Here is a 72,089-nt window from a genome sequence, read left to right as displayed (position 1 = left end):
CCTAGACGACTCCGTTGTGGGTCTCCGACGTCGGTTCTTCTCCAGCGAATGGGATTTTGCTGCTACTCTTCTGTTACCTCCTTCGACAAACTGTGATTTGAGCCTTTCCACTAGCCACCGATACAGACTGCTTCGACGGACTTTGGTGACCATCTTGTGGGCCTTCGACGTAGGTCATCCTCCGGCGACTGGTAGTTTTCTCCGATAACTCAAGGATTTTTGGCAAAAAATTCGTTAACTAAGGGCCTCCTTTAGATCTTTTTTTTTTTTTTTTTTTTTTTTTTTTTTTTTTTTTTTTTTTTAAACCTTTAGAGGATGAAGCAGGAACAATAGGAAGTAGTGGGTTTGACAATAACGACGAAGCACGATGCGGTTTCGTCCCCATTGGAAGGAGAGGGGTGGTTGAAAGTTGAATAAAAAACTTTCGTTTTTACGAAAGAGGGAGGTAATATTTTTCGTATTTCTAAACGTAGCAAAAAGATAGCTAAGTTCATGTATCTAGGGGGGACGACAGCTTCATGGGTGGCTAAGGGGATTGAGGATTGTTTAGAACTTAACTGCCATGAAGGTTTCTTTAGAGAGTTAAGGATGGGTAATGGAGTTTTTAGCATTCAACATCATGTTAATGCAAGGGGCAGTTTTCTGCAGCTCTCTGAATTCCGAAATGGAAGGAGGAAAGGTTTGTTGGTGATTCCGGAAGGCGCAAATGGCGTTGGATGGAAAGGCTTTCTGCAATCCATTCTAAGTGTCACTGAATCTAAAGCCATTACTAGAAGTGGCGAGTTTGTTGATGGAAAAACAGTGGGAAGGCCTTCCTCAATCAAAGGTGCTTCATACGTAGCGATGTTGAGGTCACTGGCGGGTAGTCAGGCCGAGATCAGCTCAGCGGTAGAAAGAAAGGGCAATGCACTTGTAGGAGACAAAAGATCTCAGGTGAAATTGGGTGAGTTGGAGGGAGTCTTGTGGGATGTCAAATCCCAATTGAAGGGAGTTATGGATTATGTAAGAGATCTAATGATTAAAGTGGATAAGGGGCTGGACCTAGTTGTGGGTACAAGTGTGCTACCAAGTGTGCCGGAAAGTGTGCAAGCAAAGGGTGTGTCGACGATATGGTCGTTGGACGCTGGCATCTTTGTTCATGCCAATGTCGCTATGCCTTCTGAGGGAGCTGTAGGGTCTCAGGCACCAGCTGCAGATGAAGTTGGTCCTTTTGTCTAGGGTTCATTTGTAGTTGAAGATGGGGGTCCCTCCAAGGTCTTGAGTATTTTGGAAGATACAGTCGAGCCTCTTTTTTAAGATGCAAACGGGGCAACAGAAGGTAGTGCTTCCCCTCTTGAGGAAGCAATACGGCAAGGATCGTCGAGGGGTGGAGCTAATACACACAATGTTGATGGAGGGAAGAAATTTGCAATGGTAACAGATGGAGGGGACAACAACCATATAGATGTTGAGCAACCATTGGGCAGGAAGGATTTGTCATTGGTGCCTCGTGTGGGGGAAGGTTCAGAATTGGCGTTGGTGCCCTGTGTGGGGGACGGTTTAGAGTCGGGAGCACAGTCGAGTACTGTGGCTGGGGATAATGTCGTTCCCCTGGTTTCTCTTCCTCCAATCAACGATATAGCGGGTTCAACATCCGATTGGATTCTGAATAAAGATAACGGGTTTCTACAAACCCTGGGACTTTCATATGGAGAACAGGGAGAATATGAAGACCAATTTAAAACACTACTCACTGCAATCGAGGCGAGCCACGCGCTTGAAACAAGCGAGCCACGCGCTTGAAACAAAATCTAAGTTTAAGAAAAGCAGGGAATTGAAGAATCTTTCATGGGCAATCAACTACGATACTAAGGGAGGTAGCTCAAGTCGAGGGAAGGGTAAAGGGCTTTGTGATGTTCGGGTTGATGATCAGTTTTAAGGAATCTAGGGGATGGGGTCGGGGAGGTGTAATGATAGTTTTCCAATTCGGGTTTGGTGTATTTTGGGTAGGTTTTCATGGGCTTTTGGGTCATTATGGGCTTTCTTGTATGGGCTAGGTGTTTTTCTTATATACGTCTAGTGTACTCGGTTACTCCTATTGATTTATATACATAATATTATAACTTATAAAAAAAAAACTTACACACCTACTTTTTGTCCTTGTTCCCGCTCTCCACAAAGGTAGCTAACTGCATTGAAAAGTTACAAAGGGATTTCTTGTGGAGTGGATTGGGGGGAAGAGTTCAAATTTCATATGGTTAATTGGTCAACTATTTGTACTCCAATTTCTGGGGGAGGATTGGGGATTCGCTACTTGATCAAATTCAATCAAGCCTTATTGGGTAAATGGTTGTGGAGGTACCAACACGAAAGGGGGGGGGGGTTCCTAGGGAAGTCTGTTATAGATTCACAATTTGGAGAGACTTGGGGAGGATGGTGCTCGAATGAGGTACGAGGCACACATGGGGGGTGGGGTTGTGGAAATATATTAGGAGACATTGGGAGACCTTTCAAGGACATGAACATATTGTGGTGGGCGATGGTTCTCATGTCAGATTTTGGTATGACAAATGGTGTGGTAACCATAGCCTCCAAGACACATTTCCTACCATTTTTGAGCTCGCACGAGAAAAGGATATAGCGATTGCCAATCTTTTTTTTTTATTGGCATCGGGTGGAACAACGTCCCGACTAATCCCAGGGGTACATAGGCCCTCAACAAGAAGTTTCCCGCAAGTGTAGCTTGGGTAATTCAAGGGGAAAATCCCCTAGTCCGATGTCCCCTAGAGATTGTTTGCACCCATGGAGATTTGAACCTTAGACGTGGGGGGAGCATACCCCCAAGCCCAAGGCCTATACCACTTGAGCGCCAACCCCTAGGGGTTGCGATTGCTGATCTTTTGGTCTTTTCCAATGGCTCCTCTCAATGGAATATTGATTTCATTAGGACAGCCTAAGATTGGGAGTTGGAGACTATTACAAAGTTCTTTGCGGCATTGTATTCAGTAAGTATGATAGGGGGCACTGACGATAAGATGCACTAGAGCCATTCCAAGAAAGGTGAGTTCACTGTTAGATCATTTTAACAAGTTCTAACAAGTCCTAGAATGACCATGTTCCCTTGGAAGGGTATATGGCAGACGAAAGTTCATTCAAAAGCGGCTTTTTTCGATTGGACAGCATCATTGGACAAGATCCTTACCACAAATAACTTCAGGAAACACCAAGTAATAATGTTGGATTGGTGTTGTATGTGTAAGACGCATGGGAAATCAGTACATCATTTGCTTTTACACTGCGAGGTGGCCCTGACCATGTGGGATGATTTTTTCACAAGAATCGGATTGTCATGGGTCATGCCTCTTAGATTGGTGGATTTTCTCGCAAGTTAAAGAGGCCTTCACGGTAACTCACTAGTGGCGGTCATCTGGCGAATGGTTCCTATATGTATGTGTTGGTGTATTTGGAGGAAGAGAAATGCTAGAAGCTTCGAAGATTGCGAGAGAACAACGGATGAGCTAAAAGTTTTCTTTTTTAAGTCATTGTTCTTATGTTCAGGGGCCATAATTTGTAACAGACTAAGTGTCCATAACTTTGTATTTTCGATTGTAACCTCTAACTAGGTGCTTATCATGTATACTACCTGTGTACCTGGGCTTTGCCTATTTCTATGAATAAAATTTCTTGATTACCTATTAAAAAAAAAAAAAGGATATAGGACTAGTGAAGAAGCCATTTCAGAATATGAAATTTTTTTTTTTTTATAAGTAGAATATGAAAACTTTTATGAGACTAATTATACTTTTTTTTATGTAAAAATGTTTATACAAAAACATATCAATTTTTTTTCGACTTATTTATATTAAATAGATTTTGCACTGCTGCATTAAAATTTTGGCCCCGACACTGGCCCTAGTGTTACGGGTTATCAAGTTAGTAAATTACTTCATTCTCTTCATCTTTTTTGCTTTGTAATCACAGCCGGGAAACTCCCAAAGCATAATAATGTCTCATGGAGAGGGAGCTCATGTCTGGATGATGGCAAATCCGATTCTGCCACTTTTTACAAAGATCTGGTGGGTGGCTATTATGATGCTGGAGATGCCATCAAGTTCAACTTCCCGGCCTCGTTCGCCATGACCATGTTGAGCTGGAGTGTAATAGAATACAGTGCCAAATATGAAGCTGCTGGGGAGCTCAACCATGTTAAAGAGATAATAAAATGGGGGACTGATTACCTTCTCAAGACTTTCAACAATTCCGCTGATACCATAGGCAGGATCGCCGCGCAGGTACATCTACATACTTGGTCATTCATTTAACCATATAGCTACTATGTTTTGCTTGTACCCACGTTTTGATACATGTTTGTCCATGCTCATGCTGTAATCATGTTGAAATTTCGAGTTTTAGGAAATCTGGCTACTGAGTCATGAAACTGTGCTTAATACATGCTACATGCTGTATGTGGGTGATGTACATGTAGTGTTGTTAAAAGCACCCTTAAGCGAAAAGTGCCAAGGTCAAAGCGCTTCGCTTATCAAAAGTGAAGTGCAAAAAAACTTGTTTTTATATATTTTTCAGAAAAATTATAAAATATCATTTTAAGACCGAGAAAATGATGTAAACAAATTTTCTAAGAATTTAGATGATATTGAAGATCATTTACAGACCATAGCCCCACATAATGTCATATGTGATGTATATGCTTTGAACTCGATATAATAGTCCAAGTTGGCTCTCTAGATGGAAGGATATCCGATTGCTTATTTTTGCATAGAAGTACCTACAATTCTTGAGCTTTTTTGGTCATGAAACTTTTCGTATAGTTTGACTGAAGCATGTACTTTAATTTGATTATGACTATTGAATAATTTTTTTAATAAGTGGCTATCAATATCATATATGTGTATGTATTACTTATCAAAAAAAAAAAAAAATCATATATGTGTATCTCAAGTAAAGCGCAAGAGAATTATATAAAATTTATGTTTAAGTAAAGCTTGCCCACCACGTGGGTGGGGCCACCTCATGCTGGTTGTTCTAGTTTTTTGTCTTTTGCTTCTCTAAGTCTGATATATCTAAATAAAACATATGTTTTTTTTTATAAAATATTTATTTACTTTTATTTTAAAAAATAATAGTAATTATTTTAAAAGAGTAAAGTTGGCACATGGTAATCTGTGGAGCTGCCGCGTGTTTTTGATTGACGTTGATGGACAAAAAAATTAACAAAGGGCCATCTTTCTAATTAACTCATAAGCCACACCACATGTGGTTAATTCTCAAAAACTTATATAGGATCTTAAACTTAATTACCCCATGAAACTAGGGTTTTTGACCAAAATTTCCTAAATCTATGTAATTTGTTGATTACTTGATTTTCATATTGCATTACTCTGATAAATTGAGTTATTATTACCATCTTGTTTTTTTAAACCTTTTTTATTGTATTTTGTGGGTGTTTTGTTATTATACATTAGGCTCTAGACTGCGTTTGCGCTCAAGTGTGCCTAGCGCTTTTGACAACACTTGACACTATGTACATGTGATTCATGCGTGTTCCTCCAGATTTAAGGTTCAAAACCTTGGGTACAAAAAATTTCTAGAGGCCATCGGATTGAGGGAATTTCTCTTTGAATTACTCGAGGTGCACTTGTAGGAAGCTTCTTGCTGAGGGCCTGTGCACCCAAGGATTAGTTGGGACTTTGTTCCCTTACACCTGGTGCCAATAAATGAATAAATAAAACTTTCCTAATTTAGACCTATGACTCCTATTGGCTGGCAGCTGCTATAATGTGATATCCTTGGGTTTTGGTCAATACAAGCTGGCTGTGACAGATTAGAAAGTTTTCTTATCTTCCTTGAGCCTATTTAGCAAGTTTGTCTCTTGAAAACTTGCCCCTTTATGGCAGGTTTAAGTCAAAGGTAAACCTGCTAGCCTTAAAATCTTACCTAAATGGTACCTAAACACAATCAGCAGTAAATTTATTAAATTATAATTCTTAAAACAATCAAACAGAAGTTAAATTAGGGCATGTTTCGAAATGATGAAAAATAAAACTCTAATTTCGTAAATGGGGTATGAAAATTCATCAAAATAAAGTTGGGAGTTTTTCTTTTGGATCCCTCGTGGATTACGTGGCTAATGTAGGCTTCCTTCTCATTTTTGACAGGTTGGGGTTGGAGATACTTCTGGAGGGAGTACAACTCCTAATGATCATTATTGTTGGATGCGTCCTGAGGACATTGATTATAAACGACCTGTGTCTGAATGTAGCAGCTGCTCAGATCTTGCTGCAGAAATGGCTGCTGCTCTAGCTGCTGCATCTATCGTTTTCAAGGACAACAAGGCCTATTCACAGAAGCTCGTCCATGGTGCCCGAACACTCTTCAAGTTTTCAAGGGATCAGAGGGGCAGATACAGTGCAAGTGGATCTGAAGCTGCGATGTTTTACAATTCCACTAGCTACTGGGATGAGTTTGTATGGGGTGGTGCCTGGTTGTACTATGCAACTGGTAACTCCTCCTATCTTCAGCTTGCCACCACACCTGGTCTGGCCAAACATGCGGGTGCTTTCTGGGGAGGCCCTGATTATGGTGTGCTGAGCTGGGACAACAAACTTGCTGGTGCTCAGGTAACTTTATATGGTTTCTTGTCACCATGTTATGACTTGTGGTTTGAACCGGTGTTATGCTTTTATAAAACTAGGAAGTTAAGGGCTAAACTTGTTTTTGGCTTTTTTAATGTGCGTTGAACGTGATGGTACATTACCGCATGTTTGATGTTCATTATTGTACCATCTCATTTGCAAAAGGCCCATTCACAGAAACCTCCTCAAACTACTATCCCATTTGCAATCGATCCCAAATTTATTTTAGTTCACTCTTAGGCCTCGTTTGTTTTTACAGATGAGATGTGATGAGTTGAGATAAAAGTTAAAAATTGAATAAAATTTTTGAGAATATATTTTTTTAATATTAATATTGTTTTGGGATTTGAAAAGTTGAATTGTTTATTTTATTTTATGTAGGAATTTGAGAAAATTGTAATGATTAGATGAGATTAGATAAATGCAATTCAACTTTGATATAAATAATTTGATATAAATGCCCTAGATAAAAATTAAGAAATTCAACAAATCTTAAAATGAAGAAATAAAAAATAGCAAAAACATAAAATTATAAAATATTTTAAAAAATGAGTAATAATTTTTTCAAAGCAAAATTAAAAAATTTAAAACAACATTAAAAACATGAAAAAGATTTAAAAAATAAAAATCTTGATAAATGTGAATTTTTTTTAATTTATTTTGTTATTTTCATTTTAAAAAATCTAGTAGGAATATGTTGTCATTTCTTAGAATTTATAGTGGACGTTTTGTCTTTTTAGGGGAAAAAGGGGGTGCTTTAAAATGTTTTGGTAGTTTGGAAGGGTTGATTGGAAGGGTTGATTGAAAATTGGATGGTAGTTAGGGGCTGTGTATATTTACTGAATAATTTTTTTTTTATTATTTAATGTATATTTTTCATATATGTAGAATTAGGAACACTATAAAACATAACTGAAGGTAAAAAAAATATTAGTATGATCATCAACATGAAGATCTTTAACGCACATCATGGTTGTGACAACATAAATTGCAAATGATGATTCTCTTGTCAACAAAAAACTCTACATATCCATTTGACGTTATGGTTGTAAAGAAGAACATGAAAGGGGTGAATAAGAGATAATAGAGAAATATTCCTAGTTGATTGGTGATCTTAGAAAAATACATCTTTTGACATTTTGAAAATTTTTAGGGTCTTACTTTTGAGTGCCTCCGCACCTATTAGAACTCTCTGGCCATATGTGGTTCATTTCTAACAGATTCTTATTTTCTTGTGTTAGGTTCTTCTAAGCCGTTTGCGGTTGTTCTTGAGCCCTGGGTATCCATATGAGGAAATTTTAAGGACATTCCACAATCAGACCAGCATCATCATGTGCTCATACCTTCCCATTTTTACTAGCTTTAATAGAACCAAAGGTACGCTACTTCGTACTTCATTGATCTTATATCTGGACAGGTGACTCCATTGACATTATATCATTCCATATCTAGTTTAAATATCCTTCTAGGGAGCATATCATTCGCCAACTATATTTGACTGAATCAATAAAAAGTAATTTTCTTCATTTCTTTTTCAAAATTTCACTTCTTTTTTTTTGTGAAGAAAAATAATTTTTCATTTATGAAGGTACCAATATTTGAAAAAAAAAAAATTGTAGTCTATTGGTTGTCAAATGGAATGCAAGTTTCATTTTCCCTAATTTAATGTGTGTTTGCGATTTGTTCTGATTCCTTGGAGACTCTTTGCAGGGGGTTTGATTCAGTTAAACCATGGAAGGCCTCAACCTCTTCAATATGTGGTCAATGCAGCCTTTTTAGCTACGCTCTATAGTGATTATCTTGAAGCTGCAGATACACCTGGTTGGTATTGTGGGCCCAATTTTTATTCAACCAAAGTCTTGCGTGATTTTGCCAAAACACAGGTACATGATGTTTTAATCTCCTTCGTTAGGTTGTGTAGGGAACTCGACTCTTCTCACGTGATAATAAGTTGGTGCTGATAAATGATAGACAATTCTGTGGTGTTATTGGCAGATTGATTACATCCTTGGAAAAAATCCTCGGAAGATGAGCTATGTTGTGGGTTTTGGTAATCATTACCCAAGACACGTCCACCATAGAGGTGCATCTATCCCCAAGAACAAGATCAAGTATAACTGTAAAGGAGGCTGGAAATGGAGGGACAGTACGAAGCCAAACCCAAATACACTGGTTGGAGCTATGGTTGCTGGCCCTGACAAGCATGACGGTTTCCATGATGTTCGTACAAACTACAATTACACGGAGCCGACTCTTGCTGGCAACGCAGGTTTAGTTGCTGCACTTGTGGCTTTGTCAGGTGAGACTTCTGGGATTGACAAGAACACCATTTTCTCCGCGGTTCCCCCTATGTTTCCAACCCCACCACCACCTCCGGCACCTTGGAAACCATGAGTTGTTGTCATCTCGGCGTTTTGCTGCCAAGTAATAGTTTATGGAGTTCGTATCTCCTTCCATGTCAACGGAAATGCACATAAGAAAGCAATGAACAAACTTCCTAAAGACAATAGGTTGGGTTGGGGATTCAAGGGTCAGGGCATTAAGAATCGATCACTGATATTTGGGAATGTCGTTGTTTGAGTTTGGTATGTGTAATATATTTGTACGAAACCACTATCATTCTTTAGACCAAAGAATTTAACAGTTTGAAATCGGCTGACAAATAAATTTCCATCTTATTGCATTAATTTTGTTTTCTTTGTATTTTTTGTCTATTTCTCATGACTTTGTAGTTTTCCATAAAATTTCCATCCGATGGGTATCTTCTTGACCTTAGCGCAGCAGATTTTGCGATTTTGGTATATTCATGTCTATATTTTCAGATTGTGCCAGCTTATTTGAGCCATTACATGAGTTTTCAATTCTTGCACGTTGTCGGCTACAAACTTGCTAGATTGTCGATTCATAATCTGTCCGTTGAATGTTTTGCGGGGAGAATATGACATTTACAGCTCCCAGATTGTCTCTTGCGTTGTCACTGGCTAGGGTCAAGTAATTCTTTTCGAGAAAGTTTAGCTTCGTTGTAAATTAGACTTGTAATGTTGTGGGTGGGCTAAAGGTTAAGAACTACACCAGGAGTTAGAGCTACACCAGGAGTCAGCTCTGTCAAATTCGAGTTCAACTTGATTTCTTTATTAAGTGAGCTTAGGGTGTAACTGATTCGGTTTGGTTCAGTTTGGTTTTGGAGAAATTTTAGAACCAAATTGGTATATATTAGTTTTGAAAATTTAAGAACTGATATGGACCGATTCATTACAAAAACTGAAATTTTTGGTTTTTCCGGTTTAGGTCTAGTCCGGTCCGATTTTTCGGTTTGCCATTTATACGTGTGACAATATATATGTTTAATATAATAATTTCTTTAATACTAAACTTAATTTTGAGAATTTAATATTTATTATTAAGAATCACTAATTCTTTGTTCGATTATAGTAATATAATATAAATAGTGTCTAACTTATTAGTGAGATTAATAAACTTGAATGATAAGACTAAATTAATATAATTAGTGTCTAATTATGTTAGTATATTAATTTTATGTTATAAGATTAATAGACTTGAATAATAAGATTAGAATTTCATATTATATTAATTAGAAATGTAGCATATAATATATATAATAATAATATAAAAAATTAAAAATATATATGTAATGGTTCAGTTCGGTTTAAACTGGTTTTCAAAATATGAAAACCGGTACCGCACCGATTTAGGACCCGTTTTCGTTTTTAAAAATTGGTACCACACCGAATTGGTTACAAACCGGATCGAACCCACCGATCCTGTCCGGTCCGGTTCAACCGATTTTTTGGTTTTTTCATAAACCCCTAAGTGAGCTGTTCATTAACATAATTCTAATTAATTATTAAACAATACAACTCATATAAACTCAAGCTCAACTTATCTCGAATTACTGATCAAAAAAATTTTGTAATTATTATTTTTATAATATTATTCCTATATTTATAACAAGAATATTTTTAATATTTAAAAAATCAGAGGAAATCATTTTCCTAATACTAAAAACATTACTCAAATCATTTTAAATATAATCATCAATATATGTATATATATTTTTTTATATTACCAAGAAGTCAAAATTCTTTTGTTAAGATCTATACATAAGGTTATAAAATATAATATAAATAATCTATTAAATGAAGCAGCTTGTAGACAAATGCAAAGTCGCTTGAATATTAAATGAGCTGTTTATGAACATAAAATCCAACTCGATGTTAAGTTCAAACTTAATTGAAATAAAAGTTAAAAGAATTGACAACACATTACTTGCTTGAACTCGGATCCTAGTAAGAGCATTTTTCTTACATTTTATGCATTATTTTAGAATAGTCACCACGAATCAATGAGAGTTGCTTGTTTCCTCCCATTGCGGCCACATTATATACTTCTCCTTTCCCGTTTTACATATTCTTTTCCTCTTCTTTAGATTGTGTTTTTGCCCTATTAGAAATATAAATCAGAATATGTAGCGGAAGCGATATTACCTCATTAGAAAATCTTAGATCTAATGCAGTTGTTCCACGAATTTTTGTCATTGTCGTTGTTTATTTGAAATCCTCTTTGTCGATGATGGAGTGTGCTACATAGTAGAAAGCAAGAGCAACACCCACACGTTCCACAACCTACATGCCAAAACTAGAGAGAATTCTTTGAGAGAGATTTGTACTTTCATATCATATTCAACATGGAGAGGAGGTGTTTATTTTAAAGCAACCTCTTTGTAATCGACGACCGGACATTTAAGCCCAACCAGGTGGCCATTGTTCCACTTTATTGGCCAAGGCATAACTCCTAACATTATGTCAGGCGTTACATGCCTTGGCATGTGAAGAGGGGAAAGGGTTGCCCACTTTGGGCGCCCCCTATTTATTACTTACCCCATCTCTTCTTTCTTATCCTCTATCTTTTTTTGCTTCTTCCTTTTGTTTCTAGCCGACTGGTCTAAGGCTCTCATGTTTTAACCCTTAAAACAAAAATAAAATATTTAGTCGTCTCCCTCTAGGTCAGATCGTGGTCTGGGCAGCTACTGATGCATTTATTTTTTGGGTTTGTCATGCTAGCCTAGTGTGAGTGGGTAGACCGGAACTTTTGATGAGAACGTTCAGAGTACGTAAGAAGAAATTATATCGTCTCCTTCCAAAAAATAATTGGAAGGATCCTTAATGTTGTCTTGTGGGTAGTTCATATTGTTGCAACTTGTTAGGTGATTGCAACGGATATTTTTTCTACTTATTGATTGCCACAATATGTTTTCCTTTTTTCTTGTTAATCTTTCAACGATCTCAATCTTTCGATCCTCCCTAATCAATGTTGGTAGCACTCAATTTTGTTGGAACTATAAGAGATTTTTCAAACTTTCAAAACAAGTTAGTTTTCCACCCATTTTTTGTGTGGAAACCACAATTTCTCCCAAAATAATTAAGTAAACAGGCTCACACACCTACTTTGTTTTAGGCCTATCCCAAGGCTGATCTTAAGTTTGTACTTTATAGGTCTTTTCTTTCTCGTGGATTGATCCATGTCAGCCACAACCCTTCCAACTACTTTAAATGTCTCTTTATCACGGGCCATCGAGTAATATTTGATTTTCCTTTCTTATTTCATTATTATACGTTTTTTTTTTTTTTTTTGCTAGTCTTCTTATACTTTGTTTATTGTCTGTTGGTTTTAAGACTTAGAAAAAATTAAAATATTTACTATTAAATTAAAAAATAATACGAACCATTGTTATTGTTTAATGTGTTGGTTCAGTTATCAAGATTTAAATGAAAATGTGTCATGGTGACTTGAATCAATACATGTCTCTTGGGGATAAGAGCATTAACTACTTGGCCACCAAACAAGGAGTTGTGCCATTCAGTGAATTAGAAACATTTTCAATGCATTCTCTAATATTTGAGAAGTTGTGACTTCTCATAAGTATTCTTTCATTTTAGTTGTGACTTTTCACAAATATCATTTCATCTATATAAGTTGTGACTTTTCACAAGTACCATTTTCTTTTAGTTGTCACTTCTCACAAGTATCCTATCATTCTCTATAAATAGGAAACTCCATGTACAAATTTGTTCACTCAAAATTATCTACAAAAATTAGAGAAACACTTTCTCATTCTTTTTGTCTTTCTTTGTTTGGGTTTTGACTATTTTATATCGGGTCTGAGAATCTTCTTTTGTGTGTACCGACAAGTAGATTAATGGAAATCGACGTTGTTGTATCTTGAGAATAAACTGTCAAGAAGCCTAGTGCATATTTAGATTTGGAGGTGGTAGAATATACTCTAAGAAAAGCGTCCATTACAACGTACCTCAATACCAAGTTCTCTCTTTCTAATTTGTTCTTATTATTTTTATATATTCTTTATTTTACAAAACATTTGCATGTATATATTTTATTATCCAAGTATTCCCAAAAATCTTAAAGAGTAGATATTCTATTTATTAAACTAGAGGTGAATTGTTAATTATTTGATAGCCATCAGGACTTCTAACGAACCTATTGCACCCGAAAAATTTGAAAGAGTTAATTTTAAGTGTTGGCAAGAAAAGATGAAAATCTTTCTTACAATACTTGGATTATATTTTGTTGTTATAAATGATCATCTTTTTGATGATTTACATGAACCCGCACATACTGTTAAATTGCAAACCTACAAAGTAAGGGATAATTTGTGTAGATGTAGGATTCTAAATCATTTAAGTGATACATTTTTTAATGTTTACCTAGACATTAAATCTGTCAAAGAGATTTGGAATGGTTTTAATAAGAAATATGATGTACAAGATGCCGAAATAGATAAGTACACCGTAAACCAATTTCTTGGCTTTAAGATGGATGATTCCAAATCCGTGGTGAGTAAGCCTATGAGTTACTATCATTTACCATGAATTGGGCCAATGAGGAATGGGCATTACCGAGCGTCTCCAAGTTGCTTGTACAATAGATAAGTTACCTCCTTCATGGAAGAATTTTGGCCTATCTCTTAAACATAAGATTGAAGATATGACCATGGAAACCTTGATCTTTGCCATTAGGATCCAAGAACAACAAAACTTGAAAAATGATCCTATCCCACTATTTATTTTTGATTTTTAGTTTAAAGCAAATATTGTAGAATGCCATAGAACACATAGAAGTCCATTACACTAGAAGTCCAAATTCAATAAAAGTAAAACTAGAAATGGACACAATTTGAAACCAAAGTACTATATCAACAAGAATGATAAGAGATCCATTTGTTTTAAACTGTAACAAACCGGATCACTTGGCCCAAAATTGTCACTATAAGAAGATGAAAAAACCAAGGCAATGAACAACCAAGATGGCTTAACCCACATGTTCATATGGTGCTTTTCAGGACTGACTCTATTGGAACCGATGAATGGTATGTAACCATAAGTCTCAAGTTTATCGGGCTTGTAGTGCTACTAATTGGATAATGGACATAAGAGCTAACGTACATGTCACTTCTAACTGCAATATGTTTTCAACGTATTCGGACACAAGTGGCATGAAAGTGACGATGGATAACTCCACCTCTACACAAGTATTTGGAGTAGGAAAAGTTGAACTCAAACTACTGTCTGGAAATACTCTTCCATTAGAATAAATGTTTTACGTGTCAGAGGCAAGATGGAACTTAATTAGTGGATCTTTACTTAGTGGGGCAGGCTACATATTGTTATTTCAATCCAATAAAATTATTGTAACTAAATATGAGTCATTTGTGGGGAAAGGTTTTGTGTGTGATGGTTTGTTTGTAATGAATGTTCAAAACAATATAGTAGACAAATTTGATTCTAATAATACATTTGCATTTTCTACATGTTTCTCTTCAATATAGCATGCTAGATTAGGTCATGTTGATTACCATAATGTTAAAAGAATGATGGATTTATAGATTATTCATAAAGTTCCTGTTGATTTTGATAAAAATAAATAAATAAATAAATAATGTGTTCAATCTAAATAGCCTAGAAAACCATTTAAATCTGTTGTAAGAATTTCGTTACTGCTTAAATTAATTTATAGTGATGGTTGCTATTTAAATGGTGTCTCTTCAAAATGTAATAAATACTTCATTACTTTTATAAATCTCTTGTCCAAATTTTGTTTTGTTTGTTTGATGAAAACAAAAGATAAATTTTTTGATAAATTTTTCATCTATAAAACTGAATTTGAAAACTAATTTGAGAGAAAGATTAAAATTATTAGGTCTGATAGAGGATGTGAATACTCTTCTAATTAACTGGTTCAATATTGTGAGGAGAATGATATTATACATGAGGAAACTGCTTCATATTCTCTATAATCCAATGGTGTTGTTAAAAGAAAAAATAAAACTTTGGTAGATATGGTCAAATACACACTCTCTAGTTCCTGCTTGTCTAAGCAATGGTGGGGGAAGCAATACTTGCATCTTTTTTTTTTTTTTTTTTTTTTTTTTTTTTTTTTTTAAATCTTGAATAGAGTACCATTTAAAATATTTGACAAGACATAGTATGAACTCTGAAATGATAGAATACCCAATATTAATTTCTTTAGAATTTGGGGTTGTTTTGCAAAGGTTAATGTTCCAAAAATTAAGAAAATAAAGGTACCAACAGAGTAAATGCATTGTTCATTGGGTATGCTAGACATAGTTCTGCATATAGGTTTTTAATTATCAAATCAGAAGTCCAATGTATTGATCGATCTCAACACCATCATGGAGTATGGATGCAACATTCTTTGAAGATATATTTCCTTTGAAAAGATAAAATAAAAAGGTTTTTACCTACATTAATTTATCCTTCCACCAGTAATCAATCTATCATTTTATCTAAACTTGAGATTTCATCTGGATTAGAAAATAAGTTTGGAAGAGGAAAACGAGTGAGAAAGAAAAAGAATTTTGGACATGATTTTTATATTATTCTGTGGAAGAAGATTCTTTGACTTTCAAGGATATCATGTTTTCCATTCAATTTGTTTTCTGGAAAGAAATATTAAATAATGAGATGAAATCTCTTAAAACTAATGGTACCTGCAACATATGTGATCTTCCTCCTGAATGTAAAGCATTGGATGTAAATGGGTTTTTAAAAAGAAATTGAGATATAATGGTACTATCGATAAATTTAAAGTTAGACTAGTTGCAAAAGGCTTTATACAAAGAGAGAATATCGATTATTTTGATACGAATTCTCCTGTTACTAGAATAACCACAATTTTTGTTTTAATTGCTCTAGTTGCGATCCATAAACTTGAGGTCCACCAAATGGACGTAAAGACCGTCTTTCTTAACGGCGGTCTAGAAGAAGAAATATACATGGATCAACCAAAGAGATTTGTGGTTCCAAGACAAGAAATAAAAGTTTGTAGATTTATTAAATCTCTCTATGGTTTAAAACAAGTCCCTAAACAATGGTATAAAAAAATTGATAAAATAATTTTATCTTATGATTTCAAGAAAAATAAATGTGATAAGTGTTTATACACTAAAATAGTTGATGGTGCATGTGTAATACTATGTCTTTACGTTGATGATATTCTCATCTTTGGTATCAATATAGATATTGTTCTTGATGTTAAAAACTTTCTATCTAAGAACTTTAACATGAAAGACATGGAAGATGCGCAAGTAATTCTTGGTATTAAGTTAATGAGATCTCGTGATGGTATTAGCATAAATCAATCTTATTATATTGAAAGGTTCTTAAAAATCTCGAGATATTTGAATCTAAACCTATTAGTACTCTTCTTGATCCTTGTTTACATTTAAGTAAGAATCTTAGAGATCCTATGTTACAACTAAGATATTTCTAGATTATTGGTATGCTGTTATATATTGTTAATTCTACTAAACCTGATATTTTATATAATGTGAGTAGACTTAGTAGATATACTAGTAGGCCTGCTGATTCTCATTGAAAAGCATTGGAGATAATTCTTAAATGTTTGAGAGGAACCATGACCTATGGTATCCATTATTCTGGGTATCCCACTATATCAGAAGTATACATTGATGCTAGTTGGATAACTGATATAGTATATTGTAAGGGAACGAGTGGATATATTTTCACTCTTAGTGGAGCAGTTGTGATTTGGAGATTTTCCAAATAAACTGTGATTTCACAATCTACTATAGAGGTTGAATTAATAGCCTTAGATAGTACTAAACATAAGGTAGAGTGGATAAAGAATTTATTGTCAGGAATTCCACTAGTTAAAAAGTCAATGGCAATTATTTTTGTTCTTTGTGACAATCAAGTTGTAATAAGTGTTTGTAATAATAAACACGTTAATCATAAGATGAGACATTTGAGCATCGAACATTTTACGATAAAATATATGATAAAGAATAGATACCTGATTTTGGAGTATGTAAAGTTAGAAGATAACCTAGCAGATTCTTTGACGAAAAGATTGGCAAAGTCGAACGTTATACGTACATAAAGGATGATGGGACTGAAGCCCATTAATTAAGTCACTTGTAGCGGCAACCCAACCTTCCTGACTGGAGATCCCAATAAAAAGATTCAGTGGGAAGAAAAAACTACTTGAGTGAATGGATAATACTATTAAAATTATATTATTAGTTCGTCCCTAGGGTGTGAGTACTACAAAATGCAATAGTAAAGGAAAAGCAAAATGCTTTGAATGAGTCTAAAACTAAGTCGAGGTATTGAATTGCATGTACTCTTGGAGAACTCACCTATGTGAGTGTGATTGTGGGACCACAGTCTATCGTAATTGGATTATTCCCTAGAGCGCTCACGAATCCAAGATACGGTGCACACCCTTTATGCACTACCTTAAAAAAGTCTATATATGTTGTACTTGGTTCACCATGGATTTTTCAGAAGGAAACATGCATGCTAACACTAGGTAAACGTTCAAAGTTGCAAGCTACTTCTATTGATGCATAGTACTTAACCCAAAGAAATTTCTTCTATTCTATTTTTAAATATTTTAATTAGATGGAGGTTGTTGGTTTTTAAATTTAGAAATGATTAAAATATTTACTAACTAAAAAATAATGTGAACCATTGTTATTGTTCAATGTGTTGGTTCGGTTGTCAAGATTTAAATGAAAATGTGTCATGGTAACTTGAACCAATGCATGCCTCTAGGGAATAGGAGCCTTAACTGCTTGGCCGCCAAATAAGGAATTTTGCCATTTGGTGAATTAGAAACATTTTCAATGTATTCTCTAATATTTGAAAAGTCATGACTTTTCACAAGTGTTTTTTTTTTTTATTTTAGTTGTGACTTTTCACGAATACTCTTTCATTTATATAAGATGTGACTTTTTACAGGTAGCCTTTCATTTTAGTGCCTTTCATTTTAGTTGTGCCTTGTCACAAGTGTCCTTTCATTCTCTATAAATAGGAAATCCCACCTAGAAATTTACTCACTCAAAATTCTCAAAAAAAATTAGAGAAATACTTCCTCCTTTTTTTTCTTTCTTTCTTTGGGTTTTGGTCATTTTATATCGGATTTGAGGATGTTCTTTTGTGTTTAATGATAAGGAGATTAACAGGAACCAACATTATTGTCTCTTGAGAGTAGACTATCAAGAAACCTAGTGCATGTTTAGATTTGGAGGCAGCAAAATCTATTCCAAATAAAGTGTCCATAACAACGTGCCTCAATACTGAGTTCTCTTTTTCTAATTTGTTATTGTTCTTTTTATATTCTATAGTTTATAAAGCGTTTGCACTTATATTTTTTATTATCTAAATATTCCCAACATTGTCTATAGAAAGTTACCACCCAAGGTCTAGAAGATTTTCAATTTCATATCGCCAACGAGAAGGAATTCTCATATTTTCTACCGTATAGAATAAAATCTCAAGAATACAACGACGGCAAGAAGTCCACGACGCAATGTAAAATTTTAATGTATATTACATCTAGAGGTGCTAAGTAAAGTCATATGCCCGTTTGGCAGAGTCAAGAGTGTTGGATAGGAGCATGGCAATTGTCATCGGCCCAACTCCTCCAGGCACAGGGGTAACGGCCGACGCTACCCTCACTGCTTCTTCATAGCAAACATCTCCTGTGAGACGATAACCATATTCGCAGCTAGGGTCCTGCACAATTGGTGAGTCTGCCCTCAATTATTTAAGTGGTTGGAATTTAACACCCCCAACCAAAAAAAGGTTGGATCATAAAAAACAAGGTTAGTTGAAAATTAGTACTTAGGTTTCCACGTGTTTGCAATTTGATGCCTCGATTTTCAACTTTTGCAAAATTGATACCTAAACTTCAAGAAACTCGCAATTCAATACCTCCGTTAATTTTACAGTTAGAAATTTGCCGGCATGATTGACAAGTTACTCTCTGATTGGATGGCGTGGATATTGATGTCACGTGTCATCCAATAAGAGTCTTAACACATGGCTTGCCGTACTCATTTGAGAATTTTTTGAAGTTCAGGTATCAATTTCACAAAAATTCAAAACTAAGGTCTTAAATTGCAAGAACGTGAAAACTCAGATGATTTTGCAATTAACCCTAAAAAAAATGGGATCCAATTCCACCTTTATTAATGGCAAGGGACAGAGAGATCTAGTCTATTGGGTATAAGCCACATGCTTAAGATTAGTAATAAAGGATGCCAAACTGTACCCATTCATTCAATCTGCCTTATACTACTAGTCCAGTTATAAACAAAGGTTACGAACAACATGCAAAAATAATAAGCATGATACTTACCTCAATTGGGTTTGTCCCCACATCTATGACAACTGCACCAGGCTTTAGCCAATTGCCACGAACTAGATTAGGCACTCCTGCAGCTGTAACCACAATGTCAGCTTCACAGGTTATCTGATCTGGGTTCTTGGTAAATGCGTGTACGATGCTGACAGTTGCATGGTGCCTCTGCAAAACCAGTAGAGCATCAATGCCTACATAATCTAGGAAGAGAGGCACTGTATGAAGTAAATTTTTCAGAGAGTTGGTATCACCTGCAAAAGCAAGGATGTAGGCAATCCAACTATATTACTTCTTCCAATCACTACAGCTTTCTTACCCATGATTTCCACACCAGACCTCATCAATAACTCAATGCAACCTTTTGGAGTGCAGGGAATGAACAAAGGCTGCCTCCCTCTCATGGCCAGATTTCCCATATTGAGTGGGTGAAAGCCATCCACATCTTTTTCTAGGCTCATCACATCCAAAATTTTCTCCTCATCCAAATGCTGTCCCATACATATTGCTGTAAGTTATCCATCCAAATCAACAAATTTTGAATTCATGCATAATGACATAAACTACTTCATTGTTCTGATCTAGCATATCATACAAATTAAATTGATTCATCAGGCTATTAATACATGGCTCTACGACCCGATCAGGCCTCTTCAAAAGATTTGAAGGTTTTAGCATGTACTCCAGGAACGTTGGATCTTAATTATCGTTTACTACATTTTCTTGGCAAAGGAAAACTCTTAAATTGGGGCCATTTAGCTCAAAATACTGCCAGTTGGGATTTACAATAGGTCAGGCAAAGATGAGGATAAGGAAGAGAAGAACAAAAAAATTCAAGCATAAGCATTCTTGTCACACCCAAGCACTAGCTTCCAAGGGTTTGAGATCAAATTTTCTTGTCCTAGGCACACGGGCCCATGATTCTTGTTAGTTGGATGGGTGAGTTTTGTAAAGGTTGGGTGAATTATGTACTAAGAATGCCAGATCCAAAGTTTGGTCCAATCTTGGACTTGAGGTGCCTGCCCAGGGTTTGTGAAATCTGAGTTTAAGCCTATGAAGGCTGAAAACACACGCCTGGCTGAGATCTCTAAACATCCTAGAAGTCCCAATCCTTCAGGAAAACTGGGGGTGTAGATTGGTCGGTCTGCCCGGACCTGACCAGACCGAACATCTATAGGGACTGGACCGGACTGGCAGTTTCGGTCAGGTCAGTCCGCTCCAATTATTATTTGTTTTCTTCTTTTTTTTCAAATAAATTAATAAAAAAAATTTATTTAAATTACTAAATTAAAATTAAGTGAATTATTAATGTGAATTATATAACTAACTCATTAAAAAAAATATTTTATATGTTCAATGATAATAAATTAGATAAAAATTACATAATTAATTATACAATTATTATATAAAATAATATATATAAACTATATTTAAAAATTAAAAAATATATATTTTCCCAATTCGGTCAATTTGGTCCGGTCCAGTCCGAGGAAACCCCACCCCGGGACCGGACCGAAGACCGAAAGTTGAGAAATCCTTGGACAGAGACCGACTGGTCCAAGGTTCAGTCTGGTCCGGTCCGGACCAACCGGCTTTCACCCCTAAATAAAGAAGCCTGAGTATACTAAGCTCCATACACCTCTGCTGCCCCTCAAGGTTTACATCCAATAACTCTAATCTATTGTAACACAAGCTCCTGCAAGCCTGTCCAGTATTAGGTCTCCAATAATCAAACACAAAACTCTACAAAACCCAAACCAAGAGTTGCAGCATACTCCCAAGAATACTTCTTTGCTACCACCCTTTCAAATTTCAAGAACTATCGTACTGAAACCCTAGCTGCCACAAGACCTGCACTCTAGAGTCCCAATCAATCAGGATTCTTAAACCCTATCAGACTGATAGTCCCACATTCTATAATTAACTATGTTGCGGCCCCACCCTTCTTCAGAAACCCTAGAGATTGTTTCAGAAATTCAGCCCTAAAGATTCTATTTGTGCTGCCAGCGTCAAACCAGAGAAACGAACCCTCACTGTCATACATCTAGAAACATATCCTACTGCATCACCTCATATCCCTACCCTTTTCCCATCATCATCAATAAATTCAAGAACTTAGGTGCTAACATCAAATCAATGCAAGAATCTAAAAAAACTGCTCTGGCCAAAACCCTAGGAGGTGAGCGAAATCTGTGAAGTTGCCCCATACACATATCCTTCTGTGTCGCCCCATATACATACCCTTGTCCCACATTTCCATTGTAACACGCCCGATGGAATGTATTTGGTTAGATGGAAAATTGTAATGAAAATATGTAAAAATTGACTAAACACAAGAATAGCGAAACCTCCAAGAGATGAGATAGAAAACTGACTAATTTTCATTGAACTTGTCTGATTCCTTTCCTCAATACATCAATTAAGCATTTATACATGTAAATGGTTCATAGGTCTAAACGGGCCATAGGCCTTACAACTAGTTCTAACCCACTAAGCCCATACAAGACTAGGCCCATTCTTAACTGAAGGGTGTATTACATTTCCAACATCAAGAACTTCAAGAAAAAAAAAAAAAACATCTTATTGCAACTTAGGTGCTAACACTAAATGAATGCAAGAATCTAAAAAAATGCTCTGGCTGAAACCCTAGGTGGTGAGAAAATCTGTAAAAAACATACACACGCAAAGAAATCATTATTATATAATGCTGGCCATGTTTACAGCACCAAGAGAAACCAGAAAAAGGATTTTTGCTACCAAACTTTATACCTGAACCCCTTGACTTGCATGTCCCTTTGAATTCTAGTCAAATCTCAGGTAGTATCGACACTTTTATCAAACTTCCCAAATGAATAGAACTCCTGGAATACCCTCATTACATCCTCCTTCATGACATTCGAACAAGATTCGAAGAACGCCATGGTGAATCTTTCTGGTCCTCGTACGGTCACTTACCATCAATTTTACCACTTGGTACACTCCGTTCTCTTCAAACAGCCTCTCTAACCATGCAAGTCTCTATTGATCTATGGTCTCAAATGCCAATCCATCTAGTTTATGCTTCTATGCAAATTTTTTAGTCAGCAGTTGTTCATAGTACGGAACCAATATGATCCTTAATCCTGGATTGATCCGAGGATACTAGACAATTGATGTTGAGCATCTCAATGGCGTTATTCCTCCCATGCGAGTTGGCCACTCGATGAAAAAATCTTGTACACTGATCCCCTCCCTTAGTCATAGAGCCCCCATGATTTCTACCTTAAGATATCTCTTCCATCAAGGTAATCCTTTCAAGTTCTAAGGAAACTTGGATTTTTCTTAATTTATCCGTATCAGAAAGTGTTCTATTCTCTTCCACACCCTCAAATCCTTGTATCCTCCAATAGAGACTTCTTCTGGCATACTTGTAACTCCAAGTCCTACGTCCTAAGTTGGATTGGACTCCAACTAGGGCCCATGGGCCATACTTGTCTTATTGGATTAAAATTCTACGATTTAATTCTTTATATATTGTAATTGTTTGATTATTTAAATTTTGGGCTTTTGATTTTACATGGTAATAAGTGGGTTATGATAGCGAGCTTACTTTCCAGCCCACTGGACAGCTTGCAGCATCAACTTGGTGCCCAAGTAGTTTAGAATAGTTGACTTAATACATACATATGGAATCTTTTCCCCACACAAATGCGAAGCTTTTGTGCCTCTTCATAGGGCTGCTGACACTGACAGGCCTAAGCTTCAAAGGCTTTCCGTAATTAAATAAGGTATCCAGTGGTGTAACTGCTGAACATAGGACTTGGGACAGATTAGAAAGTTTCCTAATGTATCAGTCAACATATTTTCAAACTCCCTGCAGCATATTAGACAAGCTTTTGACTTATAAAAGCCAAAGGAATAAATTCAGAAAATTCTTTTAATCCAGCCTATTGGTCGCCACCTCCGTGACTTGAACTCGTGATGTGGTCCCTACTTTGATACCAATTGTTAAAGACCCAACCATTGATCCAAAAGCCCTAAGACTGTTGGATACTAATTTGGTTAAACATTTAACCTCAAGATCATAACAAAGTCTCTTTCCCTTTGTGGCAGAAGTTGACTTGAATTGCAAGCTGTCACAGCCAGGAAAATCCCTCTTAAGAGGCTTCCAAGATTTTATGATTAATTAGGAAAGAGACTGAACCTAGAGATCTTCTAGGTGCAGAGCTGGACGGTTAGCATTAAAAGCCAGCCAGCCCAAAAACTCGGCCCCTAATGTTGCCCTTCTGTTATGAAAGCTGCTGCCGGTCCCAAAATCTCAGTTTTATACTTAATTTCCATTCAAGCCAACAGGAAGAATGCTAGGAGGGATCTCTGCCCATATTTTGACCTTGCTGCACCATAGGACTAATTAAAGGGAATTTCCGTTTATTTTAAGCAAGGAAACCCCCAAGAAGCAGGGCTACCATGTCCAAGAAAAACCCTCAATAGGTGGCTGTTGACTCCCTAGAGAAAATCTGTTCAGAGTCCAGACCAGGAAATCCAGAACTATTGTTGACACTTTGATGGGGTGAGACCCTAACCATAAGGTCAGATTCTTACACATAACAAGACTGTCATTATTTAGACAAAACACCTACCTGAAACCTGGAGCAGAATTTTTTCAATTTCCATGCTTTCCTCTCATGTTTAAGACCCTAAAATAATCACTCTTAACATATGCCATTACACATGTTTCACCACATCAAGAAGCCAAGAATTCAAAAGCATCATTGAAACTGAGGGAACCCACCATACTTGCTGTAAATTCCAGCAAGCATGTACACATTGAAAGATTGAATTTCAAGGATTATTAGACACTTTTGCTAAGAACAAACAGCACTAGAAATACCCAACAAACATGTGACAGTCAAATGGAAGTTTAGAAAGAAATTGACATTATATTGGTATTTGTTGGCGTGGATTGTTGATTATTTGCATAAGGTTAAGAGGTAAGTAACTGTGATGATGTGATCATACCCTTCTTGTTATTAATATTAAGAAAAGGCGCTCTTTTCAAAAGTTATTCGATGTTTACATGTCTCTTCAATGGTTATATTATGGTAGCCAATGCTACATGTACCTTTTTACTTTTTATTTTTTGATAAGTAAGCATTTACCTTTTTATCATGAACATGATAAATGCAAAAGAGAATTGTATGTAATGCTTCCGCTTGCCATGATATATGCATACAACTATCATACGCTAAATAAGGGAAGATAAGAAAGAATAAAAGAAAGAGAATGCATGTATGCTTAGAATATAATGGATTTTCATATTGGGCCATGACTATAGATGTATTATGATACGAAAGGAAAGGGGCGGATTGCAATGTCGGGAATGGCTCACTGGTAGTGCACCTAGTGATGCCCATCCCTAAGGAGGATAGGTTTTTACTTAAAAGTTCCGGGTGAAGCCATGATCACAGGGATCCACCCTTACACATAGGGATAATAGTGTGCCGGCCAGAAATGTATTAAAGGAAAAATGTGTATATATGTATATGATTGGAAGTTTCAATTGAGAATGTTCTTTCTACCAAGCCATGCACATGCATAATACAAATTCATTCCCATGGGAAGAGTATTTGGAAGACAAAGGCACCCTTAAAGGCACTCTTCTTTGTATGGACGGCTTCCTTGGGAAAGATCCGCACACTTGACAAATTAAGGAAATGCCAATTCAGTGTTGTATGTGCAAAAAGAGTACCGATCAAAAAATGTGCAAAAAGAGTGGAGAGTTCCTTGATCATTTATTATTTCACTGTGAGATTGCCACGACCTTACCCGGGTGGCACTAACTTGGGTGATGCCAAGAAGGGTGATTGATCTCTTAGCTTCTTAGAAAGGCCTTCAAGATAACTCTTATATTGCAACAATATGGAAGATGGTTCCTATATGCCTATGGTGGTGCATTTGGAGGGAGAGAAACGACAAAAGCTTTGAAAATCGAGAGTGATCAATTGAAGAACTTAGAAAATTGTTTTCCAATAATTTACTCCATTGGTCGTTGTAATTGATTTTAATTGAATGAGCTTCCATGAATTTCTTGTATCACTGAACTAGCACGCTCAGACAATGCTCTTGTATGTGTCTCATATACCTGGGCTTTTGCCTATTCTTATGATCAACACAATTTTATTTACTGATCAAAAATTTTATTTTATGCTTTTATTAAGAGAGTTTAGTGGAAAAGCAAGCACTTGAAAAAATTTAAATAAATGTTGTTTATGACTCCTTTATTTAATAAATTTTGGATTGTTAATGATTTTATTGAATCTTTTTTACCTGGCTTGTATGAAATTTTTTTAAATATCAGTACCAGCCCTACCCTTAGAGGAAGGGAGTGTTAGGCCCTATTTGGTTGTTAAACTCATCTAAGTTCAACTCAGTTCAGTCTAATTTTAAGCTAAGTCTAACATCCAAACACCTAACTCTCAAATTACTAAACTCATCTGAACTCAAAACCTTTTTACATGTGGGACCCACAACCTTTTTTAATTTAACACTTCTTTACACGTGAGACTCATAACCTTTTTCAACTTCCCATAAATACATCTAAACTCATTTTAACATCCAAACACATTTAAACTCATCTTAGGTGGACCCCACAAAACTCACTCTACCATCTCAACTCACTACTATTCATAAAAACTCAATTCAGTTCAATTCAGTTCAATATCCAAACGCAGCCTTACAATTCTAATATATATATATATATATATAAAGAAAAAATCTACTTGCAAGTTTGTTTATTGTTTACACGCCACTGAAATGGGTCCAACAATGGGGAAAAATTATTGGTGTTTTAACTCTTTATTACTTGAATGGTCCCACAACAAGTGGTGAGTCGACACACCACTTGTAAATAGAAAAACTCATATATAAAAGAAAAATTCTACTCATCATCCTTACATCACACACCACACGTGATTTTTTACTTTTTTATTTTTTTTTCCCTTATCAAGTATGTGGTGTAGGGATGGTGAGTAGAAGAACTCAACTAATTTAGTAGAAATAAAATAAATAAAAATAAAAACAAGTGTGGTGTTTTATGACCAAGCTTCTAACAAATTGAAAGATCCATGTTGTTACTTTCAGACAAGGTAATGGTAAAAGTCAAAGTTCTGATACAGTTTAATAAATTACCTGGGGAAGAGGAAGTTGCAAAAGAATGCCATGAATTGATGGATCCTCGTTAAATCTTGACAAAACATTCACAACTTCATCTTCTTTACAATTTCCATGCAGTCCAGTCATTGACGACTTGATTCCTGTTTCTTCACAAGCTTTTATCTTGTTGCGCACATAAGTTTGGGAGTCCCTTCTCTGGCCCACCATTATGACAGCCAATCCAGGAACCCTTCCAATGGACTCCTTCATCCTCCAGACCTCACAAGCTATTCTGGACATAATCTTCCCCGCAATTGACTTACCATCAATTATTGCAGCAGTCTGCTCATTGGCTGTGGTAAATGTCATTTATCAACCACAGATCTCAAACAAACAAAGCAGAAGGATAATAAGAATCCTCAGAATAAAGATGAGAAAAGGTGGAAATCCCAATGATCAAATTTAATAATCAAACTGAGGGTAGAAGCATGATGGAACCTGGGACTTTGGAATGTTGACTGAAAATATTATCAAGGTTGTGAGAATAGAATCTATAATATCTCATGTTAATTGCTGGGGAATCATACAAAAGAACTTTTTTGGCTTGATAAAGTGACTCAAGAAGAAGATATGATAAACAAGGAAAAAGAAAGAACCAAAATAATCAATCAATTTAATAACTAAATATCGAGAGAGGTCTAACACTAGACAATACAAGTAATCAATCCAGGAATATAGCCAACTCACGAGAAATCTTCAAAATTATGTCAAGTTAAAAGGCAGTCAGCATCAACACAGTAGTTGATGCCACAAGGACAGCTTGGTTAAGCATGATATTTTTTTGATAAGTAAACGGTAGTATTAATAAGAATAGGCATAGCCCAGGTACACAAAGTGGTATACAAGAGATAAAACCTATCTAGTTTGCTAAAAAAGAAACAAGAAAGAAACAAGAAAATCATGTACATTTAGGCCATTAAAATCTACAGCAATAGCCCAAAGAAATAAGGTGCGGAAAAATAAAATTCTATGATCCTCTATTGTCCACTCCTTATCTTCAAAAGTCCGCTCGTTACGCTCCCGCCATATGCACCACATAATGCAAATAGGAACCATCTTCCACAACTTTGATTTGTGGAGCACCACCCGGCATTACCCAGGTAGCCAATAACTCTACCATTGTAGCAGGCATCACCCAATTTAACCCTATTCGAATGAACATGTCGCTCCACAGGGCTCTAGCTGTCTCACAATGTAGCAAAAGATGATCCACTATCTCGCCAGCTTTCTTGCACATATAACACCATTCTGGAATAATTACTCGGCGCTTCCGCAAATTATCAGTAGTCAGAATCTTACCCAGAGCCATTGTCCAAGTGAAAAATAGTGCTTTGGGAGGCGCCTAATTCCTCCACAATCCTCTCCAAGGAAAATGAGAGTTTGGAAGCGAAGTAAGGGACTTATAGAAGGAGCGAACCCAAAAAACACCCTTACCTGCCGGATTCCACCACAGCTTATCTTCTTGCAATCCAGACATCCTCGAAGAATACACTCGGCTGAAAAAAGCCTCAAAATTGTTTATTTCCCAATCTTGAGCTGCTCTACTAAAGGTGACATTCCAATGGACTTGATCCCCTGAACGAACCATGAGATCCGACACTGAAGCCTCTTGATCACATGCCATTCGAAAAATGGATGGGAAAGCGTCCGCTAGAGCCTCCTCCCAACACCAAATGTCCCTCCAAAATTTTATTTGAGTGCCATCCCCCACCATAAATTTAGTATGTCGAGAAAACACCCTTCATCCACGTCGTATGCGCTTCCAAACCCCCACCCCAAAGGACCCATTCCCCTCTCTAGTACACCCCCCCCCCCCCCCCCCCCCCCCCAAAAAATCCTACTATGTTTGCAATCAACCAATAATTTCCATAGAGCTTCTGGTTCCAAATTGTATCTCTAAAGCCATTTCCGAAGCAATGTCCAATTAAAAGTTCTCAAATTCTTTATCACCAACCCACCTGAAGGAATTGGTTTGCACACCTTACCCCAACTGGCTAGGTGAAACATGAATTCATCTCCCATCCCACTCTATAAGAAATCACGATAAAGTTTTTGCTGCCACAGTAGTTGGAATTGGAAATAAAGATAGAAAGTAAGTTGGTAAGTTAGAGAGAGTACTCTTGAGGAGAGTCACCCGGCCTCCTTTCGACAAATACAGTCTCTTCCACCCAACCAATCTTCGTTCTATTTTCTCAATAACCATGTTCCAAATAGACAGAGCCCGTGTTACAGCCCCAACGGTAACCCCAAATATGTCATAGGGAGAGAAGCAACCTTACACCCAAGAGTGTTAGCCAACTGCCGAGAAATACTGACGCTCCCAACAGGCACTAACTCCAATTTATCGAAGTTCACTCTCAAACCTAACGCTGCTTCAAAACAAAAAAGGAGCGCCTTCAGTGTCCTAAGTTGGTCTTGCTCTGCATCGTAGAAAATTAAAGTGTCATCTGCGAATAATAGGTGGGAAACCAAGATAAAGCCCCTCTGTGGATCACCCACTGAAAATCCAGCCATAAGACCATGACTAACCACAGCCGATAACATCAACTCAGGGTCACCCTGTCTCCTCGAGAGCTGTTGAAAAAATCCTCTGGATTACCGTTGATCAACATTGAGAATCTTGCGGTTGAAATGCACCATCTGATCCACATACACCACCTCTCTCCAAAGCCACATCTCTTCAGTAAGTACAAGAGGAATTCCCAATTTACATGATCATATACTTTTTCCATATCTAGTTTACAAATAATCCCTGGAGTGCCAGACTTTAATCTACTATCCAAACATTCATTGGCTATTAAGACCGAGTCAAGAATTTGACGACCCCTTACAAAAGCGTTTTGTGGCTTTGAGATTACTTTATCAATTGCCACCCCTAACCTGTTAGCTAGCACCTTTGAAATGATTTTATATATCCCATTAATGAGGCTAATGGGCCTAAAGTCCTTCAATTCCAAAGTTCTGGATTTCTTCGGGATCAAAGCAATAAAAGTAGTATTCAGGCTTTTCTTAAATTTCCCAGCAGAATGTATATAGTCCCAGTTCGTGATATCAAGCTGTCCATTTCAACTTCTAATTGAAATGGATAAAGGTAAAGGCAAAGCGAATCTTAATAGAAAAAAGCACGAATTATTAACCAACCTAGTAACAAGAAAAGAAATGTCACCAACAATAATAATAATAAAAAAAAAAAAAAAAAAACACAAAGGAAGTAAAAGGCTACCGCTACTTAGCAACCGCATTGACGGGTAAAAGAGCTACTTACAGCATCTACAGGTCGATTGAAAATCGTTGGGGCTGGAATTAGTAGGCCAAATGTCAGGGAGGTCTAGCGAGACAAGAGATGGAGATAGTAGAATTGGGTAGCTGTCATCCATTTGAGTGTTAATAGTCCTCGTTGTTGATGGCATTCCGTTTCTTACTCCCTTCTTGCTTGCCGCTGCCACCCTTCGCATCCTAGTCCTTGCCAACATCATCTTCTTCTAGATCCGTTTCCTCCCTTTTCCAGGTACAGCATCATATGGGCCTATGCATGGGGATTAAGGGACAAAATTGACGACACCAAAAAAAGAAAAAGAAAACCACATTAAACGGGTTGTGATTTATAGGAAGAAGTCCAGAAGAGCTAAGATGACCCTGAAAAACACTGATATCCTAAGAAAAGATCCAATATCTTGTTCGATGCTTATGCATGTACCTCTACAACTTTGCGTGCAGTGAAATCAAGAAGAGTAAATGAGTAATGGAAGAGGAAAACATCAAAGATATGCAATTTATTAAACCGCGATTATAAGGTTTCAAAGATAAGAAATTTCGATCTCGAATTAGATCCACCCCACTTTATTAAAACCAAAAGAAAGAAAGTATCGCATATACAACCACGGGAACACAATTCTCCTCACCAGAGTCATTATCATATCATAACCATCATAACAAAAACAAGAGACAAATTACCTGCTACTCCGAAAAACATTGGAGATTTGATGGGAGCGGCCGTAAGTGAGCAAAAGAAAACGCCGGCAGCTACAGAATAGTACTTCAGTGAAGAGCCTTTGTGTAACCAGAACTGCGCAAGGATCAGGTGGAACTGCAGCCTGCACGTGCACTACTGACGTCACAGATAACATGTTCAATCGAAAACGAAAATTGATAAATAAACAATATTTTTTACAATATATTTCACAATCATACTGAAGAATATTATTATAAAATATCATATAAAAATAACACAACTTTATAAAAATATCTTTATTTTATATTATATATTATGAAAAATATTGTATATGCATCATTACTCATCGACAATTATATTGACCTTTTTCTATCCACCTAAAATATCAAACTTAAAATACAATTTTACAACTATCAGTCTATCATATATACGGCTTCAATTTAAATAGATGAATGATTTTATAAAGAATTAATCTACCCATAAGTCACTATTCAATATCCACACCCCACACATTATGAAATTAAAAAACAAAAAAATTATCAGATGTGATGGTGTGGTTGATGTGTAACAAAATCATTTTATAAAAATAAAATTCACTTTTAATAGATTATTATATTTGCACTGATTAATTATAAAATAAGTTATAAAACAATTGAAAAAGAATTTTAGAGGTATCATTACCCACTCTTGAAAGCCTACCCTACTCTACAACATTGTATATTTTATATTTTGTTTAGAAATTTGAAAAATTGTAATGATTAAATAATAATTAAATAAAAAAATTAAAAATTAAAAATTAGTTTATATTTAATTAATGTTTAGGAAGAAAATTATAAAAAAAAAATAGATGAGATAAGATAATTTGAATTCCTTAATAAACCCTAAACTTTTATGCATTCGTAAAAAGTTCGATAGTCTTTCGGTTTTAGCAATTTAATTATTGGGTTCGGAATTTTTTACAATTAATTTTCATTGTCCAACTCCTATTAGATTTAGAAAAATTATACCCACATCATTTTTTACAATATTTTGTACAATAATGTTTAAATGAAGGTTATTTTTATAAACTAACTTGTAAAAGTAACATCATTTTATCAAAATACCTTTATTTTATAATATGTATTGTGAAATATATTATGAAGAGAATAACTTCTCACCGGAGTATCCTATAAGTGTAGAACAATGGAAACCAATAGATAAAAGCCATGTAAGGGCTATATCTTCAAATTTGGTGCGTCGTGCTGCAGGGGAACCCACACTGTCGAGAACACTCCCTTCCCTCCCCCCCCTCTCTCTCTCTCTCTCTCTCTCTCTGTGTGTCTGAAAAGCCCCCTCCCCACATTGAGTTCGTCAAGGACTCAAGGACGACCATGCCACCCTTTTCAATCTTATCCTGGTCCGTATTAATTTTCAAAAAGAAAATTGGAAATGAAATTCAACCAGCTAGTTTCAAATAGATATTTACAAAATTATGGAGATTTTTATCTTTATTTGGTTGCTGAGAATCTACAACTGCAAGAAAGGACAAAGCGAACGAAAAGTGGAATTAAAACAGTAAACAATGCATTAGATTATTTAAAATTGTAAAAACTTCAAGCTCCCAGCAATGAATGAAATTGAAAAGGCAGTGTAAGCAAGTCGATGATGCTGCTATGATTTTTTTCTTAGTAACCAAAGAAATACCACAATAATGATTGAGTTCAGAAAAATGCAGTGAAAGTATTAACAATTACAGCAATAAATCCAATCAAACTGTGTTACGAGCACGAGCGAGCGAGCGAGTAACAGGAGGATCAACAGAGAAAGATGCTGGATCCACCCAGCGTGCCTTACCTATGGTGAATAATTACAAGAAAAATGTTGGTTTGTTTTGTGAGGGAACCCACCTCTGCAACTAATTGCTATAATATTCTTATTATTCATTCCAATAATTCTTCCCAACTTATAGCAGTAACTTACAAGGAAGGAAATTAACATTACTTATTCGGACGCATGTACGTGAACAACACACGCAAACGGCGCCAACTTAACAAATTTAAAACTAACAGAATAAAGCAAGTCAATGCCTTAGTTCCCTTATTTGGAAAGCAGTAAAAGGAAAACTAAAATCTAAGAGCTGAATTTCGGTAACATTCCCTCCTTCTTCAAATGTTCCTTGTCCTCAAGGAAAAAAATCCGAAAATTTACCCTTAACCATTGCCAAGTTCGCCCAGGTGGTCTCCGTCGGATTGCTGTCCTTCTAGTGGACTAGAACTTCAGCCTTCTGTCCACGCCCACGCTGAGATAAAATGGCCTCCGGCGAAATTGGTGGTGTGCTGAGCTGAATCCCTGGTAATTTAATAGTTGCTACCGTGTTTTGCCCGAGCTTTAACTTCAAGAGGGACACATGAAAAATAGGGTGAATTCGTGCTCCCTGCGGTAATTCCAACCGATAAGCTACTTGTCCCACTCGCTCAATAATCTTGAAGGGTCCATAGTATTTAGCTGATAATTTAGCCAGTATTTTACGGCAAAAAAAAAAAAATCCAGAAATTTACCTTTAACCATTGCCAAGTTCTCCCAGGTGCCTCTGTCGGATTGCTGTCCTTCCAGTGGACTAGAACTTCAACCTTCTGTCCACGTCCACGCCCACGCTAAGATAAAATGGCCTCCGGCGAAATTGGTGGTGTGCTGAGCTGAATCCCTGGTAATTCAGTAGTTGTTGCCGTGTTTTGCCCGAGCTTTAACTTCAAGAGGGACACATGAAAAACAGGGTGAATTCGTGCTCCCTGCGGTAATTCCAACTGATAAGCTACTTGTCCCACTCGCTCAATAATCTTGAAGGGTCTATAGTATTTAGCCGATAATTTCATGTTAGATCTCCTTTCCACCGTTTGTTGCCTATACGGCTGAAGGCGCACATAGACGAAGTCTCCTAGCTAGAAACTCTTTTCTTTATGTCTCTTGTCATACTGGACCTTCATTCTATTCTGAGCTTGCTGGAGCTTGAGGCGTACTTCCTTAATCAGTCGGTTCCTCTCTTCCAATGTTTGTGCTACAGATTCCACCTTGGCCGTGCCATGCACATAGGATAAAAGAGTGAGGGGGTCTACAGCCATAGACAACTTCTTATGGGGTTCTTCCCGTGCTAGAATGTGCACTGGTATTGTAAACATACTCCACCCATGGCAGCCATTTAACCCAACTCGCTGGTGACTCACTAGTAAAACATCTCAAATACATTTCTAATGCTCGATTAACCACCTCGGTTTGGACATCCATTTGTGGATGATATGAGGAACTAAAATTAAATTTAATCCCCTGCATCTGGAACAACTCTAGCCAGAACCTGCTAGTGAAAGTGGGGTCACGATCACAAACAATTGAAGTCGGTAGTCCATACAATTTAGAAATATTCTAAAAAAAAACTTGGGCCACTACCGACGCTGACAATGGCTGTTTGAGTGGTACAAAGTGAGCAAACTTTGACAAGCGATCAACAACCACGAAGATAACATTTTTTCCATGAGAACTCGGTAGTCCAGTGACAAAATCCATTGAAATTTCTGAACACACAGCTATTGGTATTGGCAGCGGTTGCAAAAGTCTGGCTGATTTGGTGTGCTCACTCTTGTGCTGTTGGCACATCGCATTCTTGAATAAATTTTTTAACATTTGTTCTCTCCCCGGGCCAATAAAATACCGCCTTTAATCGCTGCCACATCTTATGAAAGCCCTCGTGTGTGCCTGCATGGAACTCATTGAGAATAATAGGAATGAGAGAAGAGTTGGCTGACAAGTAAATACAATCCTTGAAGAGAATCAGCCCAGCTTTGTACCCCCAGGGACCCACGGCCTCCCCAACTTGAATGTTTGCAGCTAACGTCTTCAGCTCGTCACTGTTCTCGATTTCCTCTCTGATTCTGTTCGTCCAACTGGGTAAGGGACTACTGATTGCAAAGATTTGAGCTTCTTGCCCAACCGAAGATTCATTCTCGTTGCACCTAGACAACCCATCCGCAGCAGAGTTCTCCCTTCCCCTTTTATACTCAATAACAAAATCATACCCAATCAATTTCACAAGCCATTTTTGTTGAGCTTCAGTGGTGATAGTTTGGTCCCACAAATGCCTCAAACTCTTGTGATCAGTCCGGACAATGAACTTGGCCCCAAGCAAATACGGTCTCCATCTTTGAATGGTAGCTACCAATGCCATGACTTCCTTCTCATAAGTAGATTTACTCAGGTTACGACCTTGTAAGGACTTGCTGTAGTAGGCCACGGGTTTGCCTTCTTGCATGAGTACTGCCCCCAAACCTGTCCCCGACGCGTCACACTCCACAACAAACGGCAAGGAAAAATTAGGAAGTACTAGTATTGGTCCCGTGATGATGGCTCGCTTGAGTTTATGAAATGCTTCTTCTGCTTGCTCATTCCACTTGAAGTTGTCTTTTTTTAAGAGCTGAGTTAAGGGCCCTGCGATCATCTCGTAATGGCGAGTGAATTTCTAGTAATATCCCGTCAACCCAAGAAAACCACGTAACTCTTTAACGGACTGAGGCCGAGGCCACTTATTCATGGTAGCGATTTTTTCTGGGTCCATGGAGACTCCCTTATCAGATATAAAATGTCTCAAGTAACTTACTTGTTCCTGCCCAAACTGACACTTCTCCATTCTCACATAAAGTTGGTTAGCTTGCAACATTTTTAAAACATTCTTGAGGTGTGTTAAATGTTCCTCCCAATTTCGACTATATATTAAAATATCGTCGAAAAAAACCAAGACATACATTCGCAAAACGGGCTTGAAAATCTCGTTCATCAGAGACTGAAATGTTGCTGGAGCATTTGTCAGTCTGAATGGCATAACGAGGAACTCATAGTGCCCATGATGTGTGCGAAAAGCCGTCTTTTCAACATCGGCCCCATGCATCCTTATCTGATGGTATCCCGAGCGTAGATCAAGGCTCAAGAATACCTTCACTCCATTTAATTCATCGAGCAGTTCATCTATGACGGGTATCGGAAATTTATCCTTTATTATGATCAAGTTGAGAGCTCTATAATCCATGCATAATTGCCACGATCCATCTTTCTTTTTCACCATCAATACCGGAGAAGAATATGGGCTGCTACTCAGTTGCACCATGCCGGACTGCAGCAAGCTGGTGATGAGTTTCTCTATTTCTCCCTTTATGTAATGTGGGTAGCGGTATGGCCTCACGTTAACTGGCCCTGCACCCTGCTTCAACGTTATCTTATGATTGTGAGTTCGATTAGGAGGAAGACCCTTCAGTTCTGTAAATAGACTGTGGAACTCCTGTAATATGGCTTTCATACCAGTGGTAAGCTTTGAGGGACCTGCAAAATTAGCACCCAATTTTATGCAAGAATTTTGGTTTTGCGTATTCGCGCTCTGCAGCTCGGAAGGAAGCAACTGGCACAGCAAACCAGTTTTCTTCCGCCTTAATTCTTTGGCCGCAACTCCTCCTTCGACCACCTTGTGCAAAGGACCCTTGATCCCCTTCAACTCAATCTGCCTACCCTGATATTCGAAATTCATAACCATTTTATTGAAATCCAAACAAATGGGTCCCAACGTCCGCATCCATTGCGTGCTAAGAACTGTGTCACAGCCTTCAATAGCTAATAGAAAAAAATCGATGGAAACCCAAATACCATGAAGAGATATTTGAACCCCATCACACCTTCCTTTACAATCTAATTTTTCACCATTGGCTATCATTACCTTCATCCCACACATGTTTTGTTGTGGTAAACCCATTGCTTCAGCAAATGAGGTATTCAAAAAATTGTGGGAACTCCTAGTGTCCAGCAAAACCGTAATGCCCTGCCCCTTCACTACTCCTCTGATCCTCATGGTTTGCAGTGAAGATTGATCCCACAATGGCGTGGAGTGAAATCACCGGTTCATGCTCGCTGCCCAGCAACCCTTCATCTTCATCATCCCCCACTTCTCCTTCAATTAAAAATATTCCCTCAATGAGAAACAACTTTTTACACCGATGGTTTGGTGTAAAGTTTTCATCACAGTTAAAACATAGTCCTCTTTTTCTTCTATCTTGTATTTCGCCTAGACTCAACCTTTTTATGGGTGATGTTCTGTTTCTCGCCAAATTTGCTGAAGGTAATGGGGGTGGCATCGGCTCCATGTTCGATGTTCGCCTGGCTTCCACCACCAAAGGTCTCTTAGCATGTTTGGTTTCAAACAAATGGGCCAAGCCAATAGCGTCCGTGATAGACGTTGGTCTAGCAGCTTGGACGTCGGTTCGCACTGATTCTTTTAATCCGCTTATGAAACACCCCAGCTGGTGGGTTGGGGCCAGTTCACCTACACGACTCAATAATTGCTCAAATTGCAGTTGGTACTCCCGAACCGTTCCCGTCTGCCGCAGTTTACTCAACGAACTGAAGTGATCCTCGAACATCGTCGGTCCATACCGAATACGAAGTCCACCCTTCAGTGCCTCCCATGAATTAATTTCTTCAGTGTCTTTGAATAGTTGATACCACATTTGCACCTCGCCCTCTAGGTGATATGCCACCAAAGGTAGTTTTTCATCTTCCTTTGTTTGTTGGTAATAAAAAAATTGCTCAACGCGATAAATCCAACTGGTCGGGTCATCCAAACCATTGTATCTAGGAAAGTCCAACTTAGCTAGTTTTGGAACTGCTGAGTTCTGCCCTCCATTATTCCTTCCTCCTCTGTTTCGTGATCCAGATCCTTCTCCCTCGCCAGAATTCTTGTCCACCAGAGAATCCACCTTTGCGCTAGTTTCTTCGACTCTCTTCATGAGTCGTTCCATAATGCTTCCAAAATTAGCCATCTGTTGTTCTAAACGCTCCATTCTAGAATCCGACATGACCTGTTCTGATGCCAATTTGTTATGAGCACGAGCGAGCGAGTGAGTAACAGGAGGATCAACAGGGAAAGATGCTGGATCCACCCAGCGTGCCTTACCTATGGTGAATAAGTACAAGAAAAATGTTGGTTTGTTTTGTAAGGGAACCCACCTCTGCAACTAATTGCTATAATATTCTTATTATTCATTCCAATAATTCTTCCCAACTTATAGCAGTAACTTACAAGGAAGGAAATTAACATTACTTATTCGGACGCACGTACGTGAACAACGCACACAAACGGCGCCAACTTAACAAATTTAAAACTAACAGAATAAGGCAAGTCAATGCCTTAGTTCCCTTATTCAGAAAGCAATAAAAGGAAAACTAAAATCTAGGAGCTGAATTTCCGTAACAAACTGATTTAAAAAGCAAAAGTTAAAATTATTTTTATTTTAAAATAAAAAAATAAAGTAAAATAAACGCTACCGTTGTCAAGTTGTAAAGGAAAATCATTCTAGAGCTTGGGGCACGCCAAAATCTCACACACAAAATCAACAACTTCATCGGTGACCCCAGGCACACCATCATCAATACCGTCGTCGTCATCCTCTCCTAAAGCTTGGAATTGCCCCATACTTGTTATTGTGCAACAGTGTGCAGAGCTTGATAATTTGGAGCGTAAAGGAACGGTGAAGTTTTGCTAAATGCCACCTCTTCGTTACTTTTAGAGTTTCTGCAAGATCAAATAAACCATTCCCGATTTTTACTCTTCATATTTATCCTTTAGGATGTTGTTTTAACAAGTAAATTATACACTTGCCTAATTATCTGCGAGTTGTACTCTTGCCATTGGATATATGCCTAAGGTCAATTGTTGATGGCTCATAGAATTTGTATGGCAAGCGTGCTTGCAAAAGGGAGGCATAGGTTTGGATTGATCATGTAGGAGAGGGAAGGGGACAGAGGGGGATTCGTAAAGGGGAGCTGGGCTAGGGTTCGATTCGAGAGAGGGGGGTTCGTGAAGGAGAGGGAAGGAGAGAGAGGTTAGGGTTCACCAGTTTGGTGTGAGAGAGAGAGAGAGAGAGAGAGAGAGAGAGAGAGAGAGAGAGAGAGAGAGAGGTGGGGGTGGGGAGGGAGGGGGTTGGGTCTCAAACTCAGACCCCTTAATCTTGAAGTTCCTCTGCAGTGCACCCCACTACCTAGAACATGTATCCCCTACGTGGCACTACTCCATTGGTCTTCATTATTCTGCACTTATAGGATGCACCGGTTAGAAGCGTTTCTCTATTAAGAAATGTATTGCGTAGATATTATTACTTTTAGATTTACTAACAACATGATTACCTATACTATTAAATGTCACTTGTCAACCAATCAGAGGTTGACATGCGCCGCAAATAAAAAACAACAACAATCACCTTATTAAAAAATAAAAAAATAATTTTGGTTAGATAGAATTCAAAATATTCCTAATTTAGTATTTGTGATTTTCATTTTTTTAAAAATTGGTATCTCTAATTTCAAAAGTTTAGAATAAGCATTTATAGTTTTAGTCAGATTTTAAATTGGTCCCTTTGCTAGAGCTATTTTAGTCTTATGACGAAGAAAGCTACTATGGTAGTTGACCATCATGCCATGACCAATCAAAAGACGACACGTAGCATATTATGTACAATAGGAGTGGATACGGGGCCTCGTACCCTGTCCACCTGCCCTCAACCCCCCGGCCCCAACCTGGACAAGGTGGGTGCCCGTCCATCAAATGTGCATGGTAGGGTATCCGTCTGCACCTTTGCACCCAGGGGGTGGGTTGGGCCCAAGCCCACTTACATATATATATATATATGTATGTATGTATGTATAAAAATATATATGCTTATATTAAAACCACGTCGTCTTAATAATCACACTGCCTAAACCCACTCCCCCCCTTCTCAAGACCCACTCTCTGACTCTAATCTCTCAGCCCCCTCTCTCTCGCACCCTTTGCCGTCACCCATCGTCGTTCAGAGTTTACACCGTCGCCAAGCACCCCTAACATTTTTGCGTTTTCTCTCAAGTTCTCAACCTTTGTAAGTATCCCTAAAGTTGAAACCCCTATAGAACCTTTTTTTAGTTTTCTAATGGATTGAACTATTGAAGATGGGATTGATCAATGGATTTGGAGGATGAGATTATGTTTTGCGTGCTATGGACATTGGATTGTGATTGTATTTTGTGTATGTTAATTTTGGATTGAAACCATAAATTATGTTAGGATTTTTGGTTGAAACCCCAAAGTATTTTGGGATTTCAATTTGAAAGCCCAATGTGTTTTGGGTTTCAATTTTGAAACCTAAAAATAGTTTAAGGGTTTCGATATAGTAATTTTGGAGTTTTAGTTTGTTTTGGGGTTTCAAATCAATTGTGATGTTAATGATTGTGTGATTTTTGCATCACGTCAGGTATCTATGAGTCAACGGGAAAGGATAGTGAGTTAAGTCTAAATACTGGCGTTAGTGCTAGCTCCACTATCCCTACTACTACCACCACACCAACCCCCCTACCCCTATACTCATGGGCCCACCAAAGAAGAAACAAGCTTTGTTGTGTGGACTCACTTCACTAAGTTAAAGGGTAATATCCCCAATAACCCCTAAGTTAAGTGTAATCATTGTGCTAGTGTAATCATTGTGGTAAGGTATATAAATGTCACTACAAAATACATGGTACATCTAAATTGAAGGTCCACTTAGAAGAAAATGCTAAAAAAGTCCAATTAGACATTCTTTACAAGAGAATAGTCAATTTAGATTAGAAATTGAACTTGAAAAAATGGCGGATGAGAGTAGCAGGGAGAAATGTTGAAGAGGTATATAAAGTATGATTTGGAGGAGTGTAGGAGACACCTATCTCGTATAATCAATGATACTTAACAATTAATGCCTCCAAGTATAAAAACAGAACTAGTGTATTGGGTGAGCATCCAAGGTCATTTCCTCAAGGACAATAGGTGCCACCAGTTTTACAATGCACACAAAAAAATGTATAAGAAAAAAATAATTACAAGATAAAATGACTAGCTGTGTTTTGAGTTTTATATAAGAACAAGGGTTTACAAAATTAAAGAATGAATTATGAAATATATACAGAGGATGTGGGGAATATCGATGCAAGTATCCGATTGTATTTCAGTGAAAATTTTAGGTTTCATTTTGAAGATAAAACCATTAATGAGATTTAAATTCATTGACAGTGAAATTAAAAACTCTTTATGTATATAAACAGATTCACACAAAATCGATGCAACCAAACTCTGAACTAAGAAAAGTTTAAGAAACAGTTTAACAAACACTTGGACTGCAGGTTAGGGTTTTGCTGGAATCAAATAAAAGTTTGAATTGTTGAGTGCTATCCACTGTTATTAACCCAATCAAGGAATCAACAACTTTAAATGAAACACGCAAACTCAGATTTACACACTAATACTTGAAATCCTTCATCAGATTAATAACCAACATCGTGTTTTGCTCTCGATAAAAGGAATCCTTGATTGATTCAAGGTTCTGTTGTGCCATGAGTCTACAATAGATCAAGACAAGAAATTCCTCAAATACTCATATACAAATCGTGTTTATCAACTTAATGAAGAGAATAAAATGGAACTTGCAGAATCCAAACAAGTAAAAACCATTCCCCTGCAACCATGTTTAAGATTTAGCCTCACATCATCATTTCAATGATGAATACCAGGCACAGCAAAAACCCTAACATGTATTAATAAGATATTCAGAAAATCGTATAAAGAAAACCCTAGCACTTTCCACAAACCAAATGCCCTTTCTTGGTCCTCCTCATCCTTTTATCCTCATCTCCATTGCATCTTTCTCTCTCTGTAAAAAATTCTTTCTTTCACGGATTTGCCACTCAAGCGTTTTCTCACTTTTCTTCTACGAGTATCTAGAGCCTTTTGTTGGTCCCTTCTATTTTCTTTCTTCTCAATACAAGGTTGTCGTCCCTTGTAAGGATTATGGGCCAAGTTTGGGTTTGGGGCATCATGTGACCTTGGGCCATGAATACTGCATTGAAATAATTTCCATGTGTTAGTATGCCTCACAACAGGACCCAACATTATTATGGAAATGGGCCTTTTAATCATTTTGCCTATTATTAGACCATCTCTTCAAAATATTGAGTATCTTAGGATTTGAGACAAATATATCCTGCTAAATCAAGTAATTTCGAACTAATCACACCCCCAACTAACTTGTTGCTAGTCTCTTAGCAAATAAGTGATCAACAAATCATAATAAATGAGTTTCCATTTAAACACTGATGCATTTGAACATCCTTACCAAGAATCAGATTTGTTGAGTCCAAAAATACTAAAATTAATCAGACCAGATACTCAGATCCTAAGAGGAATTTATACATTAACTTGTCAAACAACCAAGATAAATGAGTAGAGAAGGATACAACTTACTATTGAGTGCACAATTGTGTGTATAGATTCCAAGGTTAACCACCGGATGTCATTAAATGTCTCATTCATAGCAGTTGATCAAGAAAGACCAATTGATCTTACTCCAATTCAAAACTATTGTAATAGTGGCTATCACGCTACTACACTTTAAAAGCCCCCCTTTTTTTTTAAACGACCCCGGTAGTAGACAACCTTTTCCACTACACAGTTTTTATTATTACAACTATATATATATATTATCGATCCCTGGCTTGTCCCTTTTCTCCATTGGTTTTCCTTTTCAGTACTTACGTTTCTTCCTAAGCCATTAGGATATAGTTCATTAGAGCTCTAAACAACTGCTAGTTTGATTAATTAATGGCACAAAGGTGTCTTTCTAGGCATTCTAAGTGTATGTGGTGGCAAATTTCAGCAAGACCTTCTTAAACAAACTTTCTCTTGGTTCTGGTAACAAAAGAAACTGGATAAACACCTATCTTGACCTAAGTTCTGAAAGAAAATTTCAAAGTTATTTTTTTCTAGCTTCATCAAATCTGTTCAAGGCATCTAAGTTCGAAAGATAAGCCCAGTGCTGCTATTTCTTGAGTTATGGCATGCAAGGCTAAAGTTAAAGCTTTACCCCTCCCCTTAATTAGAAATCAACATTGTTCTCAATGTATCAGAAATAGCAATTTCCAAAAGAGAATAATACGAGAGCAAAGAAAGGATTTGAGAGAAGTGAGTACCTAAGTGGTGTTGAAAATAAACAGGAAGAGAGAGAGCAAATATAGCAACAGAAAATGAATTTGGAATGATAAAAAAAATGAAATGTGTTGCTAAACAGAGAAGAAAACAAACTATAGAAATTAGACCTAATTGGCTGAAAAATCAATGGGGTCAAGTAAATTTAGAGTGGAATCCTCAAATGAAAAAGTAGATAGGAAGGGTTTAAGTCTTTGACCATTTACTTTGAAAGTATTTCCATTTTGAGGGTTTATGAGTTCCATAGCACCATAGTGAAAAATAGAATTTACCAAGTATTGACCATTCCATTGAGATCTTAACTTGTTGGTCTAGTTCGAATGACTTCCTTTGAATGTGCTTATCATGGAAATGCTTCATACGTTCCTTGAACAATTTAGAATTGTCATAAACATCTGTTCTATGCTCCTCCAATTCAACAATCTGTAGTTTTCTTACCAAACCAGCTTGGTCAATATCAAAATTAAATTATTCGATAGCCCAATATGCCCAATATTCTAATTCCACAGGTAAATGACATGCTCTGCCATACACCAATCTATATGGTGACATTCCCAGGATGGTTTCATAGGCAGTCCTATAGGCCTAAAGGGCATCAGACAACCGCAAAGACTAATCTTTTTTGTTGGGACTGACAGTTTTCTCTAGAATATTTTTTGTCTCCCTATTGGCTAATTCAACCTGCCCATTTGTTTGAGGATGGTATGGTGTAGAAATCTTGTGATGGATACCATATTTTTTATCAAGGCTGAGAAGGGCTTGTTACAGAAATGGGTGCCATTATCACTGATTATGGCCTTAGGCATGCCAAATCTTGCAAAAATGTTCTATTTTAGAAATTTTAAAGCAATTTGATGGTCACTATTTCTGCAAGGGTTTGCCTCAACCCATTTAAAAATATAGTCAATAGGAAGCAAAATGTATAGATAGCCATAAGATGAAGGAATGGCCCCATAAAATCTATTTCTCAACAGTAAAAAATCTGAATTACTAAAATGGGTTGCATAGGCATCATATTTCTGCTAGTTATTCCTTCTAGTTTTTTACAAGGTTTACAAGTCTTACAAAAACTATAAGCATCTTTGAACATATTTGGCCAATAAAACTCACTTTGTAACATTTTCGCTACTATTTTGTGGGTTGAAAAGTGTTCCCACAAGCCTCAGAATGGAAAAAATAGAGTATGGCATAAATTTCATTGATAGGAACACACTTCCTAATTATTTGATCAGAACAATATTTAAACAGGTAAAGATCATCATAGAAGAAAGATTTAGCCTCAATTTTTAGCCTTATATTATCCTAACCTGTCCAATGAGTTGGGGTTTGTCCTGTGACCAAAAAATTAACCAAGTCAGCATACCAAGGAAGAGTATCAATTGAAAATAGTTGTTCATCAGGAAAACAGTCAGGAATTAAAAGGGATTGAATAGATGATTCCAGTGTAAATCGAGACAAATGATCTGCCACCACATTTTTCACCCTCTTCTTGGCCTTTATTGTGATATCAAATTCTTGCAGCAAGAGTATCCTCCTAATCAGCCTTGGCTTTGCATCTTTCTTGGTTAATAAGAATTTAGGTGTTGCATGATCAATGAAGATAATGATAGGTGAACCAAGTAAATATGCTCTGAATTTGTCTAAAGCAAACACTATAGCTAGCAATTCCTTTTTTGTGGTGGAATAAATTTTTTAAGCATTGTTTAAAGTCTTACTAGCATAGTGTATAACATATGGCAGTTTATTTTTTCACTGCCCAAGTGCAGCTCCTACAACAAAATCACTAGCATCACACATTATTCAAAGGGAAGAGTCCAATCTGGTGGTTGAATGACAGGTGCAGTGGTGAAAATAGATTTTAATTGATCAAAAGAGGTTTGACAGTCCTCGGTCCATACAAAACTGACATCATGCATTAATAATTGGCAAAAAGGCTTAGAAATAGAACTGAACCTTTTTATGAATCTCCTATAAAATCCGGCAAGGCCTAAAAAAGATCTAACATCTTTCACACTCCTAGGCACAGGTAAATTTGAAATCAGGTCTATCTTAGATTTGTCAACCTCAATGCCTTGTGAAGACACAATATGACCAAGGACTATTCCTTCTTGTATTATAAAATGGCATTTCTGCCAGTTTAACAACAACTGTTTTTCTTCACACCTGGTCAAAACAGTGTTTAAGTTAGCCAAACAGGATCAAATGAATTTCCAAATACTGAGAAATCATCCATAAAAACCTTTTCAATATCTTCAATTAAGTCATTGAAAATGCTTAGCATGCATCTCTGAAAGGTAACTGGGGCATTGCAAAGTCCAAATGACATTCTTTTGAAGGTAAAGGTCCCGAAAGGGCAAGGAAAAATAGTTTTTTCTTGATCTTCAGGGGCAATTTCTATTTGATAATACTCAAAAAATCCATCTAAGAAACAATAATACTCATGCCCAACTACCTTTTCTAAAATTTGGTCATGGAAGGGCAAAGGGAAATAGTCCTTCCTAGAGGGTGCATTTATAATCTATACATATCCTCCATCTAGTTGTTGTTCTTGTGGCTATTAATTCCTCTTTTTCATTTTTTACAACAGTCACTCCAGATTTCTTGGGTACTACCTGAATTGGGCTTACCCACCTGCTATCTGTTATAGGGTAAATGATGCCTATGTCTAGCAATTTCAGGACTTCATTTTTTATCACCTCCTTTATTGTAGGGTTTAGTCTCCTTTGCATATCCCTAGAAGGCCTAGCATCTTCTTCTAAATATATCTTATGGGAACAAGTTAGAGGATTTATACCTTTCATATCAGTAATGGTCTACCCAATGGCTTACTTGTGCTATGTCAACACCTCTAGTAGCTTACCCTCCTGATCAGTGGTCAACTGAGATGAGATTACAACTGGGAATGAATTATAAAGTCTTAGGTAAGCATACTTTAATTCTGTTGGCAAAGGTTTCAACTCCAGAATTGGAACTTTTTCAGTGAAAGGTTTTGATGGTGCTGCTATGGAAGGTAATGGCTCGAATTTGAAACTCCATTGTGTCTCATTTGGGTTCCCTGTAGCAAAAATAGTTGAAATAATGTTAGTATCATCAGATAAAATTAAGGAGTTTTCTGAATCTTCCCATTGTTCATTAAATTCACAAGCAATAATGTTGTCCAAAGCATTGACTTCTTGAATTTCCTCCACCTCTTGGGGTTGTCTACATAAATTGAAAATGTTAAGTTCCAAAGTCATATTACCAAAGCTTAACTTTAAGACACCATTTATGCAGTTTATTATAGCATTAGAAGTTGCAAGGAATGGTCTCCCTAAAATCACTAGGGCAAAAGGGTTTGAATGAGTTGTCAACTTCATATCTAGTACCACAAAGTCTACTTGATAGTAGAATTTATCTACTTGCACCAATACATCATCTACAACCCCCTTTGGAATTTATAGGGATATGTCGGCTAATTGCCAAATTATGGAAGTGGGTTTTAATTCTCTCAATCTCAACTGCTCATAAACAGTAAAGGATAACAAATTAACTCCTGATCCTAAGTCCAACAAGGCCTGCCCAATTTTTGACTTTTCTATGATACAAGAGATAGTGGGTGAACCAAGATCTTTGTACTTAAGTGGTGTGTGATTTTGGATGACAACACTGACTTGCTCAGTGAGAAAAGCTTTTTTCTATACATTCAACTTTCTCTTAACAGTGCATAGGTCCTTTAAATTTTGGCATAGGCATGAACTTGTTTGATGGCATCTAAAAGGGGGATATTTATTCTAACTTGCTTAAAAATCTTCAAAATCTCAACATTATGTTTTTCCTTGTGCAAAGAAATTAAACGATGAGGAAATGGAACAGGTATGGGACATGCAGGCATTTCAGAATTTAACATCTTGGGCTCACCTTTTTCTAATTGAGGGTTAGAATTTTTACCTAATTTGCCTGTATTGTGGACAGGATTGTCCACAATTTTACCACTTCTAAAGGTTGTGATGGCTTTCATAGCCTTCACTTAACAGGTTGTTGAATCTACCCTTGGGGGTTGGGTTGTGGTTGAATAAAACATTTTCCTTTCTCTTGGGCACTCAATGCAGTTTATTATAGCATTGGAAGTTGCAAGGAATGGTCTCCCTAAATTTTCCTTTTTGCCAAATTATGGAAGTGGGTTTTAATTCTTTCAAACCCAACTGTTCATAAACACTAAAGGATAACATATTAACTCCTGATCCTAAGTCCAATAAGGCCTGCCCAATTTTTTACTTTCCTATGATACAAGAGATAGTGGGTGAACCAAGATCTTTGTACTTAGGTGGTGTGTGATTTTGGATAACGGCACTGACTTGCTCAGTGAGGAAAATCTTTTTCTGTGCATTCAACTTTCTCCTAACAGTGCATAGGTCCTTTAAATTTTGGCATAGGCATGAACTTGTTTGATGGCATCTAAGAGGGGGATATTTATTCTAACTTGCTTAAAAATCTTCAAAATCTCAGCATTATGTTTTTCCTTGTGCAAATAAATTAAACGATAAGGAAATGGAGCAGGTATGGCACATGTAGGCATTTTAGAATTTAACATCTTGGGCTCACCTTTTTCTAACTGAGGGTTAGAATTTTTACCCAATTTGCCTGTATTGTGGACAAGATTGTCCACAATTTTACCACTTCTAAAGGTTGTGATGGCTTTCATAGCTTTCACATTAACAGGTTGTTAAATCTGCCCTTGGGGGTTGGGTTGTGGTTGAACTAAAAATTTTCATTTCTCTTGGGCACTCATAGAGGTAGTCACTTGTGTAAGTGTTCCTCTGATGTCATTTATGACTTGGAAATTTTGGTTATTTATGGTGGCTTGTATAGTATCCTCCACTTTTTTCTTCTAGCTTGGGTGGGTTTGGTTAGGATATTGTGAGGGTCCTGGCCCTGTGGGTGCTAAATAGGGCACATAGGGGGCTGGTCCTGGAGCTGATGAAGCTGCAGTCTGTTCAGCTCTCCAGCTGAAATTTGGATGATTTCTCAAACCTACATTATAAGTGTTAGAACATGGTCCAGAATAGTTTTTAGAAATCATATTAACAGCATTAGACTGGTCTAACAAAACTTTAAAAGCAGGTATTGTGAGGCATGTACTAGTACTACGCCCTTGGTCTTCACATATATCGCACTTCTCAAGAGTTGGGGTTATCACATGCATTTCATTAAATTTCTTAAGCTCAATGGATTCTAATTTCTTAGAAATTAATGCTAGTCTAGCATGCAAGTCATCAACTTCCTTTAGATTATACTTCCCACCCCCATTAACAGTTCTTTGATTTTCAGATCTGTCACCAAAGTTAGAGACATCACATGACTGAGCATTCTAGGCTAAATAGTGAAAGTACTCAAAAGCTTCTTCTGTTTCTTTATTAAAAAATTCACCATTGCACATGGTCTTAACAAATTGCCTCATTTTTTGTTGTAACCCTTCATAGAAAAAATTGATGAGCCTCCAATGTCCATATCCATTATGGAGACAGGCATTCAACAGGTCATTAAATCTTTCCTAGCATTAATGTCTCAACTTGCTTTTGGCCAAAGTTCATAATATGTCTTTTCAATGCACTGGTTCTATGAATTGGAATTTCTTTTTTAAGAAATTCAGTTTGCATTTTCTGCCAAGTCCCAATGGATCTAGGCCTTAAAGAGTTTAACCATGTTTTAGCCTTGTCTTTTAGGAAAAATTGGAACAATTTTAACCTTATGACTTCTTCAGTGTAAGTACGTTCCATGAATGTAGAGCAAACTTCTTCAAATTCTTTGATATGCAAATAGGAATTTTCAGATTCCATACCATGAAAATATGGTAACAAAGGAATCATTCCAGGTTTGAAATTAAAATTATTTGCATTCAAAGGTTAAATAATACAAGATGGTGGACAGGTTCTAACAGGCTGTAAATACTCTCTTAATCTTTTGTTTGGATTCATAACTTCTCTATCCTGATGCTCATTGTCTTCTATGTTACTAAAATTTTCAAATGAAGACTCAAAAGATATAGATCCAGACTCAGTGGATTAGAGTGAATCTGTCCTAACCAATCGTGATTTGTGTTCTCTAGTCCAAACAAACATGCACCCAAGAGGGAAAGCTAAGTGAACAATAAGAGAGTATGCAAGACAACAACTAAATCAAATACAGAGGAAGAGATGTTACCCAATTTGAGAAGAGGTTCACAAAATTTACTAAAATTTAGGAAAACGATATTGTTCACCAGTCGTCCCCGGCAACGGTGCCAAAAACTTGATACTCACCAATTAATGCCTCCAAGTATAAAAGAAGAACTAGTGTATTTGGTGAGCTTCCAAGGTCATTTCCTCAGGGACAATGGGTGTCACCAGTTTTACAATGCAAAAAAAAAAAAAAAACATGCATAAGAAAAAAAATACTCACAAGATAAAATGACTAGCTATGTTCTAAGTTTTATATATGAACAAGGGTTTACAAAATTAACGAATGAATTATGGGATATGTACAAAGGATGGGGGGAACATAGATGCAAGTATTCGATTGTATTTCAGTGAAAATTATAGGTTTTATTTTGAAGATAAAAACATTAATGAGATTTAAAATCCATAGACATTGAAATTAAAAACTCTGTATGTATCTAAACAAATTCACACAAAATCAATGCAACCAAACTCTGAATTAAGAAAAGTCTAAGAAACAGTTTAACAAACACTTGGACTGCAGGTTAGGGTTTTGCTGGAATCAAATAAAAGTTTGAATTGCTGAGTGCTATCTGTTGTTATTAACCCAATCAAGGAATCAACAACTAGAAATGAAACATGCAAACTCAGATTTACACACTAATACTTGAAATCCTTCATCAGATTAATAACCAACATCGTGTTTTGCTCTCGGTAAAAGGAATCCTTGATTGATTCAAAGTTCTGTTGTGCCATGAGTCTACAATAGATCAAGACAAGAAATTCCTCAAATACTTATATAACAATCGTGTTTATCAACTTAATGAAGAGAATAAAATGGAACTCACAGAATCCAAACAAGTAACGAAACAAATAAAAACCCTTCCCCTGCAATCCAAGTTTCAGATCTAGTCTCGCATCATCATTTCGATGATGAATACCAGGCACAACAAAAACACTAACATGTATTAATAAGAGATTCAGAAAATTGTATAAAGAAAACCCTAACACTTTCCACAAACCAAATGCCCTTTCCTCTGGTCCTCCCCTTCCTTTTATCCTCATCTCCATTGCCTCTTTCTTTCTTTGTAACAGATTCTCTCTTTCAAGAATCTACCCCTCAACAATTTTATCACTTCCCTTCTGTAGGTATCTAGAGCCTTCTGCTGGTCCCTTCTCTTTTCCTTCTTCTCAATACAAGGTTGTCGTCCCTTGTAAGGATTATGGGCCAAGTTTGGGTTTGGGGCATCGTGTGGCCTTGGGCCATGAATCCCGCACTAAAATAATTTCTATGTGTTAGTATGCCTTGCAACTGGGCCCAACATTAATATGGAAATGGGCCTTTTAATCATTATTCCTATTATTAAGACCATCTCTTCAAAATATTGAGTATCTTAGCATTTCAAACAAATATATCCTGCTAAATCAAGTAATTTTGAAGGATAAGTTAATCAAAATTTCTCACTAATCAGTCACAATAGACGAGCTACCCTTTTGGTTTTATGGAGGGTGAATGGTTCCATGTGTATTCTAAGTACTTGGAACCTAGACTTAGCCTTCCTTCTATTCGCATGGTGGGGAATGCTATTATTAAACTATATGGTCATAGAGAATCGTTGAGAACCAATTAAGGGGTCAAATAGTTTGCCTCACCATCGATAGATGGACATCGGTCCAAAATTTGAATAATATATCTTTAACGGTACATTTTTAATATTATGATTGACAATTAAATAAAATGATTCCTAAGTTTTGTTTAATTTTTAATCACAAGTGTGAGACCATTGGGAAGGCCTTGGAGGCCGCAATAAAGGAGTGAGAGTTGGAGCGTTTTGTGACATTAACAGTTGACAATGTCTCTTCTAACGATACCGCTTTTGAGTATTTTGAGAATAAGCTTAGAGAGGACAATAAGCCAATAATGGATGGTGAGTGTTTACATGTGAGATGTGTTGCACATGTCCAAAATCTTCTTGTGATCGACGGTTTGAAAGATATGAACGATTTCATTGCAAGTGTTAAAAGTGCAATGAGGTTTGTAAGATCTTCATTGGCTAGGCTTGATAAAATCAAGGTTGCTATGAGGGTTACGAGTATTGAAAGCAAGAATAGGTTGTGTCTTGATGTTCCTACAAGATAGAACTCAACCTTCTTGATGTTGGAGACAGCACAACAGTATAGAAAGACTTTTGACTAACTAGGTGACGAAGACATGCAATATGTCAAACATTTTGAGGATGATGGGAGACTGGGCAAGTCTAATAATGATGATTGGGATGTAGCAGAGACTTTTGTAGAATTTTTTGAGATTTTTCTACGAGGTCACAACCACCATTTATGGGTTTTTGTACGTTAGATCCAATGAATATTGTCAGCAAGTATATTAGATGAAATAACAATTGGATGAAATGTGTAGGAGTTACCAAAGTAGGTTGCGTGATATGGCAATGAGCATGAGTACTAATTATGACAAGTATTGAGGAGATTTGAATAGGATAAACATTTTCTTATATGTGGTTGTTGTTCTTGACTTCCAGTACAAAATTGATGACATGGTATATGGATTGGAAATGATCAGCAGCAAGGCATGGGTGGATCATATTGCATCAAGGGTTAAGGAAACCCTCAATAGATTGTTTGATGAGTTTGCTGCACTCAAGGATGGTAATATTTCGGCTCCTACACCTCCGCATCGCCTCTACGTGAAGTTAGGGGTTTCAAACGGCATAGGTGGGTTAAGAGTTATTAGACCGTTTCCGATATTTGGAAGCCTACAGACGACTAATTGGAGTTGGATAGGTACTTGGTAGTGGAGATGCACACATTTACACGGCATTTTGATATCTTATCTTGGTGGAAGGCCAAGGCCATCCTTATTACTATCGTAGCCTCATAGTTGACCTTTAACACTAAAGGGCTTATATTAGATCAATTTTAGAGTTTATTGTCTCCTACCACTGTGGAGAGATTGATTTGCACTCATAATTGGATCAAAGGGAAGCCAATTCATATTTAGGATCTGGTAAACTTTGAAGAGGCCGACAAAAAAGAGCAGGGTGATCATCCTAGATCCATAATCAGTCTTAATTCATTGATTTTCTTTTGCTTATAATATATTATGTTATTACTTATATTTATTTGGCCACACTTAATTTCAAATTCAATTGTTATAGGGATAACTTCGAGAAATGAGGCTACGTTTACATCCACCAGCCATTGGTTTGTATAATTTGTCTCTTAATTATTTGTAGTTTTTTTACATATGTATATAATGTTTATAATTCAATTTTTTTTTTTTACTTTTATTTTTTTCAAGTCTTATAGTCTCACTGTCACATGCGCAATCCTAATCTCAATGATCTCATCTTGATTTGTACTTTTAAGATTTTCACTTTTTTTTTATATATATCTATATAATGTTTGTATTTCTAATTTTTTTTTTCTTCAGGTTTTATAGTCTCACTTATCCAACCCTAATCCCATATTCCCACTAATCTAATCTTGATAGAAAGGCCTACAACTAGAAGTTTATGATCTCATCTTGGTTTGTACTTGTAGTTTTAAGTTTTTAACTTTTTTACATATGTATATATAGTTTGTAATTCTATTTTTTTTTTCCTTTTTTTTCAGGTTTTGGAATCTCACAATCTCACTTGTCCACTACCCCAAATTCCAATCTCAAAGTCAATTCAAATGATCTGCTAAAATTTGTTATATTTTTTAAGAGCTCTTTTATGTACAAGCAGATTTGCCGATCCAAACCAATTTGTGCACCAATGTTGACGTGGACTATTTTGTCCAATATTCATTTTCAAATCTGTACTGTTTCATTAAAGTCTACCTTTCCACCTTAGCATTGGGGCGCGTATTGGTACGCAAGTGTGCTTACAACCAGATTTTTCTATTTTTTAAACTGTGTTATTCATTTAAATTATTTGAAAATTTGTAATATTTTTAGATTAATTTGTAATAATTTAGAATTATTAATTACAACTTAAAAGTTACTAACTTACTAGTTAGAATTTAGAATTTTATGTTTTATGCTTTAACAAGTTTTGTTTCATTTTTTGTAATAAGTATAATATTATTTTTCCTTTTATTTTTTTAATTTAGGCAATTTAGAATGACATCTCCAGAAATAAGTTTTAGGCCCGGTCATTTGGGCCGGATGGGGGACAAATGGACCAAGGGTCCAATCCAACCCAGCACCGCCGCCCGGGGGGAGGGGGGTTGGGGCAGATTCCAAGAGACAAAGCCTCCCTTACTTGCTGGGGGAGTATGGGTGCCACCTCTTATGTATGATAGGCATTTAAAAATGGATGGTTAACATGCCGAGATAGTGTCAACAGCAAAAAATTTTTAAAAATAAATCATATAACAGAAGAAATTTTTTTTAAAAGAAATGATGAAATAAACAAATAAAAAATAAAAGCACAAAAAGAAATTATAAAAAAACATAAATTAAGAAAGTATCTTACAAGTTTTAGAAACTAAATAAATAAATAAAGAGCACATAAAAAAAAGTTCTAATTAAATTAAAATTTTAAAAAATTAAACTACAATTTTTGAAGCACAAATTTTATAAAAGTCATTACAATTGTGAAAAAGAAATTATCCAAATGCCTTGTAAAGATAAAAAATAAAAAATAAAAAATAATGAAATAAGATTAAAAAAAAAATTAAATTAAAGAGAATTATAAAAGAGAGAGATAGCCTGAATATTTTTCCCGGGAAAGAAAGAATTTGAGAAGGAGATCAAACCCAGTAGCCAAGAAAAAATTATGTTCTCATGATTGGAGGATATATAGGAAAGCATTGCTTATTTACTTATTTTTTTAAAGTTGGGGAACCACTCCAGGACAGAATCTTTAAAACTCGCTAATGGAACCTAAAATCTTCGGAGAGACTAGCATAGTAACTCACCACGATGGCCTAATGTAGGAAAGCATTATTAAACAAGAATTGAAATCTCGCAATTTAATAATGTCATATACATTGGTAAAGATAGAAAATTACATCAGAAGAAAATTACATCAGAATAAAACTATTGACTCATAGAAGTTATTATTGTTTTGACAAGTGACTCATAAAAATTACATTGCCGCCACACTGTTATATGTAGGATAAATAAAATTCCCAAAAATAGCAAGCGCCACTAAATTCAAACGTGCCAGAAACCAAACATCAAATGCCAAAAGTATAATATCAAATAGTTACAGTAAATAATGACTTAATTCTTAGATCAAATAATTTCTATCAATATACATTATTATTTCAGTTATTGCATATATTAAAGTTATAATCCATCATGGTGGTAGATTTGATGAAATTTCAATTAAATAAGTTTGGATTACAATTTTACTGCGGGAAATTTGATCCAGAATATCGGTCTATAGCAAAGATAAATGAAGCAGTTCAACAACTTGGTTACGAAAATGGAGAGACATTGGTATGCGGTGGATATCGAAGACGTCTTAAACCATTGGTATCCACTTAATGAAGATATGCACATTCACCATTTCTTAAACAGGATGTCCAGGCAAAGTATCAACATATTACATACTTACGCTGATAATGGAACAGAGCATTCTAATGCAACTTAATCACCTCTGCCACGGGTTCCTCAAGAAATGGCCGATGAATCAATTACTATTTAGGGGTCATGCAAAAAGGAAACTCATATGTAAGTATATATAATCATTTTTACAAATTTATAAGCTATATTCATACAACAAATAACCATTCTTCGTGATATTAATCATTATTAGATCAAGATGACAACAACAACAACAACTGGGCTAGTAGAGATCCGAACACGTAGTTAGGTATTGTCAAGAGGGTAGTATACCAAATCAGTGGGTGAGAGAAACATGTTGGAAGGGGAAATTTCCTCTCGAACCCACGAGTTGGGCTTGCGCAAAATACAAGGGCTTGTTCTGGCCCAAGCTCCATCCTCCTATTGTCCTAGGGTTGCAGAAGGAATTTGTCCCACGCAGTTGGTCAGCCATGGATAGGCACATTGCGTGGGACACCATACCGATGGGGATAGACAAGACACGCCGACCTTGACATCTCCTAGGAACGTTCAACATTTAAGGATTTGCGCTGGCAAGAGAGCAGGGAGCATGGACAACCCCCCATCCCTTGACGTCGAACATGATAAGCGGTAGCTTCGATGATCCACTATCAAGGCTTCACCCGGGGACACGTCGCATTAATGGTGTCACCCAGGTCCTGCGTCGCATTAAAGGCCTCGACAAGGAGCCACTATGGACGATGCCGTAAACCCCCTGACATGGGGTACGAAATGTTCCCTAGAGACCATGTATAAGAGTCGGCCCCAAGGTACGAAAAATACTCTCGGAACTCTATGATTAAGAAAGAAAATACTCTAAACACACGAGACTAACTTAGGCATTAGAGGTTCCCTAGGTCACCCTGAGCCCACCTTGTCCCTTGTGAGGTGAAGATCCTGACCTGAGTTGCTAGAACCTTGTTTAGGCGTACAAAACAAGACGTTAATAATGGTGCCGTCTGTAGGATTTTTCCTACAAGCGTAACTTGTCATTTGTATGCCAACGACGACCCGTTTTTAGACAACTTGAGGACTTGAAGCCTTATCGGAAGACATAGAAGTGCATTTTGTAAAAACGGAGCAATTGATAAAAACCCTAACTGCACAAGTGGAAACACTTCAGAAGAAAAATGAAGCCCTACGAGTTGACGCTACCAAGCAGCCCAAAGACAGCAAGCCCAACCACAACAAACAGGGCGAGGCGCGAGCCATGGAAGGATGGACGCCGATGAGGAAGACAAGAAGAACATGCAGCATGAGCTTCGCAACCTCATGGAAAAATATAAGGAGATGGCCAAGAAGGTGGGAGCCTCGTTCTCGGTAGACCAGATGCTCACCAGCACGAATCTGCCTTACAATGTGGAGGTGATGGCCATGCTACTACCACCAAAGTTCAGGGTTCCCCAGATAGATCTGTACGACGGATCTAAGGATCCCTTGGATCATCTAGACACCTTTAAGACTCATATATGACCCTACACGAATTCTCCAGGATGATCGCATGCAAGGCCTTCCCGCTAACCCTGAAAGGCACGGTGCAGACAGGAGGAGAACACACCCAACGGCTTACCTCCTAACCAACAAGAGGACGAGAATTTGAAGGCCTACCTAGCCAAATTCAACACCACCGATGACCAAGATTAGAAGATCATTCTTGCCACCCTCTTGGGCGGCGTATGGCCTCAAAACCCGTTTATGGCTGAGTTGGCCAGGAAGACTCTTGCCCCACTACGGGAATTTATGGACATGCTAAAGACACGCTACAGGCGTTGACAGCACTAAGAAAGATGGAACTGGATTAGCCCGACAGGGAAGTCAATCCAAGATTGCAGACAAGGCCAAATGAGGATACCGTGACAAGGGGCAAGACGACTCCCACCCCACTAAGGGGGCGAGTGCCAGACATGACCGGGCCACATTAACAATATAGGAGGAGAATAGGCCCATTACCCAGGAAGTTGACCATCGGGATGGTGGCAGTCGTTATAGCACCTAAGACCGTTCCAAAACTCACAATACAGTTGATTGCAAGTCCTTCAAGGGAGAGAGGAGGAGAATGATGTACTCGGCTCCTCGATGCCATGCTGGCTAGCAGGAAGAACAGGAGTAGAGCCGGGGAAGGCTTGCCAGGCCAAGAAGAAGCCAGAGTCCAAGGAAGTAGGCAGAACGGGAACCCAGAGAAACCACCCTCGGTCGTCGCCCCGTGAAAATGCCCCAATGGGAAAGATCCAAACCATAGCTATGGGGTTTGCTAGGGGAGGGTCCACTTCCTCCAGTAGAAAAGCCCACGCCAGAAAGATGCGATTCGAGGAAGTGTATTCAGCCAAACATCGCCTGACCAAGCAGAGGAGGAACGAGCTTGCACCGATCGTCACTTTTGGGGAGGCCAATGAAGAAGGGGTCCTCTACCCCCACGATGACGTCTTGGTGGTGATAATGCAGGTGGCTAACTTCACCACAAGGAGAATCCTCATCGACAATGGCAACTTCGCTAACATTTTCTTTTGGGATGCCTTCTCTTAAATGGGGATTGATCACGACCACCAACGATCGGCGCCTATGCCATTAAAGGTATTCACTAGGGACATTATTCAGCCGGTAGGGACCATCACTCTTTCAATCCTGGTCGAAAAAGCCCCCCACACCAGCTCCTCGATGACTGACTTTAGAGTGGTAAAGGCCCATTCCTCATACAACGTCATACTGGGGCGTCCTACACTCAACAGTCTTCAGGCAACAACATCAACTTACTACCTAAAGCTGAAGTTCCCAACCCCCATTGGAGTGGGCGAGATGCACGGTAAGCAAGTCCTGACACGGGAATGCTATGTGCAAGAACTACGGCTGATGAAAGGTAGGGTCCACTGAATAGAGCCCTTAGACGACAATTGTGCCCAACAATCTTCGATGGTTATACGGTTATCCAAACTACGAACGAGACGGATGTTTATTGTACCAACCATTCTTGTTAGTCCTGATCCTCCTCTCGAGTTCATCACAAGGGGCGAGGAACCAAGGACGGACAAGCTCTCCAACGATTAGAGCCAAATGACCCACTCTCCGACAAGCTCTTCGGCCTGTATAAGCTCAAAGACTCATGAAGAAAGGACCTGCAACACCCATGGAATGCCAAGCGCCTGCGAGAATACTTTTATTGAAAGTGTAAGCAGTGTTTCATTTTGATAATGTCTAAGCTATAAATGAAATTGTGATTGTCTCCAAGGAGTATGTTTAGTCTCGTACAAATCAACAAGGCAAGTCTAGTCTAACATACTGCTTGAGCTCCATCAAGTCGCCAAGTCTCCAAGGTAAGTCTAGTCTAAAGTACTGCTCGACCCCCCTCACGCCTGTGAGGGCCAACAAGGCGAGTCCAGTCTAATGCACTGCTCGACCTCCAAGTTTATAGGTTCCAGGGCGAGTCCAGTCTAACGTGTTGCTCGAAACCCCTTGTGCCCACTATGGTCAACGAGGTGACTCCAGTGTAACGCACTGCTCGACCTCCATCAAGTTTGCAAATCTCTAGGGTGGGTCCAGTGGAGGAAAAGTTTGTGAACCTACAATTGAAAGAAAACAAACCAAAGATCTCACTGCATGCTTTAGTGGGATCCCAAAATTTTAAGACAATGAGGATTAAAGAGAAGGTGGAAAATCAAGCAGTAGTAGTACTGATAGACTCGAGTAGTACCCATAACTTCTTAAAACCCTTCAGTATTAAGGAAATGAAGCATCTCAGTTCATGGGAAGGAAAGGGTGAAGGTCAAGGTGGCCAATGGGGAAGAAATCTCTAGTGAAGGGAGGTACCCTAAGCTGAAGTTTAAATTGTAGGGAGTTGAACTTATGACTGAAGTACATGTACTGGTTTTATTTGGTTGTGATATGGTGTTAGGGATGTAATGGTTGAGAGAGTTGGGGCCAATACTGTGGAATTTTGTGGACTTAACTTTGAAATTCTAGCAGGGAACAAAGATGTCTAGTTGAAGGGACTAAGTCCCTCCCTCAGTATTGAAGAAGGGGGCTTTCATAAATAAAATAAAATGAAAAAAAAGGGAGTGTCATTACAACTCATTGAGGAAGAGAAATCCCATGAGTTAGAACAGATCCCTGAATCTGTTAAGGGACTTTTAAAGGAGTTTTCTCATGTGTTTGGAGAGCCCCAAGGCCTGCCACCCTGTAAAACACACGACCACTCTATAACCCTATTACCCAACACATTTCCTATGTCAGTGATACCCTATAAGTACCCATACTTTTAGAAAGATAAAATTGAGAAAATTGTCCAGGAATTAATTACTAAGGACAGTTGTGATACAGCCAAACCAAAACCCCTACTCTTCCTCGGTGATGTTAGTAAGAAAGGTTGATGGCTCTTTGAGGATGTGTGTAGATTACAAAGCACTTAACAAAGTCACTATGAAGGACAAATACCCAATCCCTTTAGTATAAGAGTTGTTGGATGAGGCTCAGTGGGGCAAAAGTCTTCTCAAAACTGGACCTATAATCTGGTTATCACTAGATCAAAAAAAAAAAAAAAAAAAAAAAAAAAAAAAAAGAAAGAAAGAAAGAAAGAAGAAGATATTCCTAAAACGGCCTTTAGGATACATGTGAGCCATTATGAATTCCTAGTTATGCCCTTTGGGTTAACTAATGCCCCCCTCGACTTTTCAAAGCCTAATGAATGAAATATTTAGCCCTTATTTGAGAAGATTTATCCTAGTTTTCTTTGATGTCATTTTAGTGTACAACAGAAAATCACTTATAGCATCTGAAAGTGACTTTGAGAACACTAAGGCAGCACCACTTGCTAGCTAAGGCTTCTAAATGCAAGTTTGCTTGCGTTGAAGTGGCTTATTTGGGCCATGTAATATCAGCTTAAGGGGCAAGGGAAAATCCTGAGAAGATTAAAGCAATGGAAGAGTGGCCTTTTCCTATATCACTCAAGGGATTCAGGGGCTTCCTAGGCCTCACAAAGGTACTACAGAAAATTTATTAAGGGCTATGGGAGCATTGATAGTCCTCTAACTAGTTTGTTGAAGAAAAACCAGTTTGTGTGGACCCCAGAAACTAAAGAGACCTTTATTAAATTGAAAGAAACAGTCACAAAACCCCTTGTGCTAACACTGCCTAATTTTACCCAACCCTATGTGATCGAGTGTGATACTTTAGGGAAGGTTATTGGGGTTGTGTTGATGTAGAAAAATAGGCTCATTACTTATTTTAGTCAGGCCCTCAAGGGAAGAATACTAGCCTGGTCTACTTATGAGAAAGAACTATATGCTTTAGTGGCTGCCATACATAAGTGGAGACCCTATCTCACTAGACAGATGTTTATTTTCAAAATAGATCATTAAAGTTTAAAACTCATACTTGAGCAGAAGGTAGGAACACCCCTATGGCAAAAATGGGTGTCCAAATTTTTGGGGCACGGCATAAGGGTGGAAAACAAGAAAGGGGTAGAAAATTGTGTTGCTGATGCCTTACCTAGGAAGTAGGAGACCCTAAACAAGAGGTGGGCATGATTATTGCAGCTTTATCTATTCCCACAATTGAATGGTGGGATGAGGTCAAAGAGGGTACAAGTAGGAACCCTATGCAACTAAGTTACTTGAGCAGTTTACAGGCAGTTGCCTCAAAATTTCACATTGAAAGGAGACCTACTCTATTACAAGAAGATGTTGTTTGTTGCTAAGCATGGGAATTCTAAATAGAAAGTGCTACAGACTCTGCACAATGGACCCTTAGGGAGACATTCTAGTTATGATAAGACCTTTCACAGGGTCAAGAAGGAGTTTAATTGGCCTGGGCTAAGATTAGAACTAAAGAAGTTTATAAGGAAATGTGGGGTGTGTCAAAGAGTCAAAGCATATCAATCCAAGCCAAGTGGACTGCTAGGAGTGAAAAAAAAAACTGGTAAACCGATAAACCGGACCGAACAAAATCGGTAGTACCGAGTTTGGTTCGGTCTGGTACCGGTTTCATTTTTCTCAAAATTCGTCAAAATCGGTTTAGTTCCGGTTTTCCTTTTTCTAACACCGGACCGGAACGGACCAATTCATATATATATATTTTAATTTTTATATTGTATAAAATATTTTTTATATGATTTTTTATATTATGTATAATTATATATAAAATAATTTTATATTATATGATAAATTACTAATTAATATAATATTAAATTTTAAAATCCTATATCACTATAGTCTATAATACAATTAAAATATATATTATAATATACTATAATATATTATCACTATATTATTATATACTATAATATACTATATTATATATTCTATATATATATATATATATATATACTGGAAAAAGGAGATCGGAAGCGGTAAAACTGGAAGTTCCGGTTTTGGGGTATAATCGGTACGGTATCAGTTTTTCAAATATCAAAACTGGTATATAACGATTCGGTTCTAAAATATGTCCAAAATCGGACAGAATCAAACCAATTACACCCTTATGGGCTACTACAACCCCTCTCAATTCCCTCTCAACCTTAGCTATACGTTACCATAGACTTTGTGGAATGATTGCCTAAGTTCTAGGGTTTAACAATGTCTGGGTGGTTGTGGATCGCCTCACTAAGTATGCTCACTTCACTCTGGTTTGGGGGGTGGGATGAGACACAAAATTCTCATCTCATCATTATACATTTTTCAAATCTTCATACAAAATATAATAAACAATTCAACTTTTTCAAATCTCAATTCACATTTTTCAAATTCTAAAATAATAATAATATTAAAACATAATATTTTAAACTCTCAAACGAAATACAAAATTCTCATCTCACCCCCAACTCTTTGTTAAACTAATTTTAAGGTTACATGGAATGCCCCAATCGGTTGTCTCAAAAAGAGGGAGTATTTTCACAAGCTTGTTTGGCAAGAGCTCTTCTATGTACAGGAAATTCAGCTTGCACTCAGCACCTCATACCATCCTCAAACTGATGGTCAGAATGAGGCTGTGAACAAATGCCTAGAGAATTACCTAAGGTGTTTTGTGTGTGATAAACCAAAAACTTGAGTCCATTGGATCCCTTTTGTAGAGTGGTGGTATAACACCACCTACCACTCTTCTACACGCATTACCCCTTTTAAGGCCTTGCACTACTATGCCCCTGCCAAACTCTTTCTCTATACCCTTGGAACCACTAAAGTTGAAGCTGTGGAAGAGGATCTAAGGTCTAGAGACCAAATCGTACAATTGCTAATGCATAATCTCCAAAGAGCTCAAGATCGAATGAAGAGATATGTTGAACTTAAGAGAGAGGAACAACAACTTGAGGTGGGGGAGTGGGTCTACCTAAGGCTTCACCTATAGGCAGCACTCAGTGGCCAATTGCCAAAGCCTGAACCTCTCTCCTAGATTCTACGGTCCATACCAGATCACACAAAAAACTGGGGAACTAGCTTACAAATTAGAGCTACCCCTTCCTCCTCTATACAACTTGTGTTTCACATTTCACAGATCAAAAAGACATTGGGGCAAGGCATGGTGGAACTTCAAACCCTACCTCCAATCGACACAGATGGAGTAATCAAACCATAACCAGAAGAAGTAATTGCTAGAAGGATGAAGAAATCGAAAAACTTACTCGTGGTGGAGCTTCTGATTCAATGGCAAAGGCAGCTGGCGGAGGATGGAACCTGGGAGCCCTATGGGGAGCTAAAGGAAGCCTACATACACATTGTGGGAAATGTGTTCAAACGGGAGGGTTTTGTCTCACTATTGGCCAATGCTCTGTGGAAACAATTAGAGGTGTTCCACTTATTATTAGAGGCTCTATCCCTGTAGGGAGTCATCTAAACAATTATCTTGAATATAAAATTCTAGAACTCTCTCTCTCTCTCTCTCTCTCTCTCTCTCTCGCTCTCTGGTTTCTCTGGATGTCTCTCACCCTCTTAGTGAGCTACATTGCATTACAAATTCTAGTATATTTCTACTACTACTTGTTACAGTAGCAAAGAAGAATGGATGGCCATACTGAGGCCATTTTGTGCAAGACTTGTCATAGGTAGCTCAGGTAGGGAGCTACAACTAACAGACGTGACCGATGCGACTACAAAGACATGGAGAAGCGAAAACACAACCATGGACAAGGGACTGTCGATTTCTCGAGACCGTTGAAGGGAAAAAAGGTCTGTATGTCAAGGGTTCGTTGGAGGGAAAGAAGGTCTTCTTCTCTAAGATTGGACGGGATAAGGGTTACACTATGTGGCTGTCGATTCCTCAAGACCGCTAGGCTTAACCAGCTGTGAGATGTGAAATTTGTGTTTGGCTCATCATAGGCATGAAATGTGTGTTTGGCGAGCATTGTCATTGGTTTAGGCATTAGGCAATTTTTGGTTAAACAGTTAACTTATTTAGAATAAAACCATCGTTGAATTAGTTATCATTTTCTTTATAATAATAAAATATTATTTTTTTATATTTTAATATGTTTTTCAATGCATATATTCAATCCATCAAATTAGTTTTATTTTTATTTTCATTTTTTTAAAAAACAACAAAATCAATTAAAAATTTGACATCCTACTCAAATTACATTATTTAGCCAAATGGATTTTATATTAAGAAAACAATAATATAAAATCCATTTGACTAAATTAATATTATTTGTTGTGCTACTTAGCTCATAATCAAATTTACACACCAATATTTAATCCAACGTGAAGATTTTAATGGATATGTTAACTAAATTTTAGCGAGGTTTGCTATTCATCATCTTCACATACAATAGATTATACTTATTTTTATTTATTTTATTCTTATTAAATTGATTGAATTTTTTTATTTATTATTTATATACTACATATTTAATAAGATAAAAAAATTAAAAAATTATGTATGATACGAGAATGACGAGTAAAGTTTTCAAAACAAAACCGTCGGCACCGACAAGCAACTGGCTTGGAGATTTGATACATTTGTGCGGCTGTCAACACGGGTGGGTCTGTCATTTGGACAAATAAAGGAGTGCATTATAGGTGCCAAAATTTGAAACACTTCTCAACTTTCTATATAGAAGGGTAGATATATATTTTAGGAAAAATATTTACAAATCTTATTTTTCATCATGTTTAGTTAGAATTATTCCTATTCAACTATCTTACAAAATTATTAACGTTTTGACATTTTAACACACTAACCAAAATCCTATATATTTATGTGAATTTCGTCTACAAATACAACAGAAAATTTAATCCATTAAAGGTGCCATGACCTGATAAAAGACTCGCTCAAATCAGATAAACAAGGCCTCGAAGGAAGAGTCAACACCGAAAGAAGAGACATTACTTCCTCTTTCTTTTTTTTCTTTTTTTTTTTTTTTTTTTTGTTCTAATCAAAGACGAGACATTACTTGCTTTCAAGTCAACAGGTATACATTATACATCATCATGACAAGTGAATCCACTTGGAAGAAACATTCAGTTGCAATCTTGTTGCCCACAGAGAATTTGTTATGGCTTCATCCACTCCACTCGTTCACTTCGTCAAGCTAAGAAGCAGAGAATAAAGATCTTCGTATCATTTCCTAAGTTGTTCATCAAATCTTCATTCATACCTCAAATGCCCATGAATAGCAACTGTAGCAGTCAAGAGCGAACCAAACCTGTTCTGCTCTGCCAGAAAGTGAATAAATATTCAGGAGCTCCTATTTACTGAAAAAATGAACTATTTTATCGTGGAAATTGTCATTGCCATCCCTTCCGTGCGGCCCAATACTTTCTGCAAAACCTAGATGGGAAACAATTTCTTGGCAAACAAAAAACTGAATCCTCACTTCTTGAGTCCCTTATAGATCTGAAGTTTGAAAGTTGATTTCCACCATCAGTTCACTAGGAATTTACATTGCACTCACTCATGAACTGATCTTCTCGGCTCAAAAACTTCTTCCAATAATGTTTATATTTTGGAATTCCCAGCTCAAGCCAAGGTTTCATGTTACCATTATAGTGCAAAATTGCAGCTTTTGAAATGGCTTCGTTATCAATTCCGTAGTCATGTCCTAGTCCAGACAGAATCCAAGCACCATCAATAGCATAAATTAAGCCCTCAAAGCTGAGCAAGCTTGCACGTAATGCAACCGCTTCAACTGATTCTTCAAGCGTGGTCATCTGCAAATCAAGTTTAGTTTGAAATAAAAGAGTCAGACATTCTTCATGGCTCACAAAAAATTAAGCTTTGGCATGGCCAAACCACAAGTGATTCCAAAAAATAACAACATATCAAATGAAATTCAACATTACTCACCTCCTGTGCCAACCTTTGGAAAGTTTCCGTAAGATTTAGGTCTCTCCACCTTGCCAGATCAATTACATTCAATCCAGACATCCATGCACAAGAATTCTTATTGTAACTGTTCTCACCCAAATATTTTTTTAGTTGATCCAACCTCAATGAGCAGAACTGCACAGCGGCATTAACTTTCCCTCCCATGTCGAGGCTCCATAGTGCTGACAAGTCTTGCTGCACAACAACATCATCATCAAGAACCACAACTTTATCCAAATTCTGGAACATCTTGGGGAGAAGATAGTGTGAGTGAGAAAAAATAGACACGTATTCTGTTCTAATAGGGGCCATAGGTGGACTATCAACACTGTGGAAGGAAACACGAAACTCCTCAGGCAGGGAAAGATGCAACAGAGTTGCTTTGCTATGGTTGTCCAGCTTAAGACTTTCAATGTTCAACACTTGAACTGTGGCTTCCTTGTAAGTATTTCTAAGAAACCATAGTTTCATTGCAAAATAATTCTGTTCATCTGTAAGCACGTGAAACGCCTGATTCACACTTTCCTGAAACATAGCAGGATAGTCAAATCAGTGTTATGAATAAAAGTAATGAAAATTGAGAAGTCAAATAGGACTGGTAGAATGTTTGAAAGATACTTTTGAATGCATAACAGTTGAGTTGATTACTACTGATGAGGCGAGCACATTATTGGAGAATATAACATAGTGGTGCAACATAGGATCTGTGGATTTTTCAGCCATGGAGAGCTTCATATCGTTAGGAGGAGATCTGAAATACTCCACTGTAAGTCTCATTGACAAGCAGTGAAGACTCTTTGGCATAGTCTGGACTGCAAGTTGGTAGAGGAAGGCACTCTGTTTCATGTGGAAGTTAGCTTCGTCCTCAGTCATATCATATATTTGTCTCAATTTCTTGTCAACGTTGTTACACTCCACATGAAATAATTTGGCTTTGGCTATTGCAGCTTCCATCCTCTGTAACTTCTTAGCAATCCTAATGAAATAATTTCGTTCTTAGTGTGTCGAACACGTAATGAGAAAATATCTTATAATAGTCCATAGTACTTGCAGAAACATATGATGAGAATAGTGGTTGCCTTGATTCACTGTCTGCCAAAAGACCTAACGAGTGATTGTATACAGATGGGAAAATCAAGCTAATCAGGAAGTTGCAAATGAAAAGGTCAGCCTGTCCTCATCCAGAGCAAAAGAAGAAATAAGGTTTCAAGCAGAACCTTCTGTCTAAAATTCTCAGACAAGTATTTTTAACTCCTACATGCAATTGTCTGAGTATTTTAAATGTTACTTGTCACAGCAGCTTGGCCAAAAACTCAAGCTTTCCAAGAAGGTCAGTAGTACTAAAAATCTAGAAAAATGAAAATAAACCATGTGTCAAGAATTGCACGAAACTATCATAAATACGGGTGAGAGTTCAATAGTTTAGAGCTGACTAAGATGATTTACTAATTGAGATGACCAAGCAATATATAATAACAAGGTCAAGCAGAACTAAACAGAAAAAACAAAGAAAGGAACAAATAAGCCCAAAAGGACATTGTTAGGGCTTGGAACACCACATAAACCAAAAAGAAGTTATAATCAGAGTGGGTCTAAAGAAACCAGTAGTGGTATACTATGAGCTTGGATATACAGCACCCAAAAGAAAAACCAAAAGCATTTACAGAAGCGAAAAACTAAAACATTTTTTATAAGTAAACATGTGAATGTATAAACACTAATCATGAAGGCTTTCTAAGTTTTCTGCAGCTAACATAATTCCAAGAGATAGAGAGAGAGAGAGAGAGAGAGAGAGAGAGAGAGAGAGAGAGAGAGAAAAAAACAGTTCTAGAAAAAAAGCAAATGCGATGTGCCTGAAGAAAGGAGAATTATTCATCATGTTACAAGCCAGTTTTGATAAATATGGCATGACAAGACAAGGATGGAAAATGGGGTGATCATGAAAAGGTAGTTATCACTTACTGTGGTGGAAGATCAACATCTGTAGTACTTTCACTAAGAACACGTTCTAGTTCTTGAATATTTAGTTTCAATTCCCGAGACAACTTATCCTGTCTTGGAAGTTTTGCAATACTAGGATAGAATGCTCTAGCCACAAATAATTGATCCTTCAACTTTTTCACCATAGAATCCTTCATTTCTTCTCTGTGTTCTTGATGCCAATGACAATAACTACCAAATTTAAACTCACATAATTTTCCAATGTCATCAACAACATCCTTTGCATATAAGGGGAGTCCAACTGCAGCACCAACATTGGTATTCTGCTACAGAATTTCAAATCAACCACTAAAGCAATTAAAAAAACACAATTGACAAGCATGCTAGCAGAAATCTATAGCAAAATAGTGAAGCATGCTTACATTCTTAACGGGAGGAGATTGTGTAATGCTACGTGGGGGCACTGGAAAACCATCAATTGGTAATAATTAGAAGAAGAGGAAGAAAAAAAAATGAGTGCTCATCTCTTAAAAAGGCAGGAAGGATCGTGTAAACAATGGTTATACAAAATTGAGTTCAGCAAGACCTTCTGTCGCCTGACTATCGTGCTTGGAACCCCTACCAAAGGTTTTATTCTTTGCTTTATTGGTGAAGTTTCTAAGAACATCCTGCCACAGAACATAAGATGATAAAAATGCCAAGCTCAAGCATGACTTTAGATGCCTACATTAGTGCACTTGAAAATCAACAAGCTTATAAATAAAATGAATGCGCATCCTTCTGTTTATGGTACATTAACTGCAAGACACTCGTTAATGGTAAGTTAACAGCTTAACTAAATTACATAGAATTTAGTAAGAAAGAGAACCAAAGAAATAATTAACTGCATATATTTCAATGGGCCTCAAATGTCAACCGAATATGAAAGTAACAAAGAGACTCCTATTATATTATTGATCAGGTTCCACTCCTCCCCCCTGCCACCCAATACAAAATAAAGAATAATTCTTGCAATGACTAAAAAACCCTCTTATGCCTCTCAGCAATTGCTTCGGACCATGCCATGAATGTGTGGTTCCTACAGATAAAATGAACTTTGTATGTCATTCAAGTTTTTTGTTTCATTTACCTCCAAAGATCATCTATGCTTTCATTATTGACCAAAGCACAGACTCAAATCCTTTCACACAATGAATAGAAGGAAAATGTAAACCAGTTGGAATTTAACAATTCGAAGAGCCATTAAACGGGCAATTGAGTAAGCATTATCCAAACAATTTACAAACATGGCACATACAATAATACCAATTCCAGTGATTTAACAGTAAACGGAGTGAAGTATTGACCCATTAGAGCGTTATGCATAAAACTTTGGAAGAGTTGGCCCCAATTTTCTAAAAAGATCACATACACGGCTTGATTGATCCCCCTGTAACAGAATTAAAGCATGCATTGTTACAGGACTAGTCTTCAATCTTCATATAACAGAGGAATATATAAACACCACCACGGGTGGTTGCTCAATGGTCCTTGGGTTACTCCCAAGTGGTTTGGCATTTACTAGTTCCTAGGTTCAAAGCCGAATATGGATTCACCTTAGACTAGTAGTATTAGCTGCCTGAGGATTCATTGAATTCTGTAGTTGGGCAGGGGTCTAAGCCATGGCTCAAACCCAACTTGAGGGAGCGCTTGCTGCTTCCCAACGCCTTGGCCCCTCTTGTTCAGTTCCCAGCAGGTAGGGTGCTACTATGTTCACACTCAAGAAGGGAAGCCACCTATGGTCCCTCCCTCCTTCCGTTTTTGTTCAGGAAAAAAAGTATATATAGATGAAAATGAATTTCTTTAATTATGAGGAGTTGTGGACAAAAGTATGAAGTTAAAAATTTAGAAAATAATAATAATAATAATAATAATAATCTAGAATGAAACTTTCTACACCATCAAACCATCGAAAGTCTGCAAAAGGATGCCAATATAGGTCTGGTGCAAAGCTATCAAAAGTACAACATAAAACAGCTTAAGATGTATTTAACTACTTGAAATCCAGAACATATAAAGATGAGTGAATGAAAACAATTAGTGTAGACAAATGATAGTATCGTCCCTAAGATGCCGTATGAAGTTAGGGTCTGATTTTCTCTTTAGCCTAATGGAAAATGCATTACCTCGGACTCATTCCAAGCATCTCTGACTTCGTACTTGTCATATCCTATTCGACTCTCCTGCTTTTTTTTTTTTGGGGGGGGGGGGGGGGGGGGGGGGGGGGGGGGGGGGGGGGGGGGGGGGGGGGGGGGGGCCGGGGGGCGAGGCAGAGAGAGAGAGAGTCAACATCGACGCAAAAGAATTGAAAGCACCGAGAGATGTACCAAATTCCAAAAATGTGCAAATACTTACTGAAGTTGGCCTTTGTTGCTCGGACGCATATCCTGCAGCAGATGAGAATTTCTCAATGATGCTAAAAGTTTATATAAATGGGAAAAATGTGCTCATATGCTGAAAGGGGATAAATAAAGAGTGTAATTATCAAAACAATCCCAAAGTTATAAGTTATATAACTAAGGCTAATATGTAACAATTGCAGCATAACAACCTAATTTTTTTTAATAAATAGAAAGGGAGAAAGATCTGGGACTATATTCTTTAGCCAATTAAGTAGTCTAAAACCACACACTTGCCATCAGATTGGTGAAAAAGAGGAAGAAGAAAACACAATAGGAAATGTAGTAGATTAAAAAGCCACAGCCAATGAACTTGCATCAGAATCCCTTCGCACTATTCTTCATCTCGATCGATCTGAGAAAATGGATAGAGATAGGGAAGGAGTGAAGAAAAAGTACGGGAGTAACAGTATTCGCCCAATTTCAATTGGACGAAGAGATAGAGAAACAATGTGCCCTAATTAGGAGGGAGAGAATTTTGCCGCCGGGAGGGGGGGGGGCGGGGGAAGAGGAAACACCTGGAACGACTAACAGATCTAAACAGAATCGAAGAAGAAGAAGAAGAAGAAGTTAGAGGTAAGATTCAACAAAGCAAACTAAAGATAGAGTGGAAACTAGAAAGAGAATTACCCGCAGAGCGAAAGCCATTGTGAAGACCAAGCAAAAAGACAAGAGGAACGAGCATGGAGAGGATAACAAGTCCCAGCACCCCAATGACCAGTCCCCTCCATCGCCTTTTCGCCGCATATCCATAAGAAGAAGCCCCGCCCTTCATCTCCGTCTCGTCGTTCGTCCCTTCCTTTTCCTTCACCTTTTTTCTTCTTTCTTTAATGTCCTTTTCTTTTGTAACACTTGTTCTCAATTCAACTTCAAATGCAATATAACCTTGCTAACAATTTCAACCGAAATTGTGTCCAAAAAATAAAAAAAAATATGGGAACTGACGGGCAACGACCTCCGCCACCAATTTTCCGCGACTACAGAATACTCTCACACCAGCATTGGCCACTCTTCTTTACGTTTTGTAACAAAAAATTTACTTACAGTTATTTTATAACTTCACATAAATGAAACCTAGTTTTGTAATATTGAATTTTATTTTTAATAGAGTGAGATATTGTATTGATTAATTAAAAATGAGTTCTAAAATAGTTATAAAGAATTGTGGGATTATTGTTACTCTATAATCTATAATTTTCTTTATATTTGATTTCTTTGTAACGACATACCCCTCATCATTTTCATACATTTTTAGGCAATCAAATTTTAAAATGTGAGTATCTTTATGAAATGATGATATTTTATAAGTTATTTTCATTTTATGAAAGTGTCTTTTATGTAAAATATGATTATGTAAATGATTGCAAAAAAAATTGTGAATTTATCATTTTTCTTTTACAAGGTAAAAAGTTATTTTATAAAAAGGTTTGATGCATTCCTTTTGTGTAGTCTGTATCCTCCGCTTACAATGTGCTGCAAATTGGTTGGGTGTTGGTAGGGCAGATAACTTCTGACACAATACGGTATGGTAGTCTTAAAATTGATTTTAGGGTTAATTACAAAATTAGTATCTAAATTCTCACATATTTGCAATTCGAAAAATCAATTTTAAGGTTAATTACAAAATTAGTACCTAGATTTTTACATATTTGCAATTAAAAAAATAAATTTTTAACTTTTACAAAATTAATATTTGAACTTCAACAAATTTGCAATTAGATACTTCTGTCAATTTTCTTTTAGAATATAATAAGTGACCACGTGTCACTTTCTCATTGTCTAACACATGACAACAATATCCACACCATCTAATTGAAAGCTTACGTGTGACATATTCATACATCATACATATTATGTATGTATGGCAATCCTCTCGTTAATTTTCTAATGGGAGATTGACGAACTCCTCAAATTGCAAAAATGTGAAAATTCATGGATTAATTTTGAGAAAGTTAAGAACTAAGGTTTTAAATTACAAAAAAGTGATACCTCATGTGGTTATTTTGTATTTAACCCTTGATTTAAATTAGTTATTTTTACAGAAATTTTAAATCGATTACAAATCTATATTGACTCGATCATATCATTTTCGATTAGCTAATTTATTTTTTTGAAATAAAAACATAGCTTGTAGTTTTATTCATAAGAATCAATAGAATATTCGTTACAAGCGTTCTCACTAATGACTGAACTAACAATTTGACTAGGACCTTCTTCAATCCACATATTGATAGCTAACTTAGCTAGTTTATGGGTTAACATGTTACCCCCTCTATAGATGAATTTTACACTCCAGTTTGGTCTACCCACCAGCATTCTTCTTGCATCTTCAATCAATATTCCATAATCTGTGTTTATTTCTTCATGGTTTGTAATAGCTTTTACTAAAGCCTGAGCATCTCCTTCTAGAACCGCTTGAGGTAGTCCATTCCATACAGAATATCATAAGCTACAATATGCTTCAGCATATAACTTACACATGAGTATAAAGAAGCTAGAATATCACCAGCAGAGTTTATAATTATAACCCCTAACCCCCCACTTTCTTTTCCTTATTATCTACAGCTGCATCCCATTTGGCTTTTGCATATGTTCCCCTTGGCTTCTCCCACTTTGTATGTTGTCTCACTGTACTGCTAGAGTGATGTTCACCTTACATATGGCTCTGAGCGTATCTGAAGTCTTGTAAGCATTGTTTTGCAATCTTGAAAACTTGTATCGGGTTCTCAAATTTCTATTCGTATATCACTAAATTTCTTCTTAAACACAGTCTTTTCATCACACAGTCTTCTCTTTCACAAATTGGGCACAAAGAAGAATCAATAATCTTCCTCTTGAACAAGTTGCTTCTAGTTGGAAGAATATTATGAGCTGCCTTCCAAATAAAGTGTTTGACAGAACCTAGTACACCAAGCTTCCAAATATGTTGCCAAGCTAATTTATTTGATACATCATTTTCATTATATTATTTTTTGTTTGAATTGCTTATAATACTGATAAGATATACCTTCAAAAATCTTTCTTAACCCATATATAAGTTCTTAAATGATTCTTTTTGTCTCCAAATATTAGTGAAGTCTCTAAAAAAACGAATACTAGTGAAGCGACAAAATATGCATACATTATCC

General features: G+C 37.1%; 4 protein-coding genes and 1 long non-coding RNA gene across 11 annotated transcripts in view; 3 read left to right on the top strand and 2 right to left on the bottom strand.

The window, feature by feature from the left end:
• Window positions 1-2,119, top strand: part of LOC121267631 — a 2,172-nt gene extending 53 nt beyond the window's left edge. The window contains exons 1-2 of the mRNA XM_041171585.1: window positions 1-957; window positions 988-2,119. The exon at window positions 1-957 is cut by the window's left edge and continues 53 nt beyond it. Of these exons, the coding sequence (XP_041027519.1) occupies window positions 493-957; window positions 988-1,218 (696 nt within the window). The 5' untranslated portion in view covers window positions 1-492 and the 3' untranslated portion in view covers window positions 1,219-2,119. The remainder of the gene's footprint in view (window positions 958-987) is intronic.
• Window positions 1-9,319, top strand: part of LOC121267630 (endoglucanase 25-like) — a 13,393-nt gene extending 4,074 nt beyond the window's left edge. The window contains exons 2-6 of the mRNA XM_041171584.1: window positions 3,961-4,271; window positions 6,156-6,617; window positions 7,874-8,009; window positions 8,343-8,515; window positions 8,628-9,319. Of these exons, the coding sequence (XP_041027518.1) occupies window positions 3,961-4,271; window positions 6,156-6,617; window positions 7,874-8,009; window positions 8,343-8,515; window positions 8,628-9,026 (1,481 nt within the window). The 3' untranslated portion in view covers window positions 9,027-9,319. The remainder of the gene's footprint in view (window positions 1-3,960; window positions 4,272-6,155; window positions 6,618-7,873; window positions 8,010-8,342; window positions 8,516-8,627) is intronic.
• Window positions 9,320-18,416: 9,097 nt separating this feature from the next.
• Window positions 18,417-30,671, bottom strand: LOC121268039 (bifunctional protein FolD 1, mitochondrial). 2 transcript variants are annotated; one of them, XM_041172145.1, is made up of 6 exons: window positions 30,501-30,671; window positions 29,812-30,072; window positions 26,523-26,839; window positions 19,610-19,846; window positions 19,356-19,523; window positions 18,417-18,730 (listed from the first exon to the last, which is right to left on the bottom strand). In XM_041172145.1, exons 2-6 carry the CDS (start codon window positions 30,020-30,022, stop codon window positions 18,560-18,562), a joined length of 1,104 nt encoding a protein of 367 aa, XP_041028079.1. In that variant the 5' UTR covers window positions 30,023-30,072; window positions 30,501-30,671; the 3' UTR covers window positions 18,417-18,559. The 2 variants fall into 2 exon arrangements, with proteins under 2 accessions (XP_041028079.1, XP_041028080.1); XM_041172146.1 differs by lacking the exon at window positions 18,417-18,730 and adding an exon at window positions 18,839-18,898.
• LOC121268040 lies at window positions 21,083-35,211 on the top strand. Its single transcript, XR_005941105.1, has 3 exons — window positions 21,083-21,218; window positions 27,266-27,268; window positions 35,201-35,211. It is a non-coding gene; the product is annotated as an uncharacterized LOC121268040 (long non-coding RNA).
• Window positions 35,212-63,441: 28,230 nt separating this feature from the next.
• On the bottom strand, window positions 63,442-69,949 carry LOC121267785 (probable galacturonosyltransferase 7). Of its 6 annotated transcripts, XR_005941079.1 has the most exons (10): window positions 69,592-69,947; window positions 68,918-68,949; window positions 68,689-68,745; window positions 67,110-67,191; window positions 66,946-66,986; window positions 66,545-66,849; window positions 65,201-65,558; window positions 64,562-65,107; window positions 63,921-64,425; window positions 63,442-63,842 (listed from the first exon to the last, which is right to left on the bottom strand). XR_005941079.1 is itself a non-coding variant. In XM_041171850.1 (9 exons), the coding sequence occupies exons 1-9, from the start codon at window positions 69,734-69,736 to the stop codon at window positions 64,147-64,149; spliced, it is 1,815 nt and encodes a 604-aa protein (XP_041027784.1). In that variant the 5' UTR covers window positions 69,737-69,949; the 3' UTR covers window positions 63,442-64,146. The 6 variants fall into 6 exon arrangements, 5 of the variants coding, with proteins under 5 accessions (XP_041027784.1, XP_041027782.1, XP_041027783.1 ...); XM_041171850.1 differs by having other exon boundaries at window positions 63,442-64,425; window positions 65,231-65,558; window positions 69,592-69,949; XM_041171848.1 differs by having other exon boundaries at window positions 63,442-64,425.
• Window positions 69,950-72,089: the final 2,140 nt, after the last annotated feature.

This window comes from Juglans microcarpa x Juglans regia, chromosome 5S, assembly GCF_004785595.1.
Source record: "Juglans microcarpa x Juglans regia isolate MS1-56 chromosome 5S, Jm3101_v1.0, whole genome shotgun sequence".
NCBI lineage: Eukaryota > Viridiplantae > Streptophyta > Magnoliopsida > Fagales > Juglandaceae > Juglans > Juglans microcarpa x Juglans regia.
This window is presented reverse-complemented; position numbering and strand designations above follow the sequence as displayed.

Bases quoted from the DNA above. Each gene is read 5' to 3' on its own strand.
- LOC121268039 (XM_041172145.1), bottom strand. From the start codon at position 30,022: ATGATGTTGGCAAGGACTAGGATGCGAAGGGTGGCAGCGGCAAGCAAG. The intron at 19,524-19,609 runs GTGATACCAACT...CTGGTTTTGCAG, and splicing joins CTACATCCTTGCTTTTGCAG to AGGCACCATGCAACTGTCAG. The intron at 18,731-19,355 runs GTAAGTATCATG...CCAATTGTGCAG, and splicing joins TGGGGACAAACCCAATTGAG to GACCCTAGCTGCGAATATGG.
- LOC121267785 (XM_041171848.1), bottom strand. From the start codon at position 69,736: ATGAAGGGCGGGGCTTCTTCTTATGGATATGCGGCGAAAAGGCGATGG. The intron at 68,950-69,591 runs GTAATTCTCTTT...CATCTGCTGCAG, and splicing joins CAATGGCTTTCGCTCTGCGG to GATATGCGTCCGAGCAACAA. The intron at 64,426-64,561 runs GTGAGTAATGTT...CTTGATTTGCAG, and splicing joins TCCAAAGGTTGGCACAGGAG to ATGACCACGCTTGAAGAATC.